Here is a 72089-nt window from a genome sequence, read left to right as displayed (position 1 = left end):
AGTTTCTGATAATTTGTGATATTTAGATTTGAATCACCTTATTTGAGATCCGTTGCAGCAACACGGATTCAAGTTGCATGGAGAAAATACAGGGAAAGACAACTAAAACGTGCTCTCTCACAAGCAAATTATTATTAGAGATTAGGGTATAAATATTACAAAGAGGGTTGAACTCATCATGATCACATCCAATTTCCAAGTTAAGTAGTGGAAACTAGCTAGGAAGAATATTCAATTTTTGTTGCTTTGCTCAATTCTATCTTTCTAATTGTTCAATATTATAATATTGAATCCAAGATAAATTTTATTTCAATCCCGTTATGTTACCAATAACATTTCAACTAACTTTGACCAACTCTTATTTATAATGATATTTAATAGAAGTATTTTTGTAGATGTGTCTAATAAAAATATTTTTTTATGACTGTGTTTAATAGAAGTGTCTTTATAAATATATTTTTTAAATGTGTCTCTTTATATATATATTTAAAATATAATAATTAATCATTATTAGTAAAAAATTGACAAATAATATACTATATCCTATACTTTTTCATTTTATTTCAAGCCGAAATGTGGGTATCATATCACGAGGATTGAGGTTACTCTGGCAAATGTATAAAACTACATGTCACTTGGCTTTTCCAAAAGTATAAAGAATTCAATATTGCGATCATGGAAAGGAGAGTGTCGTGTATTAATATAAATAGCAATGATGTTGAACTAATGAATTAATCAATATTAACCCAATTCTTAGTATTTGTATACAAAAATATTATTACAGATATGGATCGGAAGTTATCAAATAGAGAGGCAGTTCTAAAAACTAGCACGGGTAGCATCCCAACAAGTAAGATGGGCTACTTTGATCAAATTATTTTTCTTAAAAATACTATTTGTACATTAAAATTAGTCACTAAAATCAGTCATTAATGTAGTTATGTATAAATATATATGTGGTTTAATTTATTTTTAATGTGTATTTATATTCTAGTATGTATTTTACGCTGACAGTTGACTTTGATGGCTGATTTTAATGTACACGTAACATGACTCTATTTTTCTATTAATATAATTTGTTAAATCTAATTTAGAATTATATATATGTACACAAGTATCTAAAAAGTTGGTGACGCATAGACATCTGGGTCACTAATTTTAGAGAGGTTAACAATCACACTATGACGACGTACTTTAGATTATTTTTTAAACTTGACGAGATTAACAACTCTACTACGGTAAAACAGCCATAAACCCACTTTGATTGGTTAAGTTAAGGATATAAACTAGACATCTTACTTTTAGGAGAGACTAAAAAAAATAAATACAAAACTTATATCATATCCATATCAACTTCACTTTATAATTAAAAGAGTACAAATATATATTTATAGGAGTAGGAGAAAAAGATCTTTATAATTTAGACGATATAAGACTAATATATAACAGAAAGTTTGGGTTAAGTACTGAAATCGTCCCTAACGTCTTGGGTGAAAATCAAAATCGTCCCCGACCTTTTTTCGTTATTAAAATCATCCTCAACGTTCAAAAACGCTTTAAAATCATCCTTTTTACCAATTTTATTTTTTTATTACCAAACTACCCCTCATTAAAAAATTATAAAATAAAATAAATATAATTATAAAATAAAATAAATATAAATTAAATTAAAAAAGGGAAAGAGGGAAAGAAAGGGATACAGAGAGAAACGGGGGGAGAGAAAGAAGGGGGTGGGGCGCGAGAAGGGGGGGTGGGGGAGGGGGAGGGAAGGGAAGCCGGGGGACGGCGGCTGCCAGGCACGGCGCCTCCTCCGCCTCGGCCTTGGCTCGCATCTTCTTCTCCCGCTCCTGCTCGTGACTCCAACGGCGGCAGCAAGGACGGGTTCGACGGCCAGATCCGGCGAAGCTGGCGGCAAAGATGCGACGGTGGCAGTGCGGCTTCTCTGCAGCGACGGTGGCCACCCCTCCGCCTCGGCCTTGGCTCGCATCTTCTTCTCCCGCTCCTGCTCGCGACTCCAACGGCGGCGGCAAGGACGGGTTCGACGGCCAGATCCGGCGAAGCTGGCGGCAATGATGCGAAGGTGGCAGTGCGGCTTCTCTGCAGCGACGATGGCCACTCCTGCGCCTAACGCGACGGCGTTTAGGGACGGCGACCAAGCCACCTGTGATCTGCCACTGTTCTTCTTCTTCTTCTTCTTCTTCTTCTTCTTCTTCCTCCTCCTCCTCCTCCTCCTCCTCCTCCTCCTCCTCCTCCTCCTCCTCTTCCTCCTCCTCCTTCTTCTTCTTCTTCTTCTGCCACTGTTCTTTTTGTTGTAGAATTTCTGAATTTTTTGTGAATTGTTGCTGAGTTTTGCTGAGTTTTGATTATTGTTGTTGCTGAATTTGTTGATTATTGTTGCTGAGTTTTGATTATTCTGATTTTTTGAGTTATGATTTTCTAAGTTATGATTTTCTGAGGTGGAAGTGGGCTGAGGGGATGAGGGAGTGAAGGGAGTCGGGAGTGGGGTGATGGGTGAGGGATGTTACGGGAGGGGGGAAGGTTGAGGGGTGGGGGTCGGGAGGGTGAGTGAGAGGGAGTTACAGGAGGGGGAGGGTGAGGGTTGAGGGGTGGGGGTGGGTGGGGGGGTGAGGGAGTGGGCAGAGGGGGGAGGCGGGAGTGAGTGAGGGAGGGGGAGGGGGGAGGGCGGAGGGCAGAGGGGGAGGGTTTAGGGGTGTTTTGGGGGAAGGGGAGTTGTTTTAATTTTTTAATATTATTTTTAATTATTTTTATTAATAATGAAGAGTAATTTGGGAAAAAAAAATAAAATTGAAGTGAAAAAGGACGATTTTATAACGTTTTGTAACGTTGAGGATGATTTTAATAACAAAAAAAGGTTGTGGACGATTTTGATTTTCACCCCAAATTTTAGGAACGATTTCAATACTTAAACCCGAGAAAGTTTACTATCTTAAAAAATATAACTTATATTATAATTATTAATATATACTTAATCTACTAACTCCATTTACTCCCACATCAGTTGGCTAAATCATTATTTGTGATTGAATATAGATATTTTCTATTTGACTTCTCAAATATTTAATTTCTATAATTTTATTTTAAAATTAATGCATGTAAAAAATTAATTTTTAATTCACTTTATTCTTGTTTGTGAAATGTGTAAATATAATGGTACTTTGTTAAATTCATATCTACATTAGTAAGTTTTCAAGTATTTTATAGTCCTTGCCAATGAGTTATAACTCAAATGGCATAATCTCTTTATATTCATCTAAGAGGTTGCGGAGATTTTAAATTAATCGTATTAGTCCTTCTGTCATTTTCTTTGTAGATGGCGCCAAAATTTGTTAATGTGGTACATTAAAGTAATACTATACCACATACATAAGAGTCTTAATTGACTATTAGTATGATAAGTTTATGAAATTAGATCAAATCAAAACCTAATTGAGGAAAGAACTTAAAGTAGCATTGAAATTCTTCAATTTGGGGTTGATTTGATCTAATTTCATAAGAGAGGTAATGACCAAATCAGTACCTGAAAGATTCAAACGCTGACATTTCGGTACCTCACTATTGTAATTGACAAAATGGTACCTGGATAATTTTAAAAATTGACAAGCGTGTCCATGTGCTTACTGGACCAAAACTCCAATGAGGACAATGCTGAGCTGGACACCGAATTTTGCTGACAAAACAGGTTTTATTTGAGTTAGAATTTGTAATTAAATAATTTGTTAGCCTAGGTGGAAATAAGATTAAGTGAATTTGATGGTGTCCCAAATCAGAGGTCTTTACCCTAATCCCCAATTAACAAGTGCTGTTACTAGTTGCTTACTTACTATGACTTAGTGTTTCACTAGGAGTAAAAGTGAAAGGTCACGTAAAGAGGGAGAGACGTTGCTCTAGAAGCTTGGCGCGAAGAAGAACGAAAACGAAGTGAGAGACATTGTCGAAGTCGGAGCGTCAAGTGTGAAGGTTTGCTAGTGGCATCATCGCATCTCCATTCTTCACTAGGAACAATCCTACGAAGAGGTAAGTTCTCCTTCATTCCATCGTCTCGTTTATGTGGCTTTTGTGGACAGCATTATGATCATTTTGATTGTTTTAGTAGTGAACCATTTTTGTTGTTTGTTTTCTGTGCTTGTAACTCCTTGTTTATTCATTATATCTTTCCTTTATGATTTTTTAGATGGATCGTCTAGTTACGTTTGTTTATCATCACATGGGTTTCTTGAAAAGGGGTGGGGACGGTAATGTGATATACGACGGGAGTTTAGTAACTGAGATACACAGGGTGAATGTGGAGACATGCAATTTATTTTTTGTTGAGGGCTTATTTCTAGACTTGGGTTACCCTGGATACAATGAGGTGTACTGGCTAGAACCTGGTTTAGACTTAGCTAAAGGTCTTAGAGTGCTTAGGACGGATGCTGAAGTGATGAGGATGTGTGAGAGTGCGATGAAGAATGACAACACTGTCTACCTATATTTTGATCACCCCATTGATATCAACCCTGAAATCATTGACGAAGAAGTCGTGTCTGATGGTAGCAATGATAGTGTGGTTGAAGTGAATCCAGCTGGTGATAATGTAAACGAAATTGAAGTGACTAATAAAGTAGTTGGTTAGGCTAATGAGAAGGAGAATCTTGGGTTTTTTAGTTTGTTGTTAGCTCCATTTTGGACATGATTTAGTTAATATGCACCCAAGTGCCATTATGACATGTAAGTGCTAACCAAATTTTTTTGTGTTTTGTTAGTGTCATTTTGGGTCTGTAACAGTTACTATGAACATAAGTGTCATTTTGCTAGTTTTATTTGGGGTCTGAACTTTGTTACTCTAAATAGTTAATGGTTATAACTTCATGTTATGCTCCTGGTGTTTTATTGAGCTTCTGTTGACAAATCTATTTTTAATGGCTTACATATACTCTATATAACTTGCTCACATCACAACAACAATAACTCAGTCACAGCACAAGAATAACATAACATACATTAAATCATCTCAATTACAATGAGGAGAAGATTACAAAATTCCAAAGTATCATTGTTATATACTCTTAAACTGTGCACTGTCTACCTACTTAGCCAAATAAAACATAATCAAAGCCACATTTAACCCAATCAATATACACATAAAAATTAGCTACAACTCAACCCTCTTCAGATGCTCCTTTATATCATTCACTACAGATACTACCATCATCATCCTATCAATTTCCTGACCATCCCCACACTCGACATTGATTCTGCTTTTCTTTTTTGTTCTGATTTGTCCAGCATATTACTATTCTCTGAAAAAACTTCTCCTTCCACACATTCCTCTTGTATTTTATCCAACCATTGAAAATATCCGCAACGCATTTGTGTGTTCTAGCACAACACGAAAATTTCAAAGATCAGAGAACGATCAAAAACTAAAATTGAATAAGCAGAGACGACAAACCAAAAAAGGATATTGCATTACTTCGTCACATATTCATCAAAATTTCAAGCTTACCTTCCACATAGGGCAGCGTAGAAACCATCTATCAGGGTTGCTACTTGTCTTCGACTTCAACGGAACCAATGGAAGGGGACAAAAGCAACAACCATCGTAAGTTTTGCTCGCAATACCGGAAGCACCATCCACGTCGAAGGCTTGCATCGATGACTGCCTTCTCACCGTTGCAGCTTTTTCACGAGCCCTTGCTGTATGCATCTTCCAATTTTGAATCCCCTCCTGCGAGTGAACGAAGAGAGCAGTATTGAGAATTAGGGCAAAAACCTCTGATTTGGGGCACAATCAAATTCAATTAATCTTATTTTTACCTAGGCTAACAAATTATTTAATTACAAATTCTAACTCAAATAAAACCTGTTTTGTCAGCAAAATTCAGTGTCCAGCTCAGCATTGTCCTCACCGGAGCTTTCGTCCGGCAAGTACATGGACATGTTTGTCAATTTTTAAAATTATCCAAGTACCATTTTGTCAATTACAATAGTGAGATACCGAAATGTCAGCGTTTGAATCTTTCGGGTACTGATTTGGTCATAACCTCTTTTATAAAATTATCATATAAACTGTCAATTAAAACTACTAAATATGTGTTATAGTGTCGTTTAATATGTCACATTAATATATTTTAACACTGTTAGTAATGGAAGTGACAGAAGGATTAAAATGACTAATTTAAAATTTTTGAAGAACAAATCTGATTAAAAAAATTTTTTGAAGATTAATTTGGAGAATGAGTGATCTGAAAATTTGATTATTTATTCAAAATGTTATGCTAGTATGCTGCTAAGTTTGGTAATTGTTAATTATATAGTTAGAATTGGAAGGAAAGTTAGTTAGAAGGGTTGTTATTACTTAACAGACCGAACCCTTTATAAATAATCTTGTTTCTTTTTCTTCATTGATCAATACACTCATAATACATTCGGTCACAAATCACTTTTTGTTTTTCTCCAAGAATCTTCTCTTTTCTTTCTTCTGTTAGTTTCAATTTCCTCATATGGTATCCAAAGCATTCAAGTTCCTAATGGCTGTGGAACTCACTAATGATTCTGCTTTTAATTCAGTTTCAACCTCTAAGTATCATTTACCAATTATTAGTGACAAGCTTGATGACAACAATTATAACACTTGGTACAAATATACTTTAATCACGGTTCTATCTCAAGATCATTTTCTAAAAGAAAAAGTTCTAGCTCATTTTGTTAATGAAGTTGGAAAACTCTCCAAAACAAAATCAGAAACATAGAAAGTGTAAATTTAGATTAATTAATAAATAATTAGTTAATAAATTAATTAAAATTAAAAATGAGTTAAATTAATTTGTGAGCCGACTCAAACTCGTTTCATTAACAGTTTGATAAGCTGAATTTATAAGCCAAACTTAAACTTAAATAAGTTCAAGTCATTGATTTATAAATTAGTTCGATTATATATATATTACTTTTAATTATAATAATAATAATATAATTTTGCACAAACACATAATTACAATATTCATGTTTACTAACAATGAAGATGCATTTTTTGTCATATCTAAATTATAATATTTTTATTTATTTTATTTTATATAAGTTGAATGGATAACAAGTCTAATTAAATTATTATTTAAGATAGAAAAGAGTAATATGTTTATATGTTAATATTTTAATATAAAATTTTATAGCCATCTTTTATATACGATTTTGATATAGAGAAGACATAAACTATAAGCTAGATGCTATAGTGTCTATAATTATAGTGGTGATGATAGTTATATAATTTTAACAATATTTAAAAAATATTACTAAAATTAAAATATTATTTTTTAATTTTTTTATTCATTGTGAACATCATTATTATAAGCTCTATAGACTCTACTAAATATAATTAATAGATAGAAATAATATATATAATTGATAGTTTTTTTATATATAAATTATAATTTATTTATATAGAAGTATATATTATGATCATGTTATTTAAGTTAATTTATGAATTTTGGTGAGTCGAATTTTTGTTTATAAAGATAGTTAATTATTAATGAATTGAGTTAATTTTCACGAGTCAAACTTAAACTTAGTCTGTCTCAACTCAATCGAACTTAGTTCCAATAATCCTATTTGCAATATATAAAGTTTTAATTAGAAAATATTTTACATTTAATATAATTTTGAATTCAGATTGACACATACATATTTTGAATTTTAGAAATGTAAACCCCGGTTAAATTAGTAGATAATTAGTTAATAAATTATTTTTTAATAAGGAGGATTAGAAATGCGAATATTATATCAAAATAGGGTAGAGCTCATCGAAACGAGAATTTTGACACCAATTTCGAAGAAATCGGTCCAAGATTGGACCGAACGGGCCGAACCGGGCCCATGGGCCCAACCGGACCAGCCCATTAAAAAGAGCCACGGGCTCTTTTTCCCTCATTTCCTCAAGGACGCAGCTGAGCTCCAGGGAGAGGAAAGGAACGCCGAACCTTTACGGCAAAGTTCCAAATCCCGTAATTCCTCCGTTCGAGCTCCAATCGCCGCACCGTTTGCGGCCACGCGTTCACCGCGTTGAGCTCTACATTTCTATCGGAACAATTTCATAGGTAACTTGTTTAATCACTCTCAGCTTCATCTTCCCCCAATTTTCGAATTTTAAGTGGGAATGTTGAATTTCTTTGATTTCTGATGTTTTAGGATCCAATTAGCTTGAGAGAAACGTTCACTCTTGCTTATGTGAAGCTTGGGTAAGGTGAGGATACGATAATTCTATTTTAATTTCATTAAATTTGAGCTTTGAGTATTAAATTGGGTATATATGTATTATGAATGTGTATTAGGTTGAAAATAAATAATTGGAGCTTGAAATTGTGAATACTGGAACTTGGAGGAAGCGGATTAGTTGAGTTTTGAGGGGCTGTCTTGGTTTTGAATAAATAGCTTTGGTCGTTACGTGAAAATCGGCTAAGGTATGGTTTAGGTTTCTTACATTTAATATATAATGTTCTGTGAAAACTTAGGCTAGATGACCATAGGATAAGTTGGAATGCAGGTGTATATTTAATATTTAGTAATTTGTCGATGAATATATTTGGTTGAAGTTTATTGGATAATTAGTTTTTAATTTTGGATGGTGAATGTTGTTATGTTAATTTGGAGAGAATTATGGTTGAATGTTATTGTTGATTAACTAATGATTTGGTGAATTATTGATTTGAGGTATAACTATTGTGGAGGTTGTTGTGATAATGAGGTATTTTGTGTTAAAAGCCTAGGATTTGTGAACTATGATCCTTAGTTGAATTTTGGTTGTTGGATTTGAATATTGTATGAGTTTAATTGTTGATTTGAGGTAGATTTATTGTGGTGGTTGTTATGATGATGAGAAAGGGTATGTTGAATTGAAAAGAATACAGGTTTGGACCCAAACAGGGTGGCGAAGTCCGAGTTTTAGAGGAGATGCTGCCGAAATTTTATAAAAATTAGAGATTTTGAGTTATTAAGAAAATGAGCATGTTTTAAGTTTAGTTCATTTGGAAAAGAATGAATTATGTTTTGAATTGGAACTATTGATGGACGGAATGAGAGGTGTGATAATGAAGGATAATGATTGAATATGATTGACATATAATGATGAATGAGATGTGATTGAGAATGATGTGGATGTTGATGAATTTTAATTGAATTATTTATATGGCTTATGAATTTGAATAATCTGAGATACGAGATTCCCTGGATTAAGTGCCGTGGCTTGCCACCACGTGTACCAGGTTGGAAACTCGATACTCTGTTGACCCTACGACGTAAGTGTGACCGGGCACTATATAAATTCCCGGGAATGTTACCCCCATTGAGCAATATTGATTACTTGAGAAAAATCTATGCATAGACTCTTGGGGATGCACGTCGGAGGACAGTCTAAGGACAATTCAGACTTGTCGGGTTGGCTGGATAACCGACAGATGAGCCTCATCAGCCATAGGACAGGCATGCATCATATGCATATTACTTGAATTACTTGTTTGTGCTCTAATTGGGTGTGCCTATTTGTATTTGCCATGCTAAATGTGTATTTGTTACCTGCAATAGTTGTAACCTTCTTGTGTTTGCCTTTAACTGTTTATTTGTCTGTGAAAATGCATGATGGAATTGGAGGTATGGAGGAATGGTAGTATAGGACTTAGATTTAAGGTTAAGTTAAGTTAGGATTAAATATTTTTAGGAAACCACCTTTTATGGCTTCTGTTTAATACTTTAAGTTCTACAATCTGAGTGTCGGCGTTCTAGGACTGCCTATGGCATTCCCAGGACCTTATATATTATGTGTGTGGCACCTTTACCATACTGAGAACCTCCGGTTCTCATTCCATACTATGTTGTTGTTTTTCAGATGCAGGTCGGGAGCCATCTCGTTAGGCGTCTGGACTCTTAAAGCGGAGGGGTTACTGGATAGTGTTGTTGTATAGTTTTGTTGTACAATGATGTATATATATGTACTTAGCTTTCTCTCCGCATAACTTGTCCTTTTTGATTCTCTTAGAGGTTTATGGAGAGGCAGGATTGTGTGTATGTACTTTTGGGTTTTGGATATGTATGTATATATATGTGTAAATATTCTCCGGCCAGTCTTGACTTCGCAGGCTGAGTTAGGAGCTTGATAATTTGTATCTTTGGCACTCTATTCCCACTTCTGTTAGCTTATGTTTGATAGTTATGGTTTTCTTAGCACGTAAGTTAACTCGTTCCTTGAGCGTTGCGCCTTTATTGTGCGATTTTTATTTCCCCCTTTTCTTCAAGGCTCCTAGCATATTATAACTCTTCTGCTATTATATGTACTTATTTCATTTTAGAGGTCGTAATACCACATCACCTCTGTTTTACGACTTAAGCGTAAAGCTTTGTGTGGTAGGGTGTTACATTATGGTATCAGAGCAGTTCGTTCCTATAGAGCCTGAAAGACGGACTGATTGTGCTTCTGTGCATTCTCTGTATCTGTGTTTATGTGCTATTAGGATATCTGATTGATATAAATGGCATAAACGTTTGTGAGCATGCATTTGGAACTTAAAGCATTAGACCTGCGATATTGAGACTGATCAACTTAATATCACTTGTTTGGTGTGTATAGGGACCAGATGTCGACTCGCGGACGCGGTCGCGGGCGAGGTAGAGGTAGGACAGGCACCGTTACTCCTGTACCCACAGGGACTGATCCAGTAGACTTTATGGCTGCCTTGGGAAATATGGCTGCAGCTATGCAGGCAACAGCTGAGGCACTGGGTAATCAGATAAATCAGGGTAATCATGGGAACAATAATGATGAGGACGGTCCTATGACACTTGCTACATTTCTGAAAGTTCGCCCTCCGACTTTTAGGGGAACCTCAAATCCCACTGATGCAGATAATTGGATTCAGGCTATGGAAAGGGCATTACAGGCACAACAGGTTCCTGAAGAGCAATGGGTTGAATTTGGAACTTATCAGTTGCAAGGTGAAGCTCAGTATTGGTGGCAGGGAACACGACGTATCCTGCAGCCTGATGGTGCTGCGATTCCTTGGGAGGTCTTCCGGACAGAGTTCTATAAGAAATATTTTCCTAATTCAGCCAGAAATGCCAAGGAACTTGAATTAATGCAGTTAAAGCAGGGACAGATGACTATTGCTGAGTATACTAGCAAATTTGAGGAGTTATGTCGCTTTTCTCGTATCTGTCAAGGTGCGCCTGAAGATTTTGCTGAATGGAAGTGTATTAAATATGAGGGAGGTCTTCGGAGCGATATTCTGAGCTTCGTTGCCCCAATGGAGATCAGGGTATTTTCTGAATTGGTGAATAAGAGTAGGGTGGCTGAGGATTGTGTGAGGAAGGCGGCAGCAGAGAAAGGGAGTTTGAGGATGCCTTTTCAGAGGCCTTCAGGGAGGAACTTTGCTCCGAGAGGTAGGAATTTCAAACGTGGAGGTTTTGTTTCGCAGCAGACTCAGGGTCAAGGTAATTACAGAAGGCTGAATACCAATGCTAGTCAAGGAAAAAGGTTTGGGAAGCAGCCACAGCAAGATCTGAATTGTCAGAAGTGCGGAAAGTATCATCCTGGAGTTCCATGCAGACTAGGACTTGGAGTGTGTTATTCCTGTGGACAGCCCGGGCATATAGCCAGTAATTGCCCTGAGAAGAAGAAGTATGAGACTGGTAGGGTGCAACAGCCGGGGAGAGTATACACTACTTCTACCATTGGTGCTGAGGGATCTGAGACACTTATTAGAGGTAATTGTGAAATGGCTGGTAAAATCTTAAATGCTTTATTTGATTCAGGAGCAAGTCATTCATTTATTGCATTTGAAAAGGCCCATGAATTAAGATTGAGAATGGTGGTTCTAGGTTATGATTTGAAAGTATATAATGCTACTCATGAAGCTATGGTGACTAGGATAGAATGTCCACAAGTTCCTTTTCGAGTGCAACAGCGTGAATTTGTGCATGATTTGATTTGTTTGCCTATGACTGGTCTTGATCTTATTTTGGGATTGGATTGGTTATCCAAGAATCATGTTTTACTTGATTGTTCTGAAAAGTCAGTACAGTTTATGCCGGAAGGGTCAGAAGCACCGGTTGTGGTGAATAGTTACTATTTGAATTCTATGATAGTAAACTGTTCTGGAACCGAATGTCAGGGTATTATGTTATTAACTGCGGGAGTATCAGGTGATGATCAGAGTTTAGAGCAGATTCCCGTTGTATGTGAATTTCCAGATGTGTTTCCGGAAGATATTAATGAATTCCCACCTAACCGAGAGATTGAATTTGCAATTGAGTTGGTACCTGGATCCGGTCCAATTTCAATTACTCCTTATAGGATGTCGCCTTTAGAAATGGCTGAACTGAAAGCTCAGCTGGAAGATCTGTTGGGTAAGCATTTTATCCGACCAAGTGTTTCTCCGTGGGGAGCGCCAGTGTTACTGGTAAAGAAGAAGGATGGGAGTATGCGGCTGTGTGTCGATTATCGGCAATTGAATAAGATCACTGTGAAGAATAAATATCCGTTGCCTAGAATCGATGATCTAATGGATCAGTTACAGGGTGCCGGTGTATTTTCTAAGATTGATTTGCGATCCGGATATCATCAGATAAGGGTTAGAGACGAGGATATCCCGAAAACTGCTTTCAGAACCCGTTATGGTCATTATGAGTATACAGTGATGTCTTTCGGGTTAACTAATGCCCCGGCAGTATTTATGGATTATATGAACAGGATTTTTCGACCGTATCTGGACAAGTTTGTTATTGTCTTCATTGATGACATTCTTGTTTATTCTAAGACTGAAGAGGAACATGCTGATCATTTGCGAACTGTGCTGCAAATTCTGAGAGACAGGAAGTTATATGCTAAGCTATCTAAATGTGAGTTCTGGAAGAGTGAAGTGAAGTTTCTCGGCCACGTGGTGAGTAAGCAGGGGATAGCTGTGGATCCTGCTAAGGTGGAAGCAGTGATGAATTGGGAGCGACCAACTTCAGTGACAGAGATCAGGAGTTTCCTAGGTTTGGCGGGGTATTATCGTAGATTCATTAAGGGATTTTCACAGCTCGCCTTACCTTTAACTAAGTTGACTAGGAAGGATACACCTTTTATCTGGACTCCGGAATGTGAAGAGAGTTTCCAGGCATTGAAGCACAGGTTGACTACTGCACCTGTATTGGTATTACCTGAACCAAGTGAATCGTTTGAAGTGTATTGTGATGCATCTCTGAAAGGGTTGGGGTGTGTTTTGATGCAGCACCAGAATGTTGTAGCATACGCCTCACGACAGTTAAGGCCACATGAGATGAACTACCCGACACATGATTTAGAACTTGCTGCTGTTGTGTTTGCTTTAAAGATTTGGAGGCACTACCTCTATGGCGTTAAGTTTCATGTTTTCTCAGACCATAAGAGTTTGAAGTATCTTTTTAAGCAGAAAGAGTTGAATATGCGTCAGAGGAGGTGGATGGAGCTTCTGAAAGATTATGATTTTGAATTGAATTATCATCCAGGAAAAGCGAACGTTGTGGCGGACGCTTTGAGTCGGAAGTCTTTATATGCAGCTTGGATGATGCTACGGGAGGAAGAGTTACTGAAGGCATTTCAAGGTTTGAATTTGGGAGTTAGAGAAGAATCTGGAATCTTGTGTTTGAGTCAGTTACAGATTTCAAGTGATTTTAAATCAGAACTTCTGAAGGCTCATCGAGATAGTGAAGCGTTACATAAGGTATTACCAGCAGTTGAACAGGGAAAACAGTGGAGAGTGTCAGAAGGTCAGGATGGTTTATGGAGGTTCAAGAACCGGATTATTGTGCCTAATGTTGGAGACCTACGACAAAGTATCTTGAAGGAAGCTCACAAGAGCGGGTTTTCAATTCACCCAGAGAGCACTAAAATGTATCAGGATCTGAAAGCGATGTTCTGGTGGCCAGGTATGAAGAATGATGTGGCATTGCATGTATCTAAATGTTTAACGTGTCAGAAGGTTAAGATTGAACATCAGAGACCATCAGGGACCCTTCAGCCTTTGGAGATTCCACAATGGAAATGGGAGAGTATCGCAATGGATTTTGTAATAGGTTTGCCTAGAACCCGATCTGGTTGTGACGCTATTTGGGTGGTTGTGGATCGACTGACAAAATCAGCTCACTTTCTTCCTATTCGAATAAGTTGCACAATGGAGGAATTGGCTCGAATGTATATCAAAGAGATTGTCAGGTTGCATGGTGTGCCTTCTACTATCATATCTGATAGAGATCCTCGTTTCACATCAAGGTTCTGGGGAGCTTTTCAGCGTGCATTCGGGACTCAGTTAAGTTTGAGTACTGCATATCACCCTCAGACAGATGGTCAGTCAGAGAGAACTATTCAGACCTTGGAGGATATGCTAAGGGCTTGTGTTTTGGACCAGCCGGTAAGCTGGGACCGGTATATGCCATTAGTAGAGTTTGCTTATAATAATAGCTATCATGCGAGCATCGGAATGGCTCCATATGAGGCTCTGTATGGCAGGAAATGTCAGTCTCCGTTGTGTTGGTATGAAACTGGAGAAAGGAGTTTATTAGGGCCTGAGATGATAGCCGAAACGACTGAGCAGATAAAGAAGATTCGTAGTCGAATGCTTATAGCCCAAAGCCGCCAGAAGAGCTATGCTGACCAGAGGCGAAAGCCTTTGGAATTCGAAGAGGGAGAACATGTCTTTCTGAGAGTTACACCAACCACTGGCGTGGGAAGAGCTATTAAGACCAAGAAACTGAATCCCCGTTATATTGGACCGTTTGAGATTCTGAAGAGAATTGGACCAGTGGCTTATAGAATTGCCTTACCGCCGTACCTTTCGAATTTGCACGATGTATTTCATGTATCACAGCTTCGGAAGTATACTCCTGATGCAAGTCATGTTCTAGAACCAGAACCAATCCAAGTGAGAGAAGATCTAACACTCCCAGTAATTCCGGTGAGGATTGATGACACTAGTGTTAAACGATTACGAGGAAGGGAAGTATCATTGGTAAAAGTAGCTTGGAGACGAGCTGGTATCGAGGAACATACCTGGGAACTTGAATCAGATATGCGAAAGGACTATCCACATCTCTTTTCAGGTAACTATATTTGAATTTTGAGGGCAAAATTCTTTATTAGGTGGGTAGGATGTAAACCCCGGTTAAATTAGTAGATAATTAGTTAATAAATTATTTTTTAATAAGGAGGATTAGAAATGCGAATATTATATCAAAATAGGGTAGAGCTCATCGAAACGAGAATTTTGACACCAATTTCGAAGAAATCGGTCCAAGATTGGACTGAACGGGCCGAACCGGTTGAACCGGGCCCAAACCGGGCCCATGGGCCCAACCGGACCAGCCCATTAAAAAGAGCCACGGGCTCTTTTTCCCTCATTTCCTCAAGGACGCAGCTGAGCTCCAGGGAGAGGAAAGGAACGCCGAACCTTTACGGCAAAGTTCCAAATCCCGTAATTCCTCCGTTCGAGCTCCAATCGCCGCACCGTTTGCGGCCACGCGTTCACCGCGTTGAGCTCTACATTTCTATCGGAACAATTTCATAGGTAACTTGTTTAATCACTCTCAGCTTCATCTTCCCCCAATTTTCGAATTTTAAGTGGGAATGTTGAATTTCTTTGATTTCTGATGTTTTAGGATCCAATTAGCTTGAGAGAAACGTTCACTCTTGCTTATGTGAAGCTTGGGTAAGGTGAGGATACGATAATTCTATTTTAATTTCATTAAATTTGAGCTTTGAGTATTAAATTGGGTATATATGTATTATGAATGTGTATTAGGTTGAAAATAAATAATTGGAGCTTGAAATTGTGAATACTGGAACTTGGAGGAAGCGGATTAGTTGAGTTTTGAGGGGCTGTCTTGGTTTTGAATAAATAGCTTTGGTCGTTACGTGAAAATCGGCTAAGGTATGGTTTAGGTTTCTTACATTTAATATATAATGTTCTGTGAAAACTTAGGCTAGATGACCATAGGATAAGTTGGAATGCAGGTGTATATTTAATATTTAGTAATTTGTCGATGAATATATTTGGTTGAAGTTTATTGGATAATTAGTTTTTAATTTTGGATGGTGAATGTTGTTATGTTAATTTGGAGAGAATTATGGTTGAATGTTATTGTTGATTAACTAATGATTTGGTGAATTATTGATTTGAGGTATAACTATTGTGGAGGTTGTTGTGATAATGAGGTATTTTGTGTTAAAAGCCTAGGATTTGTGAACTATGATCCTTAGTTGAATTTTGGTTGTTGGATTTGAATATTGTATGAGTTTAATTGTTGATTTGAGGTAGATTTATTGTGGTGGTTGTTATGATGATGAGAAAGGGCATGTTGAATTGAAAAGAATACAGGTTTGGACCCAAACAGGGTGGCGAAGTCCGAGTTTTAGAGGAGATGCTGCCGAAATTTTATAAAAATTAGAGATTTTGAGTTATTAAGAAAATGAGCATGTTTTAAGTTTAGTTCATTTGGAAAAGAATGAATTATGTTTTGAATTGGAACTATTGATGGACGGAATGAGAGGTGTGATAATGAAGGATAATGATTGAATATGATTGACATATAATGATGAATGAGATGTGATTGAGAATGATGTGGATGTTGATGAATTTTAATTGAATTATTTATATGGCTTATGAATTTGAATAATCTGAGATACGAGATTCCCTGGATTAAGTGCCGTGGCTTGCCACCACGTGTACCAGGTTGGAAACTCGATACTCTGTTGACCCTACGACGTAAGTGTGACCGGGCACTATATAAATTCCCGGGAATGTTACCCCCATTGAGCAATATTGATTACTTGAGAAAAATCTATGCATAGACTCTTGGGGATGCACGTCGGAGGACAGTCTAAGGACAATTCAGACTTGTCGGGTTGGCTGGATAACCGACAGATGAGCCTCATCAGCCATAGGACAGGCATGCATCATATGCATATTACTTGAATTACTTGTTTGTGCTCTAATTGGGTGTGCCTATTTGTATTTGCCATGCTAAATGTGTATTTGTTACCTGCAATAGTTGTAACCTTCTTGTGTTTGCCTTTAACTGTTTATTTGTCTGTGAAAATGCATGATGGAATTGGAGGTATGGAGGAATGGTAGTATAGGACTTAGATTTAAGGTTAAGTTAAGTTAGGATTAAATATTTTTAGGAAACCACCTTTTATGGCTTCTGTTTAATACTTTAAGTTCTACAATCTGAGTGTCGGCGTTCTAGGACTGCCTATGGCATTCCCAGGACCTTATATATTATGTGTGTGGCACCTTTACCATACTGAGAACCTCCGGTTCTCATTCCATACTATGTTGTTGTTTTTCAGATGCAGGTCGGGAGCCATCTCGTTAGGCGTCTGGACTCTTAAAGCGGAGGGGTTACTGGATAGTGTTGTTGTATAGTTTTGTTGTACAATGATGTATATATATGTACTTAGCTTTCTCTCCGCATAACTTGTCCTTTTTGATTCTCTTAGAGGTTTATGGAGAGGCAGGATTGTGTGTATGTACTTTTGGGTTTTGGATATGTATGTATATATATGTGTAAATATTCTCCGGCCAGTCTTGACTTCGCAGGCTGAGTTAGGAGCTTGATAATTTGTATCTTTGGCACTCTATTCCCACTTCTGTTAGCTTATGTTTGATAGTTATGGTTTTCTTAGCACGTAAGTTAACTCGTTCCTTGAGCGTTGCACCTTTATTGTGCGATTTTTATTTCCCCCTTTTCTTCAAGGCTCCTAGCATATTATAACTCTTCTGCTATTATATGTACTTATTTCATTTTAGAGGTCGTAATACCACATCACCTCTGTTTTACGACTTAAGCGTAAAGCTTTGTGTGGTAGGGTGTTACAAGAAACTTCCATCAACAAATAAAAATGAGTAAAACATAACAATTTTTTGTTGTTGTTGAAATTAAAAGAAAATATCATTTATTGGAAAATTAACACGCCACACGCAACTTCAATTTTGTATTGCTTGCCCTAAACCAAAAAAGTAAAAGGAAATCAAAGCAAATAATTTAATATTAATCCAACTAACCATGCCTTAGATCCTAAAATACTAAAAGGAGTACTAGCCATTTTGTGCAAATAACCACTAAGCAAAAGAAATACTCTAAGCCACATGTGTATGTGCTATTAAAGTCAAAGCATAAAAGCCAATGCTATCATACCAATTCATTGTTGTACGACATATATTGATATATAGCTTCACCCAACTTACCAACACCTTCCATCATTTAAGTTGTTTAGTTTGTACGAGTTACACTTCAACCACAAATCAAAAAGGTATTTCATAAGCTTAATTATCCAAAATTATGATGCTTAAGTGAGTATGTGCTTTAAATTTGTAGGACTATAGTCTATATGTTGATATCATCAATATTTAAGTTTATTGTTACCGTCCACATTGATAACCCAATTTCTATAAGTTGTGGTGCCTATTCTTTAACGAACTTTCTTTAGTAGGAAAACTCACTAAAAAGAGCTACCTATAAATCAAATAAATTCATCACGTGGAAATAATTCTCTTCACATAATTTATCTTTTTCTTTTTTTTTTTTACAAAAAATAGAAAAACTCAAATCCACAGCCTCTTAAGTGAGTATGGAAAGATTATGTTATTTGAGTCATAACTCATTAGCCTTTTCTTTTAAGTTAATTAAGCTTCTTTTGCATTTATCATATCACAAAGTACATAATATATATACTTCTGATATAAAAGACCTCTACCACAAATATTTAGAGCCTTCATATAAAATAACACATATAGTCTGAAAAACTTGCACGATCAATAATGAAAAATGTATTGTTATGTGTAGAAGATAAAAAATTTAAAAATGAATATTTATTTTATGTCTTTTTGAGACATGAAAATTTTTGTATCTCTATCCCTATTTTCACAACCAAATAGTAAATTTATATCTCTACTAATGTTATATTTATATCTCAGAAATAATATTCAAACACAATCTAAAAAAATTAATCCTGCATATATTTAATGATAATAATAATAAATAGTTTAATTTAAAATAAAAAAATACAAACTGCTATGAAGAAAAGTGTGCCAAAGTAACTAATATTATTGTTGTAAACCAACTTGGGTTGGTCGAGTGGTCAACTCACTCGTCCGCTTAAGCAAGTGTCGGGGATTCAAATCCCTTCTTGTATATGCAGCAACTCATTGGCCAGCGATAGACCCCTTAAATGGAGCTCCGATCCGCGACGGATTAGTTCTTAGCCTATTGGGTTGGGGGATACCGTGGGCAACAAAAAAAAAAAAAACTAATACTATTGTTAGTTTTTTTTTTTTTTTTTTTTTGATAAATAATACATAACAAATATTTAAATTTTGTAATTTTTCATGTAAACATTTTTAATTGAGGAACTTAACAAGTATCTTTAGCAAAATCCCTTAAATTATTGTTGATTGTTGTTTCTGCAGCTACACCCCCTTAATTTCTGTATTATTCATCAATATTATTATTCATAAATATTTTTCTGCATTAAGAATTCAAGCCATGTATCGTGGCACTTTTCGAGTATTCTAAAATAAATAATTGCAACATAGAGTAGAAAATTTTAATATGTAATTTTATTATATATTATGATTTTTTTTCTCATAGAATGATTCATAATTCTTACACATAACATCTTGTATAGAGTTTTGAATAAATGGAATGTTTTAAATCTAGTTAAATTAATTTAGTCTGAGAATATATATTAAGTTACGTTTTGAGTTTTAAATATTTAATTTCCATCAAATGAAAGCATTTAACATTTTAATTATTAAAGCAAATTAAGTTTTGATGGACACATGTATGTCGTTAGGTTTTTTGAGATAAGTTTCAAATTAAATATTGTTATTTCATATATTTGGATTCTCTCAAATTCTTTTAGCTATAGGAATTTCATTTAGAAATCTTCACATTATTTTATAACATGCAGTGGTACTTTTGGACAAAAATGAGTAAGCTAAGTTGGTACATTATTTTATAACATCCTTCTACGTGAGGTTACAACTTACAACCAATGTATGGGAAAAAGAAATGGATAAGGCACGTTTGCTGATTCCACGTAGATGTAACATGAACACGAGAAAAACAATAAACATCAATATTTAAAAAAAAAATTTTAAAAATGTTTGATAACCAAAGAAAAACAGCAAAAAACGACCATAACTTATCTTATTTAACATTCATTAATTGTTGCAATAATTAATTAATGCTAAATAAAGTAAGTTCTGATTGTTTTTTTTTTTTTTTTGTCTATCTAATATTACCTAAAAATTTCAATTGAAAAGGTTAGGCGGCAACCCAATTCTTAAAATCTAAAAGGATAAATAATACGGTTTTTTTTTTTCTGAATTTGTCAAAAAAATTGAAAGAGTTGAATTTTTAACTTTACGGATAAAATTCACATAAATATCAGCCCACTCCCGCTGAAATTACTCTAAATATTTCTTTTTAGAAATTTAGATACAAGTGAGAAGATGGATAAAGTAATAAATTAAAAAATTAATTATTATTAATTAAATTTATAATTCTATTATATATAAATTTTATTATTTTAGTTTTAAAATAATTAATTTTTTATTAATTTTTTTATTTTAAAAAAAATTTGATTTTTTTTATTACTTCTTTTATGATCACAACAAACATCAATATTATATAATATATGACAAAATATAAGTCACGAGGATTATCATACAGAATCTACTTGTGTGAAATTTAAATGGAGCATCTATCCTTTAAAAAAAATTGAAATGAATCATGCGTCTTTATATAGATATCTTAACTCTAAATGATTATAATTATTATTTTTTTTTAACAAAAAAAGCTTAATACACTAAAATGAATTAACAAAATCAGATATTACAGAAACAAAAAAATCAAAATTAGAACATTAGTGATATTAATTTATTGTCATTTTAGACATTATCATCAACAATTAAATATATCAGTATCATTCCATTCTTTGTAACTCAAAAACATCTTTTTTTTATGACCTCAAGTCCTCAACACTTTTTTCAAGATATGGTAGTAATTTATATATATGAGATATTTTCTATTTCTTAAAGTAACTTTTAGAATTAAATTAGATAAATAATTCAATCTGAATTTTAATAATATGACATCAAAATTTATTAAGTTTAATGTTATCATGTTACTCATTTTATTAAGAGTACCAACCAGGCATGTAATTCCAAAAGTACATTTGGATATAAAATGAAATTTGAGTAGAAACAAGTTTTTTTTTTTTTTTTTAAAGAACTAACACTAAATTTTTTTAATTTAACCTGAACTTAAACTAAAAAAATTGATGAATACCAAAACGTAAGATGAAAATAACACCAACTCTAAGGTTCAATGGTTTATATATTGTATTTTAATAACAAAATAAAATATTCTAAATATAAAATGATATTCTTACAAAGTTCAATAACTTAAAATTCAAAAATATTCTAAATAACATATTTAAATTTAGTATTACAACATTTTTTTTTTTAAAATGGTAGGTGTCCCACTAACCCGATCAACCTCTTTCCGGCAATGCTCGCATCTCAAACAAAATGCGTGCGGATTAAACAGACATTTTTTTCTATTTTGTAGGATTAATTTTAATGTTCATCGTATTTTTATTAATATTACTTAATATTTCAGATTAATATCTTATTTTTATATTATTAAAAGTTAGGATTTGTTTTAGTATAAAAATATTTTTATTAAATAAAAATAATAAATTTTATTAGCTATGTAGTATTTTTTTTTTTTTTTGAAAACATAAAGCCACAACTAAATTGCTACGGATACAAAACAACTAATATATTGAAAAAGAGTACTGTTTTTCTTTTGAAATTTGTGATAACTTAGGACACTATCTATCGATAAAAAACTAGAAAAAAAAACCTTTAATATTAAATGACTACGAATTAATGAAAACGTTTAGAAGATCCCACTTTTATGTCTTTAATGCTTTTAATGAGGAGACTTTTAACAAACAAAACCCATGTCTAATTTATATGTATTTTATTTTTGTTGCAACTTTATTTTAATGTTCTAGAAATATAGAAGGAGAGCACAATAACACTATAAATAAGAGTGTATGTGCATTGTAGGAAGGGAGCAAAACAATAGGCACTAATAATAATTAATTATTTATTTCCATTGTGTTTTGATTATTGTAGAAAGCATCATGGAACAGGATCAATCAGAAGAGAGTCATGGAAGAAGAGGCACAACCCTGGTGGAAAGCGAAGAAGGCACAAAACTTGAGCTAACTGTGGATGAAGTTGTGGAAGCTTATGTAGGCTCACTTGGATTATCCCAAATCTTGCATGTGCTTGTGGTTTCATTTGCATGGATATTTGATGCACATAGCACATTGGTCACAATCTTCAGTGATGCACAGCCACCTTCTTGGAGGTGCAAGAATGGGGTGTACTGCACCGACGGCCGCGGCGGTTCTGTTTGTGGCTTGGTGCCTGGGAGCTGGGAATGGGTTGGTGGAGATAGAAGCTCCACCGTAGCTGAATGGGGACTTATATGTGATAGGAAGTTTCTTGCTGCTGTTCCTGCTTCTGTCAACTTCCTTGGTTCTCTTTTAGGTATATACCTGTTTAGAATCTTAATTACTATGTTTATATTCATTTATGCTAATATACATTTACTAAAATCATTACTCTATACTTTTAATTTAGAATATCATATATCACCATAATATAGTCTCATGCTTCGTATATATTTAACGTTAATATGTGTACAAAAAAATTAATTATCAAGTCAGTCATTTGTATAAATATTAGAATATAAAAGATACATTAAAAGTATATAAAACATACATATATTTATAAATAAATACATGACGATTAATCTAGTAGTTAATTTTTTATATACACATAAACAAATACCTTGCATTTTGTACAAAGGATACAGGGTTTTTTGATCTTTGGTGATTTTATATCCCCTTTTTTGGACTCAACTGATAGAACATGTAATTGCGAAAATAATTGGTTCTATGTAATAAACTTTTCACCCATTGCAAAAGTGAATTATTGGATATGAATTTGGCCATACAGAAGCATATGAAATACAAAGACTCAATAGCCTATAATATAATATAGTATAATACATAGTGGATGAGTTTAAGGGGCGGGCATCCATACATATGATGTTGTGAATATGAATTGTGTTAGTAATTAACTAATGGAAAAGTACACGTAGACAATGAAAATATTAAATAATGTGGAAAATGGATGTATCAGATATTCATTTTATTAGATGTACGGATGATTATTCTAATATTAAGATTTAGGTGGATAATTTGAAAATGTAGTGTATTTTTATTTGATTGGTGGTTATTCATGTTGTTCAAGAAAATCATTAGTTAACTAGCATAACCCTTAACTAATTAGTTACTTTGTAACAACATTAAATAACATGTTCTTCAAATTTTGGTTCAGGGTCTGCGATATTTGGGCACCTAGCAGATACTTGGCTTGGAAGAAAAAGAGCAGTGATGATTTCATGCATCTTAACCTCCATAACATTTTTTGCCACATCCTACTCCCCAAACCTCTACGCCTATGCCTTCTTCCGATTCTCAACAGGGTTTGCGAGATCAGGAATCGGCATAAGCTGCATTGTCCTCGCCACAGAGTCAGTTGGACGCAAGTGGCGAGGCCAAGCCGGCCAATACAGCTTCTTCTTCTACACAATTGGATTCCTCTCACTCCCTCTTCTGGCATACCCAACAAGAACAAATTGGAGGAACTTGTACAAATTCTTGTCCATTTTGCCCCTGGCATACGCAATCATAATACTCCCCTGGGTCTCTGAATCCCCAAGGTGGCTTCTAATAAGAGGCAGAAGCAAAGATGCATTGAAAGTGTTGAAATATTTCGCCAAAATAAACGGCAAAGACGAATTCCCTCAGAATCTAACCTTAGCAAATCCTTCTGAACTGAAAGATGAAGAATCCGGAACAATTTCGAACAAGAGAGAGAATCTCTGGACCACAAAATGGGCTGCGAAACGAATGGTTCTTGTTATGATTGCTGGGTTTGGGGTTGGATTTGTTTACTACGGAGTTCAACTCAACATGGAGAATTTGAATTTCAATCTTTATGTCTCGGTGGCTATAAATGCGGTTATGGAAATCCCTGCTGTTTTTGCTGGTTCTTTTCTGTTGGGATTTTCTAAAAGAAGGTTGTTATTCTCTGTTTCATCCTACGTGGCAGGCGTTTCTTGCATTCTGTGCCTAATATTCTCAAAGGGGTATTCAAATTCCAAGGCGCATGTCAAATTTGGCGGGAACTGGGGGCAGTTGATTGTTGAGGCAGTTGGGTTTATGGGCTCTTCCTTGGCCTATGATATCTTGTACATTTATTGTGTGGAGTTGTTTCCTACAAATGTGAGGAACTTTGCTGTCTCAATGTTGAGGCAAACTGCGATGCTCGGGGGGTCGGTGGCGCCGCTGCTCGTGGTGGTGGGCCGGTTGAGCCCATCACTTTCTTTTATAGTGTTTGGGGTGTTGTCCATTGCTAGTGGCGTTTTGAGCATTTGGATTCCTGAGACTAGGAATGCTCCTTTGTATGAGACACTTAAGCAGCAGGAGGAGATGGAGGCTCTTAATCATGTTTCTAATGGTCATTCTAGGTGCCTAGAATTTGGAAAATGATTCAAGTCAATGGTAAAATTGGTCAATTAAGTCGTTGGACTTTTGACAACTTATCAAAGCTTGAAAAAGTTTTAATTTCAAAAAACATAAAGCAAATGAAAAAAAAAAAAAGAAAGTTTTTACTTAGGCAGCTCTGTATTTGTAGAAAGGTAAAAGCTTGTCAATTATTTCATCTACTTAATGTATTTCAGTATTTATTTTAATCTCCTATGATAAGAAAATTCTATATAAATTTCTCTGTATGTAAATTTTATTTATGGCTTTAATGAAGAATGTGATTTAGTTAAAAGCTCCGTAACAAAATTCCCGTAAAATAGCATTTTTTTAGTTAATCTTAGTATAATTTTTTTAACAATAACGTAATAATATTTTAAGAAGAATAATATTATAATAATATTAGAGAGAATAATAATAATAATAATAATAATAATAATAATAATAATAATAATAATAATTTATATTTTTATTGTCTGTTAATCTATTATACTTTGGTAGTGCCGAGAAAGTGATAACTCTCAATTTGACTACTCATCTTAATTTATGATCTTCATTTAAGAACTAATCAACATCTCTAAAGGGATAACCATGCATCAATATATGGTGGCCATGAGATGCATACAACTTGCATATAGTTGTATCTTAATAAGCTTAGCTTATTGTTTTTGACTTTCTCAAACATGATTCTATAACTCCTAGAAACATGTAGTAAATTAAAACCTTCAACTTGTCAAATTTGACAGCATAACCATCTTCATCAATTTTCTTTCAAAGAAGATGATGACATCAAACTAATCAAATTTTATAAAAAAAAATTGTACCTTTAATATATTTTGGAATATTTCTGTATTTTACAAAGATTTTTTTGTGAGAACCTAAATCTTTGGATAATATTATTGGTGATTTACTTAATATTTCAATTCCAGCCACATGACATGTTTAAATGATATGGGATGGAGTTGAAAATCTAGTGTGTTCAAACTAAAGAGGTACAAAAAAGTATCGTTTAATCAAGAAAATATATTTATATGCTAGGATGATTCTCACTTTTTATTTATTTATTTAAAATTGGAGGAGAAAGTGAGCAGTAAAATGAGGTTTATGAGGTGATTTATGGTGATATGGACGTCATTACTTTTTGTAGGTACACAGTTTATTTTTTTTAAATAAATAACGAAAATGCTCTGAACATACAATAATAAAATCTTCTTTTTACGTATTAAAAAAATGTATTTTTTACCAGTAAAATTGTTAAAAAATAATTTGAAATGTTTTTCACAATGTTTAAAAGAATTTGTCTATAAAATTTAAAAAGAATATATATATTTTTTTGGTGACTAAAAGAATATATATTTTTTACACTCTGCAAATCTTTTTCTTTTTTTATAATTTTCATATACAGATTTATTATGTAAGATTTCACATAATTATATTATCCGATGATTATATTTCTAATAGGTCGGATACTAGTATAAATATATTATTGGTGGTTAGTAAAATTTTTATTCTTTGAAAGGAGCTTATCAAGGTTAATTTTTAAAAGTTATTTTTTTAATTATAAAATTTATGTTTATTAAATTAAAAAAAATTTAATGAGTACAAATAATAATAATTGTGCTTGTTAAACTAACTTTTAAAATTAAAAATACTAGCTATTATAGACATAAATATAAGAATAAATTTAGATATTTATTAATATATGATATTATATTAAATTTTTAAATTTTAATAAATATAAGTTAATGTAATTTTTTAAAAATACAAGTATCTTTTTAAAAAAATTTATCAAACTAAATTTTAAAAAATAATAAAACAATAATTAAAATTATTTTATTTAACTTACTATTCATTAATAAAAATAAAGTAAGTGAAACAAAAATTTGTTGAAAAATAAAAATTTTGCTATAAGTCCTATATTTCCAAAGCATATATGTTACTTGATATTTATTCAGAGAAATAATAGCTTATAGTCTAATAGAATAAATATCAAGTAACAATATATATACTTTATAAGGCGCAGAAATCATTCGGATTGTGAAAAGAATGAAAAAGATGTGCCAACGAGAGAAATGGTATTTGGATAAAGCGGTGCTAAGTAAATATGATGGCAATAGAAATTGATCACTTGTATTGCAGGAACATAAATAATGATATATGTATTCATTAGAAGGTTGATTCATGTATAAGTATAACATAAAGATGAAGTAAGTACTAGTAAGTACCACAAGAACATGTGATTTATAGTGTTATAAATCATTGTAATCTTCTCACTAATTGGGTAAAGATGTAACACAATTAAAAAAATTAACATCTATAATTTTACCTATGTACATATTTATAATTACATAGTTATTAGAATAAATTATTTAAATAAAATAATTAAAATTTATATTTACTTAAATATAACAATTTTAAATTAATTACATGTGTGTCTTATTTCAATTTTATATAAATTACAAAATTTTTTTAATAGTTTAGACATTTACATATAAACAGTCAAATCCTTTCTATTTATAAAGAGGTATTAGTTACACATAAACTCTGGTTCCCTTTCACGATTTACAAAAATTAAGTCTGTACATAAACTGTGAAACTAAGCAACGGATTGCATTCTTAAATGTGTATTAATTATTTATAAATTAAATAATTCACGTATAAAAGTCTAGGATTATATACAAAGATCCAATTTTTTTATTATGTGTGTATTTTTTAACTAAGTCACCATTGAGCAAGACAACCTGCAAATACTACAGAAGTCGCCGCTCAGATAGACGACCTGCAAAACAATTTCTGCAAATAAAATTCTACTTTGACCAATTTTAATTCACTTCCATACAAAGAACCATCATTGTGATGGCAAAGATGGTTTTGGAGACCATAGGAAAAGATATAAATCATTTGTACTAAAAATATTGAGTTTTATATTAAACATTTTTTTAGAATTTTGATTAGTCTGATTTATTCAATTTTTAAAAATATTTTGTGTACAAATAATTAATTACTGTATAATTATATATAAATATATGTATTATTTAATTTTTTTAACATATATTTTATATGAGAGTCACGGAGATAAATATATCTAAAATTTCTTTTTTTTTAAATATTTTTTAATAATTAAAATTTAATACATATAATTAATTAAACTGTGTTATTTTTATCAAAATTAGGCCAGAAAAATTAATTTAACTGAAAAAATAATGAATCAAATTTTGAACCGATCTAAATTAATATTATTTTTATAAAAAATGACTATAATACTCTTATTATAGAAAATGACTAAAATACTCCTAGCCTATATATATATATTTTGAAAACTCTAAATTCTAACCCTATAACGGCAGAGGGCTAAAATTTAGAATTTTTAAAATTAATATATATAATAAAAGTATTTTAATCATTTTCTATAATAAGAGTATTATAGTCATTTTTTATCAAATATATTATTAATTTAGATCAGTTTAAAATTTGATTTATCATTTTTTCGATCAAATTAATTTGTCTAGCCTAATTTTGACAAAAATAATACAGTTTAATCGATTATATGTGTTAAATTTTAATTACTAAAAAATATCTTTAAAAAAACATTTTAGACGTCTTTATTTGAGTGACTTCCATTTTATATACATAACTAATTTGATGAGTATAAATTTTTGTAGTATATTTATTGACGAGTACAAACATTAATCTTATTATTTATAAAGATAATATTTTTAAAAATTGAATAAACTAGACTAATCCAAATTCTTTCAAAAAAATGTTTAATAAAAAATTTAATATTTTTTAATACAAATTATTTGTAGGTATTCTCTTCTTTCCTAATTTTTTTTATTCTTTCCAAAACCTTCTTTGTCATCACAATGGGGATTCTTTATGTAGGAGTAGATTAAAGTTGACCCAGCCATGGTATGTGTGTAGAACCTGCATGTTGCCTTGTGGAACGGCAACCTAGTTAAAAATTAAGCAGGTAACCCAAAAAAAAAAATGGATCTTCGAATATAATATTAGATTAAATATTAATTGTTATTAAAAAATAATATTATTTATTTATTTATTTAAAAAAAATCTAGACTTTTATCTGTAAATTATTTAATTTATAATAAGTAATTCACACTTAAAAATACAATTCGTGATTTAGTCTTGTATTTATGTACAAACTTAACTTTTTATAAACAGTGGTAGAAGTTCCACAATTTATGTGTCACTAATTCTTTTTTATAAATTATAGCAAGAATTTTATGATTTATATGTAAATATGTCTCTTCATAAACAGGGATAAAAATTTTACTTGTGTAAATTAAATGTGTAAATCGTTTAAGAAATTCTACGATCTAGGTAAATATTCAAGTTTAATTTTCTTCTTAAATTTTAACAAATTTTAAAATTGAGTTAGTTATCTTACATTATATGCCAAAAATAAACCTACAAAGGTTAGTAGTCATCATATTTCACAATAGAAGTCCAGATTGTGATTTCAAAGAAAAGTGTTTTTTCTAAGGTTTTTGCTCAAAATTCTATTTTATAATTATATATTTTAAAATGGATTAATTGTTACATGGACATATGTTAGCAATTTGCACAATATTTGAGAATAATTTAATAGAAGTGATATTTTGAATTAGTAAGCTTTTCTAGTATACCAAATATAATAATCTATCACTCTTGCTTCTTTTTTGCCCCTTGTGTTGTGCATATTGTTCTTCTGCCACATGTTTCATTCTTCTTAAATGCAAAAGAACCTCTCATTTCTGGAAAATAGTCCTATTTTGTTCCCTGAGAAGATTTAGTAGTTGTAGTTGTTGATTCTTTCTCACCGGTTATTGCTGTAATGTGTATAGAGTGAGGCAAAAGAAAGTGTGAAATTAATGGAGGGGGTCCCAAACCCTTTGGATATGGGGAAGGAGAAAGTGATTTCATCAAATGGTACATTGCTATCTTCATCCACAAAAGGGTTTAGAGACAAAAGCATCATCATCACCAACACCAACATTATACCTTCCTGGCTATTCACCAGCACTTCTAGTATGTATTAAACTCATTGTACCATTCCAAAATTAATATGCATTCAGATCAAGTAATACTTTCATCTCTCTTCTGAGTAAATATCTCATTTTTGTGGGGTTTTTCTCTAACATCATAAAATGGTAATGATTTTTGCCCACCCCTACCTTTTTCTCTCCAATATCTAAAAAGATTTTTAAAATACATCAAATTATATATTACATGTCCTACAAAAAAGTAAAAAGAAAAAATATCATAAGAAATTATTTAAAAACATTTAATGTTACATATTGGAAAATATTTTGTAGCATCTTTTATTTAATTAAATGATAAATAATATTGATTTTGCTAAGGATTCAAAAACAATAAATTTTTATGAAAAGTTGAAAACAAAGTTTTAAGTTTCCAATAAAATAAAATACATAAATTTTATTAAAAAATATTTTTTAAATTTTAATAATTTTTTTAAAAATATTTGTCGGTAAAATCCACTGCATTAAGCAAAAGTTTAGATAAAATGTGAAGAAGGTATATACTATAGTATAGAGTAAGAGTAGCCAATAAAAAAAAGTAGTAATGTACTAGTAAGCAATAAATGGAAGGAAGGAAAGAAGAAATTAAAGAAAAAAATAAGGTAAAAACTCAAATGCAATTAACTTCACGTGAAGTTGATAATTGAAAATTATTAGATAAAAATTTAGTCAAATCATTTAAATTATTTAACGGTTTTCAGCTATCAACTTTACGTAAAGTTGACTGCATCTGAATTTTCCCCAAAAAATAAAGGATAGTGAGAAAAAAGATCTGAAAGTGAAATCTGAATTGAATGTGTTCACATACAAAGTAGTCAGATTGTTGAAAGTAGTCAGTATTTGAATGGCAAATGAAATGGAATGGATGAAGGAGAAGGAGAAGGAGAAGGAGAAGAATTGAACAAGTTAGAGAAGAAGGATCAAATTGATTCAAGATATGTTCTTCAGTTTTGTCTATAGTGGAAAAAGTAGTAGCAAGATCTTAAAGGACTAGATGAGAATATTCTATTTTAATGACTCTGATTGGTGCCGTACAAAGGGTGTGAATTAAAAATTTAGCCCTCAACTTGTGCCAATAACAAAATACACTAGTTGGATTAAACAAAACATTGATAATTTTTTGTAAACCACATGAAAACAGAGCCAGTTGCCAATAATATCAGAGCAAAAGATGCGTCATACCAGTTCTTCAACTTGGAGATTGTAATTGACGGAAGTTAATTAGGACGAATGGGTTTGGTAAACAAGTTGCTGCCGTGCGTGAGAGTAAGGATGCTTGGCAAAAGCATTGAAACAAAGCCATCATCTTGTAAACATGTCATGTATGAATTAGTTGAATTATTTAATTAATTAATTATAACATAAAGTAACTAAAAAACGAGAAAAAAATTATTGCTCGAAGATTCATAAGAAGACGGACAATTCACCGATGAAAATGGAGTCAGAGTCTATAGCAGCGGTGGAGAATTTGGAGTTGTTGTTGTACGGTCCTTTGAGGAACTTCTTGAGGTGTTGTCTTTTTCCTTGTTGGAATTCAGAAAGGTCGACGAAGAAATATTATCTACCTCCATTGTCGTCGAGAAGCTCAATGGTCCGATTCACAGTGAAAACAGATCGAATTGGAGCCATTACGGCAGCGCCACAACAAGCGGCAACAACGAAGAAAAGATAAGAGTCCTGATGGCAGCGATAGCGCCAACACCGGAGGAGCTAGGCCGAGGCACCGACATAGTAACTCCGTGGATGGTTTTACGGGAGGGGTGTTAGGAGAGATCATGGATGCTAAGAAAACAATGCCTTCTCGAAAAGCTTACCGAGCAATAGACCATTGATCCCAAATGCGCCAATTTGTTTATGAATGATACTCACTTCAATTTTCACTTCCATTTTTATATTTTGTTTTTGCAATTTGCGGTTGATCTTAATGTTATTTTCGAACAATTCCTTTCGAGAAGTCTTTGATTTATGATATGGGAACGTTGAATTTGATAGTGATATTTGATTATAGTCATGTTCTTTTTTAATTTTCGGCAGCCATTGTTGATAGGATTTAAGGATATAAATTTGTTGATTGGCCAGTGCAAGTGATGCTCGAGATGAGTTCATATGCTTAAAATCCATATTTATAAAAGAACTCTCAAATTATTACCAATTTCATTATCTATCTTGATCCTTTTAAGTACCAAAATATACTTTCACCACCCTAAAAAACTTCATGTCCCTCTCTAGTGTCAATCGTCCAATTCTTCCGTTAGAATCACCAATTATTTACCCTCTCATATGTTGTTTATTTTTACCCAACACGCACTTCTTTTACACGCGCCTTCCTTACTATTACTGGAAACGGGAAACTTACATTCATAATTTTTGTCACTTAGATAGTGTTTGTTTTGAGATATTGAGACAGAGACTGAGAGATTGAGATTCGGTATCATGTTTGTTGGTTCAGAGACTAGTACTAAAATTTCTGTCTCTGTTCCTAAAATTTCAGTATTTTCGTACCTCAAAAAAGTGGAGACACAGGAGACTAAAATTTTTAGAGATAGAGACTGGAACTTTAATAACATTTTATACCTAAAATACCTTCATTTCAATTCATTAATTTCAATTTTATCCTTTGTACAAATTAAATTAAAATTTCATTCTTATTTCAATTTCTGTCAGCCACTTTGTACCAAATAGAATACTGAGATTTATTTCAATCTCTGTCTCTTAGTCTCAGTCTTTTCATTTCTATCTCTCCACTAAACGCTAACTTTGAAATCATTAACTAAATTATTAAAATATTCTCATTTAGTGGTTTATTGATCGGTTAAAGCTCATTATTTATTTTATTTAACTAAAATTTCTCATTGGTAATTATCAAAGTTTTTTAACTAAATTTCAAACTTTCTTTTTTTAAAGTTATTTTTTTATAGTAAATTTTAACTTTGGGTATCAAGTGAATGTACTTTTTAATGTATCCATAATATTGTGTTTAAATGTATAACTATATCTCTCTTATTATATTCATATGCTTTTACAATATTATATTAATAGTTACTAATAATTAATTAATTATTAATTTATTTAGTTATTATATATTCCATTTCCATCTGTTTTGGTCCTCCAATAGCTTGTGTTTTAAGGATTTGTTTCTTATATAAATAAAAAAATCATTATTAAAAAGACAAAAGAGCATTATTTATTAGGATACATTTTTTTTACATTGCATGCAATTTAGCCAATGAATGTTGGGCTAGTTCACTTAGTGAGTAGGGGAATTGTCCAATGTCCATGTGGTTGATTCAGGGATTAGACAAATTGTGTTTTACACGCTAATTAATTTTCTTATGAGGTCACGTTGGGGTAACACGGCGTTATGAGAAGGCTGTGTGCTTTACCTACAGTGTGGGATCAGAGACGAACGAAATCGGACCGTGTGTGTTGGGGGAACTAATCGCACGGTCCGTTTTGCAAGGACAACACGGAGGGTCCGAGTTGTGAAGGGACTTCCACGCGTTGCAGCTCCCTTGCTCCCCAGGACGGTGCCCCTCAAGCAGCAATGAAGTATTTACTTCCCACACCTACCTCCGAAAGTCCCTCAAACCATCGTTTTCATTTATTCCCATCCACCCAGCAGCTACATTCTTTCTTCTTCTTCATCCTTCAACAACAACACACACAACTCCTTCACACAAAACAGATCAAAATGCCAAAGAAAAAAAAATATAGAGATGTTAATCGTCCTGAATATCATATTGTAAATTATTTCAGCTATGATGATTATGTAAGTATATTTATTAATTTTTTTTAATATTTCAAAATCAGTATTAGTGTTGTTAGAAAGTTAATTATAGTTATTGTTTAAGGTGTTTTAGGAGATATATAACAGACAACCTCAGTATTATTATTATTCTTAATGTTATCATCGTTATTATTTTTATTATTTAAAATTATAATTACAGTTGTTAGACTTTTAGTTATAGTTAGTTGTTGTTGCGGCATGCGTGGTGCAGTAGTCTTAGGAGTTTTAGCTTAGCTTAGCATGTATTATTATTATTATTATTATTATTATTATTATTATTATTATTATTATTATTATTATTATTTAAAAATTTACTGATTTTTACTATAAATTTAATTAAGATCGTTGTTGTTGTTAGTAGTTAAAGGGTGACATTATTATTATTATTATTATTATTATTATTATTATTATTATTATTATTATTATTATTTAAAAATAAATATACTGAATGTTTTTAGAAATTTAGTTAAAATTATTGGTGCTAGTAGTTCAAGTTAGGAGTATATATATATAAGTGATATTATTATTATTATTATTATTATTATTATTATTATTATTATTATTATTATTATTATATGTAAATATGGTTGGAGAATATTTTAATCAATCATAATATTTGAGTTAGGACAATTATAGATTAATAGAAAATAATATATGTATAGAAATTTTTGTAAGAATTATAGAAATTATAATTAATTATTTAACGTTCATAATTAATTTTTGAAATTATAACAGTATAAGTGATAGAAATTTTTGGTTACAGTAAATAAAGAAAGATTTAGGGTGGTGATTAATGTAGAGGATTTTTTATCAACAATTAGAATTTGTAAAGTATAACAAAAATTTGTTAGCTTTCCGATAAGGTAATCAATTAAATTTAGGAGTTAAAATATTAGTACTTAGTAGATTGGATTTGGTAAAATTGTTATTCGTTAATTAAATTCAGTAACTATGTATGTGGTGTGATTTAATTTAATGTTTATTTGTGGAGTTACTGGTGATAAATGATTAATAATGATAGATAATTAGTTGATAAGTTAGGGTGCAATGACTACATTTCGTAGTTAACAAAAAATTTAGCATGATTTTATTTAATTAGTTGCTCTGGTTAGAAAGTTATGATTTTTTTATAGTAGTATTTGTGGTTGTTAATAATTTGGGTTATGCAATGGACAAACATGTATCATCATGTTCTTACTGATCTTCCAATGCCTCCACAGAATCCCTTAGATATTTACATGGACTGGTACCGTAATAAATATGGCCACCACTTGAGGTTGTTGGATCTTGTCGTTTAAGAGAATGATGAGGGTGATGAGGTCATGAATGATGTGGTTGAAGGGAATGAGGCAAATGAAGAGAATGATGATTTAGGTGAAGAACAGTTACCACAATCATCGACACCTCCACCACTACCTCCACCTCCACCTCCACCTCCCGAAGAACAACCTCAGTCCTCAAACCAATATGTACCTCAGACGCATTTTACCTCATCATACCCAATCCATCAGCAGTATTGGGGTGGGCCACAGTATGACTCAGGTGAAGGAGGTTCTTTTAGCCAGTTGCTTGGGTTCATGGCGGCAGATGCAGGTCAATCACATTATGGCTATCAGTATGATATCATGGCGGGCCGGTATTCATTGGACGCAAGGTTCCCGGGTATCACCTCCTCAGGCGCATCAGGAGGGTTGGTCTCTGGTGACTCTAGTAGAAGTGAAGGTGGTCGAGGAGTTCTTAATAGTTGTAATCCTCACCGTGTTTCAATGAGTCAAATTGAAGAAAATGCTCAGACACTTGATAAAGAGACTGATGAGTATCTTGTAGATGAACCAGATGACGAGGAAGATGATGAAACTGATGAGGCTGAAGCATCCCGTAATGATGCATCTGATTATGGTGATGATGCAGGTACTAGTATTGCCTTATTTCTATGGTCAACTGATTTAATTACATTCATATGATTCAGATTCATATATAGTTGTTTGATAACTTAATGGTATGAAAGTCATGTGTGGTATCTCTGTTGAGACTGATAGTACAGATATACTTGTTTGTTTAGTCTATGTAATTATATTCCTGTTTGGATGGTCTGTCTAATTAAACTGTGTACAGGTGAGGCACGTACTCCGGATGAGACGGACAAAGGCTACAATCTCAGGATTGATCCGCTCGGTCGTAGTGCTAATCGATACACTCCATCTGTGTTCAAAAAGGCCCCAAAAAATGCGAGAAACTTGTGAACGATGTAAAGTGGGCAATGCGAAAATAGATGTTGTGTTGTATTAGTTAACTTTTCAATGTATTCGTTAATGAATCTATGTATCTGTTAACTTTCTGATTTATTTCTTAATGAATCCGTGTATTAGTTAACTTTTAAATGTATTACCTAATGAATCTATGTATCTTTAAACAGGGACATGTAAACTTAGTATGCATGTAAACTTTTCAATAGGGTACCTAATGAATCTATGTATCTTTTAATAGGGACATGTAAACCTAGTATGCATGTAAACTTCTCAATGTATTACCTAATGAATCTATGTATCTTTTAACAGGGACATGTAAACTTAGTATGCATGATTAAGTTGCATGTGTCATAAGAGTACATTGATATAAGTTACAATGTTTCGAATAGCATATTAATACATAACATCCTGAGAAAGATAATAACATCCTGAGAAAGATAATATATAAAACTACTGAGCATTATGACCAGCAGGTGCACCAGTTGACCGACGGCATCTACTACGGCTATGTCCCTCAGCATCACATTGCCTACATCGTCGTAGAGGACGCAACATCCGCGTGTCCATCTCATTCAAGAAGCGGGTCATCCTGGGGCGACCTTTGGTCACGCGTCTTAGGAATGGATTGGGTACGAATCGCGGTCCGGTGTAAGTAGGCCATGTAGAAGGATTTCCCAGTGGCCTAAACCTAGCTCGATAAACCCGTCGAACCTGGTCCATCTTATACACATCATGAACATACAATTGCCAGTCCAGCCATTGATTTGCACAACATGCCGACACGGGATCCGATCCACCTGAAACTCACCACAGTCACATTGATGCCGACGTAGGTCGACAGCATACTCCAGTCCACTAGGCATCTCACGCACTTCAAATACCTCATTCTGCCGGTCGAAGCAGTTAACCTGGATATTTCCTGATGCAAGTTGGTTTGCATGCAATTTCGTGGTCACAAGCTCCGAAAATACATGGCCAGCATTAATCCTTGCCTCCGCCTCAGCTCTTTTTCTGGTGAATAGCTCGTTAAGCCTGTAGAATGTTGCTTTGACAAGTGCAGTGATTGGGAGGTTGCGTGCACCCTTCAGGACAGAGTTAATGCATTCGACTAGGTTTGTCGTCATGTGACCCCATCGGTAACCACCATCAAATGCCAACGCATACTGTTCACGGAGGATTCGGTTTAACCAGTTAGTGTAAGCCTCGCTCTGTTCTCGTAAACGCTAGTAACGCACTTCGTACTCACGCACCGTCCGCGAATATCCTGCAGAATAACAAAAAAATATATATAAAAAAGGGGATTTACATACACTAAATGAATGACACGCTTCCGGTCGACCTCAGATTGTTCAAATTCAATGTACAACTCGATGAACGAGATTCGGGCACGACTTTCAAAATACATTGAAAACATCTCTTGCAAATTCGCTTCGTCCGTTACATATTTGGATTCAAATTGGACGAATCCACCAAACACCGGTATCGGATATCTGTATAAAATGCAAGATATTTTTCTCGACATCTCAGAATCAATCTTCTCACAGATCACACATTTGAGCTCTTCAAATGAGATTGTGAAGGGAATAACAACATCTAACGGATTTTCACAAATAAATTTCACTCATTCAGAAGTTTGTAACAAAATCTGACCAAAATAATACACTTTAAAAAGAACTCTATCATCCATCTTTCTCACTTACCTAAATAAGAACAGAAATTTCAAAACCAAAATTTTTGACTACACCGAAACTAAGAAAGACACAGGAAGAAGAGAGGAGAAGAAGTGCTCGAGCAAGAAGAAGAACCAGATCTGAAATCTTCTTCACGACACACACCCTTTTGTACATATATATATGCACCCATAACTCGGATCCACCGGTTACTTGCTTCTAATTCAAAAAACTATAACACTCAAATCGGACCATGCGACTTCTTTTTGGAATTTTTAATCAAAATTTAAACTAAAACCCAACTCGGACCATGCGTTTAGTGGCTTCTGATTAAAAAATAACCTATGATACCTAAAACGGACCATGAGATTTGTGAAAGGAATTTTTTATCAATTTTTAAACACCCACAAAACGGAGGGTCCGATTAGGGTGTTGCTGCATTTTCAAATTTTCTCTACATTGAAATCGGACCATCCGATTTTGTCATCATATTTTCGTTGCACATTACTCGCACGGTCCGAGTTCTCCAGCCTGCTACTGAGCAAAAAGCTGCCCTACACAATGGTCTAGCTCCCATGTGTCCCATAACCATGCGCAACACTACCCTCATCTCCATAACTAAAAAAATGAGTGTTTTACAACCTAATTTGATGTAATTGGTACGATATAGATTCTGTTGGGTAAAAAAAGTAAACAAGTCAAGGAGAGAACGATTTAAAACAAATAAGCCAAAGTAAAATCTGATTCATCAATCAACTAAACCACTTTTACATGTAATTTAAACCTACCTATTTCAAACTCAGTTTACATGTAATTTGAACCATGTAGATTTGAATTACTCACTGACACCCAAAATCACATAATTCGAATTCAGCTGATTCGAATTACACATCAACATGTTATTTAAAAGTGTAAAAAATATAAAGCATTTTTAATGTAAATTTTTTTTCTCATTTTTCAAGAGGTGACTGCTGGCAGGTAGGTGTAGTCTATTTTTAGCGTTTTCAAATTTGCATTTTTAGATTTTGAAGGAAATCTCCAAAACAAACACAATTGGCTATGGACCGTTGTCTCTATCGCATAACCCTTTTTGTTTTTTTGCTTGGCTTTTCCTTCCATTCTTTCTTTCTAATTGATCTTCACGGAACACTATTTTCAAAATTTGAAACCGCATATGAATATGATATTGTTGACACAGTCACAGCTCACTTTTTCAGTAATGCCTTGTTGCAGTCTATATTTGATTTTCTTTTCATCTCAAATGTCCACCTTTCCGTTTTACCCTCATATTCCCTTCCAACTTTTCTTCATTTTGTTGCGGTATGTTTTACTTTTTAATCTAAATTAATTTAAATAAAAATTCATGACAATTTAATTAAATTTGTCAAATTATTTAATAATTTTTTAAATTATCAATTTTATGTAAAAACAATTTTATTATAAATCTCTATTTTTAATTTAATCGTTAATATCTTTTATTCTTAAGATAATTTAATATATTTAGATACATGTTATATATTAATATATTAAATTATTAGTAAATTAAAAAATAAGAGATCATTATTACGAGTAAACGGAAGTAAGAAGAAATCTATAAATCAGAAATTAATCATTTGATTGTTCAAGTTTAACCACATAAATAATACGTCAAAAAAAAATTAAAAGATAAATTTCTTTTTTATCATTTGGAAAACCTGAAACTATAAGGATGTAGTTAGTAAATAGAATGGATATTCTTAAAAAACAAAATGATGGCAGACTTTTTTTTGTATACGTACAAAAATGATTTTTCTAATGGTAAAATAACTAATTGTAAATTATGAAGGATGAATTTATTATATTTTAAATTTTAATGAAGTTTTTGTTATATGATTTGAGAATTTTGAATGTAATGAAAATATAAAGGACAAAATTGTCCGACAAGGAAATAATTTACTTATAACAGAAAAAAAAAATTGAATAGTGAGAGAAATAGACCTTTTTTTTCCTGGCTAAACCTAAACAGTGGCACATGCAGAGTTGTAGTACAAATGAACAATGATGTTGACTTTTGCACCTAAAACTAGAGGCAGAGATATGCAGAGGTACAAGAGTACCATACCCTACATATATATGCATAATAAAAGAGAAAACTTTCTTCTATATATGACCATAAAGAAGCCACATTTCAATTCAATTTCAAATTATAGTCCTACACTATTGGACTTTTTACTACTTTGCATTATATTTATTTAATGTCCTTGTTGGGTAATCTGTCACTATCTTAGACCTCAATTACTCATCAACCCCATTTGAGATCTCATCTACCCCTGTATTATCCTCCACCCCTTTTATTGTTTCTTGGTGAACCTCATTGATTATTAGGCCCTTGTTAGAAATTTCAAATTTGTGACCTTTACTTATATATTTGAAGCCATGGAACTTAGTAAATCAGGTAACAAGAGTGCGTTACATAGCATTGTCATTAATATTATTATTATATTATGATCTTGTGTTCTTTTTTTCTTGTTAGTTAATGTTTGAATTTGAAACCTTTTGGTGATGGCAGAGTTAGAGGAGAGGATGAAAGTGCTGACAATGGGGACAAGAGAAAATGAAGATGAAGAAGTGGGTGACACATTTGCAGAGAGAGCTGAGTCTTATTACCAAAAGAGGCCTCAGTTACTTACCCTTTTGCAAGATTTATACAATGGATACATCACTTTATCTGATAGGTACATTCAAACACTTGCAAAGCAGAAACAACAGCACCACCATAGCAGGCACTCTTCACAGGTTTCAACACTTGATGGAGGAGGGTTTTCTGACCAAGAAGAAAGTAGCATTGGTGTAACAAGCAATGTTGATTATTCGGATACCGAAAGCGCAATCTCGTACCAACCACAATCCAATGTGGTGAAGTTGAAGCATGGGAATTCAAGCATGAGTCCAATTCTTGATCTTGATGTCATTGTTGCTGAGCTTGTGATGAAGAATGTGGAGTGTGATGTGATGGTTCATGAGGTTGGTGCAATGGAGAGGAAGTACTGCGAATCGTCGCGGAAGAACGAGCTTCAGAAGAGTCTACTTGAGGTTTTGGAGTCTGAGAGGCATGTTTTGTTGAATGAGAATGCTAGTTTGAGTTACAGGGTGAACACATTGGTGGAGGAGAATAAGGAACTGGTGTCTGAATCGGCTTTCGTGAAGCGCAAGGCAGGGGAATTGGCGAAATGTGTGCTCAAGATGAGGGAGGATCATAGAGTGTTTATGCTGCATAGGAAGATTGAGGATCTTCAGGCTCAGATTCATGGATTGGAGAAGAGGAACAAAGAGTATTATGAGAGGCTTCTCAAGAGAGATGTTGGTGATGATGGAGTATGCAAAGGGAATAAGAACAATGATGTTGGTGGCAATGGAATATCTTTGGAGGTTCGTGTTCTCAGAAGGTTCAAGTGGAAAGATGTTGGAAGTGTTTCTTCTTCTTCAACTGGTTCTGTTTCTGGAAGGAGTTTTGATGATCTGAAGAAGGATAAGAATAAGAAAGGAACTAGTTTATGGAAGAAGCTCAAGAACATGGACTTGATTCTCTGTGGGATGAATCCAACATGTGCTTGATCCCAAGCTTTCACAGGTGCCATTGGGTTGTGTTTTCATTTTCAGTTTTTCTGGTTTCAAAATTCTATGGAGGAAAAAGAGAAAAAAATATTTCAATTGTTTTTTCTTTTTTCCTTCGATAAATTTTGAAAATAGAAAATATTAAAAATGAAAATGAAAACGCAAAATAGTTTCTTATGATTTAGAAACTATAATCTTAGAGACTGGTTTGATAGCTTACTTAGAATCAAATATGTATACTTTTTAGTTCTTTTACTAAAAGTTATGTACTTATTAGTGTTAACAAGCCTTGGTGTATATTCCAATGTGAGGTCTATGAGTACCTCTTAGCTAAAGCTAATCCTTAATTATTAAACTAATTGTAGATTAGGGAACATTATATTAGAGGCAATGCTTTTTTGCCTCTACTATTTATTAGCTTATCTAATTGTGGTTTTTCTGTTTATTTTGCTTAAGACTTTCTTACAAATGCAGAAGATCCATGATTGTTGAATGAGGTAACGCGTATATAATAGTTGAAGCATCAACTTTTAACATTTTATTTTGTTATCTAAAATTCTTGGTTCTCAGCCATGTTCTGCTTGTGTTGTTACTTGTTCCTATTAGGTTTCTTTCTTTTTAGATCTTCCAATGGAATTTTAATTGTCATGATAGGATTAGCTCAGGTCGAACAGAAATATATGGGCTGGATTGAGTTATTAAACGAATGATGTTTGGATTTATTATCGTTTAAATTTGGTGGAGTCAGTTATTGATATTTGGTATTAGTTAATACTTTTTTATTTTGTTTGATAGTTTAACTGATATTGTTAATTATGTTACATGTTCGAAATTTTCGCTATCAAAATAAGTGGGGTCTTTAGTCATCTTTTTTTTTTTTGGTATGGTTGCAAGAAAAAAAATATCCAGATCAATTTTTGACATTTTAAAAATTGGATACTTTAGTTATTTAAATTTTAAAATACATAAAATAGCTTTTAATGTTTATTTCTGTCAAATCATACAAACACATGTGCGAGTTAACATTAACTAACAGAAAGAAACTGCATTGGATAAAAAAAAAAAACTAATTTTAAAGACTGATTTGTATATTATAAAATTTGGGAAATTAAAGTGTTGATTCAAAAATTTTAGGAACTGATTCGGATACTCAACAAAAAATGGCTCAACACAAACTAAATTTAATATCTAAATTTGTTATTTAACATTTATCACTTTTCCCCTTTAAATTTGAAACAATAATCTTTACCAAAAAAGAATTCTGAAACCAACAATAAGCATCACATCCACACTCATGACGTTGTGTTAGCAAACGAGATTAAAAAGTGAACAAATGACCTAGCCAATATGTTACTAACATCACATCCTTTAATTTGCATTAGTAGTTGTTTTTTGCTGTTATTATATACTAACATGTATGAAGAGCCTTATTCTTCTGCCATTTGAATGTGAGATAAACTAGTATCGGAGGAATGTCTTGCTTACTTATTAAACATAAAAATTCAGGGTATAAAAATTGCAAATAAAGAAAACAAGAGCACAATTTGTGAAGATTCGTTTGATTCCAGAAATTGTCTAATGGAAAAGAATTCTGTTAGTGATGTGTTATAGGTAAGAGCAGAGTTTAATATCTAGAAATGCAGAATTTGGTTAACTCTCAAGTACATGATGCATTTTATGTGGAGAGCGCTATACCTATAATAAGAGAAAGTCTAGAAGATAGCACTTTTATTAAATTTGACCAACACTTAACCAGTAAAAAAAAGTGAGTAATTTCACACCATTAGATATAATCTTACGCCATTAAAAACACTACTGATGACTACAAATCACAAAAATTGCTGACCTTCTAGCACTCCTCTTATAATAATTAGGGGTTCAAAACCGATTCGGACCGATTTAAACCGATCAACCGAACCGAATAAACAAAAAATCAAACAAATCGAAAATTAAAAAAACCAAAAAAAAATAAATTTTGCTGTTTTTATTGCGGTTCGGTTCGGTTTTCGGTTCTGACAATGAAAACCCTAATCGAACCAAACCGAACCGGCATATGAAAAAACCCTAAAAAACCAACCCACCCACCCCCCAAAGACCCCAAACGTGACTCTGTCTCCTCAGTCCTCACTCATGACCTAAGTCACCTAACCCCCCCCCCCCGCCCCACCCCCAAACGTATGGGTGTTCGCGGTGCGGTTTGGATCGGTTTTGAGTCAAAAACTCATCCGATCCGAACACTAATTTTGCTTGCAGTGCGGTTTGGATTGGATGACTTAAAAAAAACTGATCCGATCCGATCCAATTTCAAGCGGTTTGGATTGGATTGGATTTGCGATTTTGTAAATTAAAAAAATTAGATACATATAACAAGTCTTAACATCAATTAAATAATCAACAATAACATAACAAGTCTCAACAATATTTTTAAAAGCCAACGATAACATAACAATAGAAATAAAATTATAGGTTAGAATAAATAAATAAATAACATTTTGAACATAAAATATTTATTAAATAATAATAATACTGAATAATATAAAAATATATAACAAATTGAACATGTTATAATATTATAGTACATTGTGAGGTTTGGATTGGATTGGATCGGTTATGAAAAGTAGATCCAAAATCCAATCCGATCCAGCGGTTTGTAAAAAATAGAATCCAATCAAATCTGAATTAGTGCAGTTTTAATCGGTTTTCGGTTTGAATTGGATTGGATAAGCGGTTTAATTTGGATCGGTTTGGATTTGAACACCCCTACCCAAACATAAACCTAGCTTTGCTCCCTCTCTTCTCTCAGTCTCACTCTCTGCTGCTCTCAGGCTCTTCTCGAAGCCTTTTATTCTTCTCAGTTCCTACCACCACCAACACCGAAGCCTTCCTCCCAGCGAGCACTGACCCAGCAGCGTTCTTCCCAGCAGCGCCCAGCGTCACCAGCGAGCACCAATAGCAACGTTCTTCCCAGCAGCGCCGAGCCGCCGATCGCCGAAGCCTTCTTCCCACCGAGCCACCCAGCACAGCAGCGTTTTAACTTAACCCACAACACAGGACAGCACAGGACCGACCACCGAGCCACCCAGCCGCCAATTCAACTGAGATATGGAGCCCGAGCCTCCGCGTCAGGTATGTATTTAAGTAATTTGACTAATTTCTGTTCAATAAATCAATAATCATTGATGGATTGCTGTTGGTTGTTGTTAACTTGTTAATCAATAAATCAATAATTTCAGTTTTATTGTTCTATATATTTGTTGTTTGATTGTTGATTGTTGTTCATTGCTAATTGGTGTTCATTATTTTGTTGTTATTTTTTGAAATTGCTAGTAATTGCTATTGCTGTTCATTGTTCATGGTTGATTGTTATTCATTATTCATTGTTGATTGCTGGTTGTTGTTTATTGTTCATTACTGATTTTTTAATTATTTGTTCAATACTGATTGTTTGAAATTGTTAGTAATTAGGTTGATGTAGGTAGATATTTTGTAAAATAGGTCAATGTTGTTCTTTTTCTCCCTTATAATATTTGAAAAAAAAACTACTTTCTGTTTCAGGTTGGGGAGATTATTAGCAAATTTGAGAAGAAGGGATTTTATTTGAAAGGTAACTTCTTTTGTTTTTGTTACCACTTAACATACGTGCTAACAATTTAGCTTAGAAACTCCACAAATTGATAGTAATTACAAAGCATTTCTTTAATGGATTGGTCTAATACATTATCTCTGGTTCTATTGTTGCCATGGTCTGGGAGGGTAAAGGTGTTGTTGCAACTGGTCGAAAGTTGATTGAAGCAACAAACCCCTTGGCATCTGAGCCTGGAACTGTTCATGGTGGTCTTGCATCGAATGTGCTTTCCATAGATCTTGCCATTCATGGTAACTATTTACTTAAACTCATCTCAATCTAACAGCATAGTTTCGAATGTGCTTTCCATAGATCTTGATCGTAGATCTGTTAAGTAAATTTTAGGTTGACAAGTAAAATGGTTAATGTTATAATCTTTTTTTTGAAATAATTTTTCAAATTAATCATAAAATCAAGTGCACTTTAAATAAAGGTTGTAGTGGTCTATGTGTGTAGATCCTTTCTGATTGGAGTATTGGACATGTCGGTGGTAGAATTTTAACATTGTTTGATAAGGAAGTCACTAGAATGGGTCCTAAGAGATGATGGTAAAGATTCACCTGTGACATGATCAAGTGCTATTTCCAATTATTATTGTTTTTATTATTGATGAGCGGATAATTTATACGCTTTTTGGCATTATTTTTATATAGTTTTCAGTATAATTTAGTTAGTTTTAGTATATTTTTATTAGTTTTTAATTAAAATTCACATTTCTGGACTTTACTATGAGTTTGTGTGTTTTTCTGTGATTTCAGATACTTTCTGGCTGAAATTGAGGGACTTGAGCAAAAATCAGATTCAGAGGTTGAAGAAGGACTGCAGATGCTGTTGGATTCTGACCTCCCTGCACTCAAAGTAGATTTTCTGGAGCTACAGAACTCCAAATGGTGCGCTCTCAATTGCGTTGGAAAGTAGACATCCAGGGCTTTCCAGCAATATATAATAGTTCATACTTTGCCTAAGTTTAGATGACGCAAACTGGCGTTGAACGCCAGTTCCATGCTGCATTCTGGAGTTAAACGCCAGAAACAGGTTGCAAAGTAGAGTTAAACGCTAGAAACAGGTTACAAACTGGCGTTCAACTCCAAGAGAAGCCTCTACACGTGTAAAGCTCAATGCTCAGCCCAAGCACACACCAAGTGGGCCCCAGAAGTGGATTTCTGCATCATTTACTCATTTCTGTAAACCCTAGTAACTAGTTTAGTATAAATAGAACTTTTTACTATTGTATTTACATCTTTAGTTTCATCTTGAGATCACGTTTGGGGGGCTGGCCATTCGGCCATGCCTGGACCTTATCACTTATGTATTTTCAACGGTAGAGTTTCTACACTCCATAGATTAAGGTGTAGAGCTCTGCTATTCCTCATGAATTAATACAAAGTACTACTATTTTTCTATATAATTCAAGCTTATTCCGCTTCTAAGATATTTATTCGCACCCAAAAACATGATGAATGTGATGATTATGTGACGCTCATCATCATTCTCACTTACGAACGCGTGCCTGACAAACACTTCCATTCTACATGCAAACAAGCTAGAATGAGTATCTCTTAGATATCTAATACAGGGGACCGAGTCCGAGATATTAGAATCTTCGTGGTATAAGTTAGAACCCATGGATAGCCATTCTTGAGATCCGGAAAGTCTAAACCTTGTCTGTGGTATTTCGAGTAGGATCTGGGAAGGGATGGCTGTGACGAGCTTCAAACTCGCGAGTGCTGGGCGTAGTGACAGACGCAAAAGGATAGTAAATCCTATTCCAGTATGATCGAGAACCAACAGATGATTAGCCATGCAGTGACAGCGCATTGGACCATTTTCACAGAGAGGATGGGATGTAGCCATTGACAACGGTGATGCCCTACATAAAGCTTGCCATGAAAAGGAGTAGGAATGGTTGGATGAAGACAGTAGGAAAGCAGAGGTTCAGAGGAACGAAAGCATCTCTATACGCTTATCTAAAATTCTCACCAATGAATTACATAAGTATCTCTATCCTAGTTTATGTTTTATTTAGATTTTAATTATTGAATATTCATAACCAATTGAACTCGCCTGACTGAGATTTACAAGGTGACCATAGCTTGCTTCAAGCCGACAATCTCCGTGGGATCGACCCTTACTCACGTAAGGTTTATTACTTGGACGACCCAGTGCACTTGCTGGTTAGTTGTATTGAAATTGTGAAAGAAAACCAAGATTATGAACGTGCGTATAAAGTTTTCAGCGCCGTTACCAAGGAACGAGTAATCACGATTTCGTGCACCAAGTTTTTGGCGCCGTTGCCGGGGATTGTTCGAGTTTGGACAATTGACGATTCATCTTGTTGCTCAGATTAGGTAATTTTATTTTAATTTTAAGCTTTTTATTTCTTATTTTTGAAAAAAAATACAAAAAATTTTTCTTTTTTTTCGTGTTTCCCAAAATAATTTTCGAAAAAAAAAAAACCAAAAAAATTAACAAAATCATAAAAACCAAAAATTTTTATGTTTCTTGTTTGAGTTTAGTGTCAATTTTTAAGTTTGGTGTCAATTGCATGTTTATCTCTTTCTTGCATTTTTCGAAAATTCATGCATTGCATTCTTCATGATCTTCAAGTTGTTCTTGGTAAGTCTTCTTGTTTGATCTTCATATTTTCTTGTTTTGTATCTTTTCTTGTTTTTCATATGCATTTTCAATTTGTTAGTGTCTCAAAATTAAAAATTTTTAAGTTTGGTGTCTTGCATGTCTTTCTTTTCTTAAAAATTTTCAAAAATAAGTTCTTGATGTTCATCTTGATCTTCAAAGTGTTCTTGGTGTTCATCTTGACATTCAAAGTGTTCTTGCATGTATTAGTTGTTTTGATTCATAATTTTTATGTTTTGTTTCAATTTAGTGTTTTTCTCTCTCATCATTAAAATTCAAAAATCAAAAAATATCTTTCCTCTATTCTTCTCATAAATTTTCGAAAATTGAGTTGACTTTTTCAAATTTTTTTTCAAAATTTAGTTGTTTCTTATGAGTCAAATCAAATTTTCAATTTAAAAATTCTATCTTTTTCAAATCTTTTTCAAAAATCAAATTTTTTTCATTTTTCTTTTATGATTTTCGAAAATTTCAAAATTTATTTGCAAAATCTTTTTCTTATTTCTATTTCATATTTTCGAAATTAATGCTAACAATTAATGTGATTGATTCAAAAATATTAAGTTTGTTACTTGTCTAATAAGAAAGGTTCAATCTTTAAATTTTAAAATCAAATCTTTTTGTTTCTTGTTAGTCAAGTAATCAACTTTAATTTTCAAAATAAAATCTTTTCAAAATTCTTTTTCAAATCTTTTTCAAAATAAATTTCAATCACATCTTTTTCAAAATTTAATTTCAAAATCTTTTCTAACTTCTTATCTTTTCAAAATTTGATTTTCAAATCTTTTTCAATTAACTACTTGACTTTTTGTTTGGTTTTAAAAGTTTACTATTTCAATCATATCTTTTTCAAAACTACCTAACTAATTCTCTCTCTAATTTTCGAAAATTCCTTTCCTCTTTTTCAAAATTTCATTTTAATTAACTAATTGTTTTTAATTTTAATTTAATTTAATTTCAATTTTAATTTTAGAATTTTAAATTTAATTTTAAAATATTTTTATTTTATTTTGTTTAATTTTTGAATTATTCTTCTCCCTCACCACCTTCTATTTATTTATTTAATTACTAACACCCCTCTTCATCTAAGAATTCGAACCTACTCCTCACCCTTGTGTTTGGATTCTCCTTCTTCTATTCTTTTCTTCTTCTACTCACATAAAGAAATCTCTATACTGTGACATAGAGGATTCTATATTTTCTTTTCTGTTTTCTTCTTTTTCATATGAGCAGGAACAAAGATAAGAACATTCTTGTTGAAGCTGATCCTGAACCTGAAAGAACTCTAAAGAGGAAGCTAAAGCACAACTCTCTGGAGAAAATCTGAGTGAAAATTTCGAAAAAGAAGGAGACATGGCCAAAAATAATAACAATGCAAGGAAGATGCTTGGTGACTTTACTGCACCTAATTCCAATTTACATGGAAGAAGCATCTCAATTCCTGTCATTGGAGCAAACAACTTTGAGCTTAAACCTCAATTAGTTTCTCTGATGCAACAGAACTGCAAGTTCTATGGACTTCCATTAGAAGATCCTTTTCAGTTCTTAACTGAATTCTTGTAGATCTGTGATACTGTTAAGACCAATGGGGTTGATCCCGAGGTCTACAGGCTTATGCTTTTCCCGTTTGCTGTAAGAGACAGAGCTAGAGTATGGTTGGACTCTCAACCTAAAGATAGCCTGAACTCTTGGGATAAGCTGGTCAAGGCTTTCTTAGCCAAGTTCTTTCCTCCTCAAAAGCTTAGTAAGCTTAGAGTGGATATCCAAACCTTCAGACAGAAGGAAGGTGAATCCCTCTTTGAAGCTTGGGAGAGATACAAGGAACTGACCAAAAAGTGTCCTTCTGACATGCTTTCAGAATGGACCATCCTGGATATATTCTATGATGGTCTGTCTGAGCTATCAAAGATGTCACTGGACCATTCTGCAGGTGGATCTATTCACCTAAAGAAAACGCCTGCAGAAGCTCAAGAACTCATTGACATGGTTGCAAATAATCAATTCATGTACACTTCTGAAAGGAATCTTGTGAGTAATGGGACGCCTCAGAGGAAGGGAGTTCTTGAAATTGATACTCTGAATGCCATATTGGCTCAGAACAAAATATTGACTCAGCAAGTCAATATGATCTCTCAGAGTCTGAATGGATTGAAGGAATCATCCAACAGTACTAAAGAGGCATCTTCTGAAGAAGAAGCTTATGATCCTGAGAACCCTGCAATAGCAGAGGTGAATTACATGGGGGAACCCTATGGAAACACCTATAATCCCTCATGGAGAAATCATCCAAATTTCTCATAGAAGGATCAATAAAAGCCTCAACAAGGCTTTAATAATGGTGGAAGAAACAGGTTTAGCAATAGCAAGCCTTTTCCACCATCCGCTCAGCAACAGACAGAGAATTCTGAGCAGAACCCATCTAGCTTAGCAAATATAGTCTCTGATCTATCTAAGGCCACTCTAAGTTTCATGAATAAAATAAGGTCCTCCATTAGAAATTTGGAGGCACAAGTGGGCCAGCTGAGTAAAAGAGTCACTGAAATCCCTCCTAGTACTTTCCCAAGCAATACAGAAGAGAATCCAAAGAGAGAGTGCAAGGCCATTGATATAACCAAAATGGCCGAACCCAAAGAGGAGGAGGAGGACATGAATCCTAGTGAGGAAGACCTCCTGGTACCGTCAGTGAACAATAAGGAGTTTCCCTTAGAGGAACCAAAGGAATCTGAGGCTCATCTAGAGACCATAGAGATTCCAATGAACCTCCTTCTGCCCTTCATGAGCTCTGATGAGTATTCTTCTTCTGAAGAGAATGAGGATGTTACTGAAAAGCAAGTTGCCAAGTACCTTGGTGCAATCATGAAGCTGAATGCCAAATTATTTGGTAATGAGACATGGGAAGATGAATCTCCCTTGCTCATCAATGAACTGAGTGATCTAGATCAACTGACATTGCCTCAGAAGAAACAGGATCCTGGAAAGTTCTTAATACCTTGTACCATAGGCACCATGACCTTTGAGAAGGCTCTATGTGACCTTGGGTCAGGGATAAACCTCATGCCACTCTCTGTGATGAAGAAACTGAGAATCCTTGAGTTAAAGGCTGCCAATTTCTCATTAGAGATGGCAGACAAATCCATGAAAATGGCTTATGGACAAGTGGAGGACGTGTTAGTAAAGGTTAAAGGCCTTTACATCCCTGCTGATTTCATAATTCTAGACACTGGGAAGGATGAGGATGAATCCATTATCCTTGGAAGACCCTTCCTAGCCACAACAAGAGCTGTGATTGATGTGGACAGAGGAGAATTGATCCTTCAACTGAATGAGGACAACCTTGTCTTTAAAACTCAAGGATCTCCTTTTGTAACCATCGAGAGGAAGCATGAAAAGCTTCTCTCACTGCAGAGTCAATCAAAGCCCCCACAGTCAAACTCTAAGTTTGGTGTTGGGAGGTTCCAACCTTGCTCTGATTATCTGTGAGGCTCCATGGGAGCTCACTGTCAAGCTATTGACATTAAAGAAGCACTTGTTGGGAGGCAACCCAATGTTATTTAATCATATCTATTTTATTTTCTCTTTGTTATTTCGTGTTTTATTAGGTTGATGATCATGTGGAGTCACAAAAACTACTGAAAAATCAAAAACAAAATAAAAAACAACATTAAAAACAGCACACCCTGGAGGAGAGCAGTCTGGCATTTAAACGCCAGAAACAAGCATCTGTCTGGCGTTTAACGCCAGAAACAGGCACCAAGCTGGCGTTTAACGCCAGAAACAAGCATCTACCTGGCGTTAAACGCCAGAAACAAGCTACATTTGGGTGTTTAACGCCAGAAACAGGCAGCAGTCTGGCATTAAACGCCAGGATTGCACAGCAAGGGCGTTTTACACGCCTAATTGGAGCAGTGATGTTAAGTCCTTGGCCCCACTGGATCTGTAGACCCCACAGGATCCCCACCACTTCTTCTCCCCTCTTCACACCTTTTCATAACTCTCTTCCATAAATACCCTTCCCCAATCACCTCCATTACTCCTCCAAAACCATCATACAACCCACCTACACCCACCCAATCAAATTCAAACCATCACTATTTCCTTTTCACACATCATTACCACCTAAACCCCCCTAGCCGAACCATTCACACACCTCCATCTCCTCCATCTCTTCTTCTTCTCCTCCTTTCTTTCTTCTTTTGCTCGAGGACGAGCAAACATTTTAAGTTTGGTGTGGAAAAAGCATTGCTTTTTTTGTTTTTCCATAACCACTAATACCTCAAGGGATGCACTTCCCTCCATAGAATTATTGGGAGCAAATCAATACTTCCCTAGGAGAATTAAGTTCCAACATGGGACAACTAAGGGTGGAGCACCAAGAACACTCCATCATCCTCCATGAAATTAGAGAAGATCAAAGAGCTATGAGGGAGGAGCAAGAAAGACAAGGAAGAGACATAGAGGAGCTCAAGAGCACCATTGGTTCTTCAAGGAGAGGAAGACGCCACCCTCACTAAGGTGGACTCATTCCTTAATCTCCTTGTCTATTTATTTTCTGTTTTTCAGTTTTTGAGCCTTGTGTGTTATTTATGTTTGTGCCTTTACTACATGATCATTAGTGTCTAAGTGTCTATGCCTTAAAGTTATGAATATGAATCCATCACCTCTCTTGAATGAAAAATGTTTTAATTACAAAAGAACAAGAAGTACATGATTTCGAATTCATCCTTGAAACTAGTTTAATTATTTTGATGTGGTGACAATACTTTTTGTTTTCTGAATGAATGCTTGAACAGTGCATATGTCTTTTTGAAGTTGATGTTTATGAATGTTAAATATGTTGGCTCTTGAAGAATAAGAAAAAAAGGAGACATGTTATTTGATAATCTAAAAAATCATAAAAATAATTCTTGAAGTAAGAAAAAGCAGTGAATACAAAAGCTTGCGAAAAAAAAGAGAGAAAAATAAGTGAAAAAAAAGAGAAAAAGAACAAGCAAGCAGAAAAAGCCAAAAGCTCTTAAAACCAAAAGGCAAGAGAAAAAAGCCAATAACTCTTAAAACCAAAAGGCAAGGGTAATAAAAAGGATCCAAGGCTTTGAGCATCAGTAGATAGGAGGGCCTAAAGGAATAAAATCCTAGCCTAAGCGGCTAAACCAAGCTGTCCCTAACCATGTGCTTGTGGCGTGAAGGTGTCAAGTGAAAACTTGAGACTGAGCGGTTAAAGTCAAGGTCCAAAGCAAAAGAAGAGTGTGCTTAAGAACCTTGGACACCTCTAATTGGGGACTTTAGCAAAGCTGAGTCACAATCTAAAAAGGTTCACCCAATTATGTGTCTGTGGCATTTATGTATCTGGTGATAATACTGGAAAACAAAGTGCTTAGGACCACAGCCAAGACTCATAAAGTAGCTATGTTCAAGAATCAACATACTGAACTAGGAGAATCAATAACACAATCTGAATTCTAAGTTCCTATAGATGCCAATCATTCTGAACTTCAATAGATAAAGTGAGATGCCAAAACTATTCAAGAGGCAAAAAGCTACAAGTCCCGCTCATCTGATTGGAGCTAAGTTTTATTGATATTTTGGAATTTATAGTATATTTTCTTCTTTTTATCCTATTTGATTTTTAGTTTCTTGGGGACAAGCAACAATTTAAGTTTGGTGTTGTGATGAGCGGATAATTTATACGCTTTTTGGCATTGTTTTTACATAGTTTTCAGTATAATTTAGTTAGTTTTTAGTATATTTTTATTAGTTTTAATTAAAATTCACATTTCTGGACTTTACTATGAGTTTGTGTGTTTTTCTATGATTTCAGGTACTTTCTGGCTGAAATTGAGGGACTTGAGCAAAAATTAGATTCAGAGGTTGAAGAAGTATTGCAGATGCTGTTGGATTCTGACCTCCCTGCACTCAAAGTGGATTTTCTGGAGCTACAAAACTCCAAATGGCGCGCTCTAAATTGTGTTGGAAATTAGACATCCAGGGCTTTCCAGAAATATATAATAGTCTATACTTTGACAAAGTTTAGATGACGCAAACTGGCGTTGAACGCCAGTTCCATGCTTCATTTTGGAGTTAAACGCCAGAAACAGGTTGCAAAGTGGAGTTAAACGCCAGAAACAGGTTACAAACTGGCGTTCAACTCCAAGAGAAACTTCTACACGTGTAAAGCTCAATGCTCAGCCCAAGCACACACCAAGTGGGCCCCAGAAGTGGATTTCTGCATCATTTACTCATTTCTGTAAACTCTAGTAACTAGTTTAGTATAAATAGAACTTTTTACTATTGTATTTACATCTTTAGTTTCATCTTGAGATCACGTTTGGGGGGCTGGCCATTCGGCCATGCCTAGACCTTATCACTTATGTATTTTCAACGGTAGAGTTTCTACACTCCATAGATTAAGGTGTGGAGCTCTGTTGTTCCTCATGAATTAATACAAAGTACTACTGTTTTTCTATTCAATTCAAGCTTATTCCGCTTCTAAGATATTCATTCGCACCCAAGAACATGATGAATGTGATGATTATGTGATGCTCATCATTATTCTCACTTACGAACGCGTGCCTGACAAACACTTCCGTTCTACATGCAAACAAGCTAGAATGAGTATCTCTTAGATATCTAATACAGGGGACCGAGTCCGAGATATTAGAATCTTCGTGGTATAAGTTAGAACCCATGGATGGCCATTCTTGAGATCCGAAAAGTCTAAACCTTGTTTGTGGTATTCCGAGTAGGATCTGGGAAGGGATGGCTGTGACGAGCTTCAAACTCGCGAGTACTGGGCGTAGTGACAGACGCAAAAGGATAGTAAATCCTATTCCAGTATGATCGAGAACCGACAGATGATTAGCCATGCAGTGACAGCGCATTGGACCATTTTCACAGAGAGGATGGGATGTAGCCATTGACAACGGTGATGCCCTACATAAAGCTTGCCATGGAAAGGAGTAGGAATGGTTGGATGAAGACAGCAGGAAAGCAGAGGTTCATAGAAACGAAAGCATCTCTATATGCTTATCTGAAATTCTCACCAATGAATTACATAAGTATCTCTATCCTAGTTTATGTTTTATTTAGATTTTAATTATTGAATATTCATAACCAATTGAACTCGCCTGACTGAGATTTACAAGGTGACCATAGCTTGCTTCAAGCCGACAATCTCCGTGGGATCGACCCTTACTCACGTAAGGTTTATTACTTGGATGACCCAGTGCACTTGCTGGTTAGTTGTATCGAAATTGTGAAAGAAAACCAAGATTATGAACGTGCGTATAAAGTTTTCAGCGCCGTTACCAAGGAACGAGTAATCACGATTTCGTACACCAATTATGTAACTGTCTTTTGATTTCAGGTAGGTTTGCTTAAAGAAGTTTCATTGTTTTGTTGGAGAGGACACCAAGACGTGGTTATCTGTTGTTGGAAATTTGTTTTTATTTTTGTTATGTTGACTATTGAACCTTTAAACTTCTTTAATTGTCATATTTTAATTTCTTTTGTCGTTGAATTTCATTGAATCAAGACTTTTGTTAGTTATGGTGTACTTGTATTCTATAATTTCAATGTTATCACTTTGTGAAATAGTATGTGGTTATTGTTTGAATTGATTGTAAAACCAAACAAACTGAACCAAACCAAACCGATTTCAATTGGTTTGGTTTGGTTCAGATGGTCTCGATAAAAAACCGAACCAAATCGAACCGCAATTTAATTAATTGATTGGATTGGATGACTTTTTTCTCAAAAACCGAACCAAACTGCACCGCAAACACCCCTAATAATAATTAGCACTATAAAAACGATATGGTGCTTTCCAATTTAAATTTGATAAAGTAATTTTTAATTTAAATTAAAAGAAAAGCCGCACATAATATGGTGTTTTTTTTCAAGTGAACACTCAATTTAGTCTTCAACAAATTTTATATTAGATACTTTATTCTCTAACAAATTTTTATTCTCTAAAAAGCATTTAGAATTAATCTCTTCAGACAAATTAATCTCTCAATCACTTTAAATCAATTTTTCAATATACATGATGAATAAATAAGTTCCTAACATTTTATTATAAAACAATTACATTCTAAAAAAATGTACTCTAAAGCATATTAATCCTTCAAAACGACTCAAGAACCAATCTGTCCAACAGAAAAAATTCTTGAAGACTTTTAGAGAATAAAAATTTGTTGGAGACCTTAGATATCAATTTGGATATTTATTTATTTATTTTTGGACACAATTTGATGAGCAACAAATTCAAGTCGATCTAAAATCCTCCTAGAAGGAGAAGGTGCCTAGTAGAGAAAATTACTTTTGTATTCAACTAAATTCAACAAGAACTTAAATGCAATGACTTTATGAAATCACTAAGCCTCTATAGTGCTCAGGGACGGATTTACTCAACACCTAGTGGGGGCAACTACCCCTAGTGAATTTGAAAAAATTAATTAGTAGTTCTTAGTGAATTGTCTAATTCCCCCCACCCCCCATCCAATTCATTTTGACCCCACTCCCTACCCTCCAAATCCCTAACGGGCCAACCCCCTTCTCCTTCTCCCCTTTTTTAATTTTGTTCCTCTGCTCTAGCCTCCAACCTCCGCTTTCAGACTCCATCTCTCCAGAGTTACTGTCGTCTGCCACCACTCTCCTACTCCGCTAGTTTCTCTGTCGCTGTCCCGTTCAGCCTTTCTCTCGCGTCAGCTCCGTCGGTTCCTCCTTGCATCACCGCGTGCCCACGTCTGGTTCTGCCGCTGCGTTCTTTCAGCGTCTGGTGAGGTCTTCTTCTTCTTCTTCTTCTTCTTCTTCTTCTTCTTCTTCTTCTTCTTCTTCTTCTTCTTCTTCTTCTTCTTCTTCTTCTTCTTCCTCGGTCTTCACAGCTTCAAGCCTTCAATCCTCATCTGGTTCTGTCTTCCCGTTCCTTCGGCGTCTGGATCTGGTTCTATCTTCAGCAGTTCAGGGTGCGGGGTGTCGCTGGTTCTGCCGCTGGGTGCCGCTGGTTCTGCCGCTGGTTCTGTCACTGGGTGCCTAGGTCCTGGATGCCGCTGGTTCTGCTGTTGGGTACTGCTTATGATTTGTGTGGTTCTGCCGTTGCGTACCTGCGTTCCTCTTCTCAGTCTTCGGGATTTGTACCTACGTTCCTCTTCTGCTGCTTATGATTTGGTTAGGTCTTAGCCTCTTAGATGGTATTTGTGTTGGTTTTCTTAGCCTTTTGGTCATAATTCATATAGTTAGTTTACTTAGTTGCTTCATTCAGTTTTTATTCTCATTTGCTGCATTGTTATTAATTTGATATAGTTCATTAATTTGTTCTGATGTGATTGAATTTATTCTGATGTAATTGTGTTCTGATAGAGTTCTGATGTAATTGTTTGTTACTTTGTTAATTAACAATTGTGTTCTGATGGAATTCTAATGGAGTTCTGATGTAATTGTGTTCTGATGGAGAAATATTTTATACTGAATTTATATTTTATTAATTGATCAATTTTGTTATTTTGTGAATTTCGTTATTAATGGAATTCAAGTTAATTTTGTTATTTTATTAATTGATGTAATTTTGTTCTGATGTAATTTGTATTTGTTACTTTACTAATTGATCAATTTTGTATTTATAATTTTATACTGAACTTCTCAATTTGTATTGAATTGTGAATTAATTTAGGTTTATAATTTTATTCTATGAGTAATGGAGAAATATTTCAAAAGAACATCATTGGAGATTGGATCCCAAAACAATTCATCGACTTCTTCTAACAAGAGGAGGTTTTTAGAATTCGAAGTAGAGAGTCTCGTAGCAGATCCAGGACAACGACCAAAGATTTCAAGTTATCATCCAAATGACAGAGATAAAGTTAGATGTGAATATTTGCAAAAAGGTCCTTGTCAACCAAGGACTCATGATTTTCGGCAAACTGCTTGTGGTTCTTCTTTTCGAAGATTTAATCCTAATTGGTTTGATGATTATGGTAATTGGTTAGAGTATAGTATATCAAAAGATGTTGTTTTTGTCTTTGTTGTTATCTTATGAAACTTGAGACTAAAGGTGGCGATGCTTTTGTAACCAATGGCTTTTCAAATTGGAAAAAAAAGGAGAGATTACAAACTCATGTTGGGATTCATGATAGTGCTCATAATCAAGCTTCGAGAAAATGTGAAGCACTTATGAAACCAAAATAACACATTAGTGCTGCTATTGAAAAACAATCTGAGCAAGCTAAAAAGAATTATCAAATTCATTTGATAGCCACAATTGATTGTATTAGATTTCTTTTGCGACAAGGATTGGCCTTTCGTGGTAATGATGAGACAGATGATTCTGTTAATCAAGGAAATTTTTTGGAACTTCTAAACTTTCTTGTGCAACATAATGAAGAGATTGATCGTGCTTTCAAAAATGCTCGTGGGAATCTTAAACTAAGAGCTCCCTCAATTCAAAAAGATATTGTAAGAGCTATTGCAAGTGAAACGACAAAAGTTATTGTTAATGATCCTGGGGATAAATTGTTTGTTATTTTGGTTGATAAAGCCCGCGACATTTCTATTAAGGAGCAAATGTCAGTTTTTTTAAGGTATGTGAATAAAGAAGGGCAAGTTAGGGAGCATTTTTTGGATCTTGTTCATATTTCTAATACTAATGCTTTATCTCTAAAATTAGCATTGGAGTCATTATTAGCAACATATAATTTAAGTTTATCAAGAGTACGTGGCCAAGGATATGATGGTGCAAGTAATATGCAAGGAGAATTTAATGGTTTGAAAACTTTGATATTGAAAGAAAATTCTTATGCTTTCTATGTACATTGCTTTGCTCACCAACTTCAGTTAGCTCTTGCAACGGTTGTAAAAAAACAAGTTGAAATTGCTTTGCTTTTTAATTTGTTAACCAATTTGTGCAATGTTGTTAGAGTTTCGTGTAAATGAAGAGATATGCTTCGTGATAGTCAGATGACTAAGACAATTGAAGCATTACAAAGTGGAGAAATTGTTAGTGGATATGGTTTGAATCAAGAAATAGCTTGTCTGAATCCAAGACACTGAAATTGCTAGATAGACAACTTCAAGAACTCAACAATCGTTTTACAGAGGTGAATACTGAATTACTTCTTTGTATAGCTTGTCTGAATCCAAGACACTCATTTCTTGTGTTTGATAAGGAGAAGTTAATCCAGTTAGCTCAATTCTATCCATTAGAATTTTTTTCTACTCAACTTTTGGCACTTGATAGTCAACTTGAGAACTTCATACTAGATGTGCATTCTGATGATCAATTCTCAAACTTAAATGGGATTGGTGCTCTTTCTCAGAAATTGGTTGAGACTCGAAAAAATATTGTTTATCCATTAGTGTTTCTTCTTTTGAAGTTAGCTTTAGTTTTGCCTGTAGCAACTGCATCAGTTGAAAGAACTTTTTCTGCTATGAACATCATAAAGAGTCGGCTTTGCAACCGTATGGGAGATGAATTTTTAAATGATTATTTAGTGACATACATAGAAAGAGAGACATTTGATTGTATTGACAATGAAAAGATTATTCAATCTTTTCAAAATATAAAACCCAGAAGAATGGAATTTTAAATTATTTATTATTTAAATTATTATTTTATTATTTTAATTTGTTAGTTAAATAATTTGAGGAGTAATCATATTTTATAATACTATAGTATAATTATATAAATTATTATTATGCTATATATATTTTGCCCCCACTGATAAAATTTTCTGAATCCATCACTGTCTGTGACCTTTATGACCGGAGGAAAATGTGGGCAATGACTCACATTCGTGGCCACTTTTTCGGTGGATTTCGGACGACATCAAGATGCGAGGATTTGCATTCGATGCTTGGTGAGTTTGTCCACTCCCACCATAATTTGAGGGACTTTGTTGAACAATTTTTTTGCTATGTATTGGAGATGAGATCTCGGGAAACACAATCCGATATGTGTAGCGTGGTTGGACACTTAGTGTTGCAAAGTCCGTTACATGATTTGGAAAGGTCTGCTGCAAAGTTACAAACGAGGAAGATATTTCTCTTGTTTCGGCCCATGTTGTCCCGTGCATGTACATTAAAGGTCCGATCTTGTACATTGACTCTGACATCGGACATATACACCATTTCACGGTCGGACAATTCACACAACTACTGGCATGTTTCGTACTATCCCGAGGATTCGATATTTAAGTGCTCTTGTTTAAGGATGGAATCCCTTGGAATACCATGTGATCACATTGTGGCTCTTCTTGTACATCTTCATTTCATGGAAATCCCAACGATTCTTGTTTTAGAGAGGTGGTCTAAGAACGCTCGGTTGAAGGTGAGGCAATATATTGAGAAGGGACCGTTTTGTTAGGACTCTATGGTAAGTTGTCGCAATTGGATGCTGAACGACTTATGTAGGGAGATGTGTGTGCTTGCTTCAGTGAGAGAAGATCAATTTGCAACAGTGACTAAGAAGGTACGTAGTGAGATCAATCAATTAAAGCACGATACCGAAGCCGGGCCTTTGTCATCCGCGGTTGTTGGCTAATCATGCACACTCGAGAGGTGCGTTCAAGACCCACTTGTTGTGCATCGTAAGAAGAGGCCAAAGAAGAACTCAGTTAACCGTACCTTGGTTAGGGGCGTAAGACGGTGCAGCGTTTGTTGTCGGGTTGGGCATAATCGAACTTCTTGCCAGTCAAATCGCCGGCAGGGCCAGCAACAGCAGCCTAGCCACGAGGAAGGCGTCGATGAAGGTAACTACTACACTCCTAACTTTGGGGAGGAAGTTAATGATGTTTATTCTTTAGTATTTTTTTAAATTCATTTGTTTTAGTTTGTCTCTATGATGATATTAAGTTAAATACGTATTATCTGATGCAGGAGTATGCTCATTACCACTCTCAACCCGTGGGGCAAGAGGAACACTTTTCTCCAGATGAAGAGGAGTTCCAAGTGCCATTGACGGATCCTTATTATAGTTGGCATGAGTAGAACAAATATAATTGTGGTTCAATTATTTTGATTTATTGTTAGCGAATTCCTTTATTATATAGGTTAACCATGTGTGAAGGTACCTTGCTGATGTAGTTTGGGTCTATGGTGTTATTATTGTAACCTTGACATGAGGATCTGCTTAAATTAAATTTGGTGCATGATTGGCTTTGCTGTGGCACACTTGGTTTGTTTTTTATCCGAGTATAAATCATGTGAAGTGCTTTGTAGTATTCTTGCCATGTTGAGATGTTTGCGGCAGGAAAACTAATTCTAATTTTTATTATTGTGACCCGAATTTCCTATTTTCTAATGAATTTGGAGGATTACTAATTCTAATTATTATTATTGTGACCTGAGTAAAAGGCTTACCACTGCACATACCCCTCAATAATGTGTGGGCTAATACACTTGTACATTTTTTATTAATAATGTAGTATATTTTTTTATTATTAATAACAGCAACCAATAAGCCTTGTAAATAGTTGCATTAAAGAAAGTTTTAGTAAAAAATTATTTTTATAGGTTTCTCTCCATGTCATGACCACAAAAATTGTTATCTTTCTTGTCATACTACTGCATTTAACTTCTCTTTTACTTGTCTAGCTTATAATAAATTTAACCTTCATGTACTCTTTTGTACTCTAATTTGGAGGCCCAGTAATTCTAATTAGTAATAATAAGTTTGAACACATAATTACTGGTATCAAGCCACAATAAGGTCGTAAAGAAAAGCCAAATAAGTAATGTTATCAAAACACAATATAGTAATAATAAGTAGTCCTTGGACATATGTTACTAGTGCAAAAGGTGGTCCGATTGAAACATAAGAAATGCATACTCCTAATACAACAAGTTTGAAAAATGCCATTTATTGCTCCGCAATCTGCCAGATCTACTTCAGTTTCGGCATCCAATGCCTCACCTCATTGAATGGAGCCATCAGTAATGCAAGTGCCGTGTGCACTCTGACCATGTATTCATCCATATGCAACATAAACTCAAAAATTTTTTGGAGAATACTAAAGCATAAGATGGGGTTCCCCTTCGTAAACAAAGATTAATGTTTGTAGTGGTTATTGACCTACTTTGTGATGAAGATTATGTTGAAACGTATCACCTATAGCCATCCAGTTTAGAACTAAAACAGCTTATGTGTTACTATCACGGTGAACTTGTTAATCACTCAAGTTGCCTTGCCAAAAAGTCCACAAGGCATGTTCAAAAAATAAAACAGAAAGACTATAATTTTTTTCCAAAAATATTACTCGTGATCTCATGTTTTAGACGAAAGCTGGATATTATTCAGCAAGTTCAGTTACTGCTCTATTACCGTTGTTGGCAAGAAGGAACTCTATCCACTGGTGAGATTCTGAAGTTCATAAGGTCGCCGGTTATCCTAGAAAACTCAATTGGGTATGACGGGTTGCTAATCATGTGAGACACCGTATCTCCCTACACAGAAATGGGATTCGAGAATTATAAACAATACCAATCAGATTGTGCCGAGCCAACGAGACAATTTAGGGGAAAGCCATTTTACCAAATTGCGCACGGAAGCACTCTTGTTTATGCTCTCTTCTTCACTGGTGCATGAGTCCAAAAGATATATCACTCCCTCTCTAAATCCGATCACCGCAAGATACCAGTGGCCTGAATGTTCTTTAATCAGGAAGTAGCCCTACATCAAAATAGGCAGTTTGAAATGAATTAGTAGAGTTGTCAATACCTAACAAGGGAGGGAGGAAGAAGCATACTCACATAATGCAGGGTCATAGATGGCTTCAACCAAATTTCCTTGTAGCTGTTAATCAGTTCCATTACCAATTTAACTTCGCGTACATCCCTCTATAAATGTTACAGGTCGTTAGTAGAAAACATATGTTTCAACACCAGCCAAAAATAGGGAAGGTTTCTTTACCGCGAAAGATGGTGGCAAGCTCCAGAAATGTCTACCATCGAGGCCATCATTAGAAAGGGTCATTCTCATTGCAAATGCATGGAAAAAATCAACGTCCGGAATTTGACCCAGATGCAAAGTCCCAAAATAGTACCTCCTTAGAATGCAATCCCGAAACCTGACAAGCTCCTCGAAGGAAATGGGTCATGGATTTAACTGAAGTTCCACCAAATCTTACTCGTCAATTCATCAAAATAACTTACTCTGGGTCGCCATCGTGTTTGAAAACGTATGCCACCACCAATGATTGCAGTTGATTAAGCTTGTTCTCGCTCAGCCTAACCAAGTTTTCAGGAGAGGTCTGTTCAATACATCGGCCACTTCCCATGTTTATGAGGCTCCCGAACAGCTTTACTAATGTAGTAGAGGCGCTCTCGGATAGACCTCCGTTCATCGCAAGGCCTCTAGTGGTTGGCACACCATGAATAATTAGAGAAGGGAGCGATGACGGCTGCATAAATGGTCGTAACATGGATCCCATTCGGGGCAAGTTCGATTGTGCACAGCCTATTGCATTCCCAGCGTTTGTGGGCGGCCGACCAATGACAGGGGGTCGAGGATTGAAAGGGACTCCACCTGCGACATCAACACTTCCTCCACCCAAGAAGGATGACATCGACGGTGACGGCAAGTGGTTACTCTTCCTTGAGATTGATTTTTGCTCATCGAATCATTTGACACGCAATGGCGTGTGCATTGTACCCTGTGCCACATCACACTTTCCCTGGAGAAGATTATAGGGGCATGAAATTAGGTATCTCCAGGAGGAATATTTGTTTACATAACAAATTCTGTACCCAATCAAATCCAAAAATATTGATGGAAACCAATATTAGCCCAATCGCGAGGTTTGGTACTCCCTTTTTCCTATTTTTTTCATGTACTCAATTGTTTTGGCCCAAATTTTTATTCCCAATTTTTTGTTACATCATTCCATCAAGGAAACAATTTTTTAACGTGAAGTTTTTTTCCTTACAAAAGAAATAAAACAAAAAAAATTAACCTTTTTTTTGTCCCAAAAAAATCTAATTTATTCACAAAAGTTTTTTCAACGAAAGAAAAGAGCAAAATAAAAAAAAGTTGGTCAATCTGCCTCTAGAAAAATATTTACATCAAATACTAATTTCAGTATTAGGTTATATGATTACCTAAATGAAGTTTCTACATTTATTTGAAAAGGAAAAGCAAAAGAAAAAATATTTTTCAATCTGGCCCACACAAACAATAAGAGGAAGCAAAAGATAAAATGCATTTTCCAAATGAGCACATTATAAACTTCCATGGACAAGGTAGGAAACATATTAAGAGGATGCAACCGTGTGTGTACCTTGGCAGTGAAATTTACTTGGTTGGTTGTCTTTTGGCCTTTCCAAGGTGGAGCACAGTACCTCGCCACATTTGGGTGGTTTGTTTTGGTGTCGTCGTCGTCAGGAATACATATAAACACATTAGTATTCTGGTCTCCGACGGCGTGTTTCTGTGTTCTTGCCTTCTTAGATGCTCCAGCAACCTCAACATGATATGTCTCTATTTCAGTTAAGTATTCCAACATTGTTTGCTCATTTCGTTGAGCAGGAGAGCATAGGAGTTGGACAACACGGTCATGTTCCTGCAGCCGTCCTTCAAAAGCTTCAACCTTAGACGTCAAAACCTCAACCGCTGCCGTAAGAGCTTTCAAAGTGGCCATCAACTCCACATTATTGAGAGGTGGAGGAGGCTGCATTCCACAAACACCTCGAACACTCAGTATTTTAATGTAAGTACGTAATAATGCATGTAATGACATAAGGCACTAACCTGCTCAGACTTCTGCGTTAGCGTTGTGAGGCCTATTATATCTGGGGAGTCTTCCAGCAGCTTCAAGTTGTTCTCCCCTAGTACAGATCCCTCAACGACCGTGGTTGTTGCTGTTGCTGTCGGTGGAGGGTCATCTTGTGGGTGTGTTGATGAGCCTTCGCACATAGGCATTTGCTCTTTCGAACCTATAAGCTAATGGAAGCAAAGAAAATAGTTGCCTTCTAACTTGCTTGTTCCTTCTTTTATAGGAATACCTCCTAAGTGGACTAAAGAATGTCACACTTGCCTGGCCACGAGACAATACCAAAGCATTGCCATTAACATCAACGGAAGCCGCGAGAAGTGGATAAAGATGAAGACAAGGTTTTGCTCATAGTATGCTATTGGCCATAGTCAACCTTTGTATACAGGTGATATGTAACATCAATAGAAAAGCACAATCTTCAAAAATCTGGCTATCACATTTTGGCACCCTGCCTTTGTTTCAGTACTTTATCCACTGCCAATGAATAATACAACTTAGGATTCATTTTGTAGCTACTAGTTAATTAATAATAGTGTTATCCCTAATTGCACAGACTCACCTTTTAGATGCGATTTTTTTTACTGAATGAACATAAAAAAAAATAATTCACATGAAAAAAATAATTCAATTCATTTAACATTAAATTAACATATCAAACATTCATTTTCTTCCTATTATTAAAAATACTTTAGATTAGAAACATGTCCATGAAGTCTCATAAAATTATAATTTTTACAAATTTATAGAAAAAAACTTTTGTCCAAGTACAACTTTTTAATTATTTAAAAAATATCTATCCCTCTCATAAAATTATTTTCTACAATACAATCAGAGTTTGTATTTTTTAAAACTATATATAACTCCTATGAAAATATATTTATCTAAGTCACACTTGAGTATAAATTTTATAAGAATGAAAAGGTGGGTGGACGATGGCCCAAGTGTTTTTCATATCTATATTTTGTCTTATTCATGTCATCACCAAACCCTATACAGATATATTTTAAAGAAATGATATTCCCTCCAGAGTCAACTTCACCAACTAACTCATTTCTAATGATAAAGTTACATTGAAATAACAAATACAAGGGAACATGTTCTGAAACTCTAACTAGTGAGACAAAATGCATTAAATGCTTACAAGTTACAACAGACAAAGTGGCTCTCGAAACATATTTCAGCTGACTACAATAAACAAAGTGGCTCTTGGAGCATATTTCAGCCCACACTACCTTATGCCAGTCATGAGCGTACAAACTATCATGAGTTCGAATGAGGAATGTAAAAACTTTTAACATTATTTACCCTAAACCTACACTACATTGATGTCCCTTCCTTGAAATTTATGGCTGCGTGCTCAAGTAGAATCACCCTTCTGCCAGCATTGTGCCCATAGCCTAATGAGCCCTCCGATAGCATTGAATGGTCCAACGGCAACGGACACAGCAGTTCTGCCTCTCAGGGTCGAGTCGTCAAGCTGTGTGGGAAGTTAACACTAAGTGAAACTTTTCTATGAAAAAAATCAAGAATTTGTGTCACATAAGATTTGTACTAACCACTCCACTAATGTCAAGGGAATTAAAGCAACCTTCCGGGTCCAACCATGATATAACCCACACGCCAGAACTATCACTGCGAACATGCATTCGTTAACTATTAGTGAGTAAATTAATCTTTTGCTTAAATAGATAATAAACAGCCTTATGATGATAAATGTTGGGTTGGTATAACCTTGTGTTGCAATTTGGAATGCCTTGTCCTCTGCGAATCGGCCAATCCTTAAGATTATTAAGTGTGTTTACTTTAAGAGGACCATACACAGGCGATGTCATCAGATCATGGATTCTCCCGAGCTGAAACATCCAACATGCAATGCACAATCTAAGGAGTAAGTCATATTTAATCTATAGCTTAAAAACGAACAAGGTATAGTTGAAGACTCACAATGTCTTTCATAAGTTGTTCCCTACCAGGTATCATATTGGCATCCGAATAAGAGTCCAAATGGTAGGCAGCTTTATCCACGAAATCAACCACCATACAATACCATTGCCCCAAAATGTCCTCAATTGGAACAAATATCTGATTCAATATGTACAACATGAAGTTCAACACCTTCAATATGGGACAATTTGGCAGATATAATAGAATGTAGAAACTCACGTGGTTAACAAAACGACTAGGTTTCACCCAAAATAGAATGTATGTCTCTGTGAGTTCCTCTAGTGGCAATCCCTTGGCGACGTCTTCCTGAAATGGAATCCAAGGTCATTATCAGAGACTCACATCACAAACCATTAATTAATGATACAGGCCAATTATGCTCCACATACGGCAAAAGCAGGTGGGAGGCACCAAAAGAACGAATGCCTAACATGCTGAATTGAACATGTGTTTCACATTGCTACCATTTCAACAACCCTCCCATCTATAGGTCGTCCAGGTATCAACGTTTGAATATGTCACCTTGTGAGTCGATATTGGAGCATTCTGACAAGGGTTTCCCTAAATTGAAGCAAACGTTAAAGGGAGTCACACATAACAAATGAAGCAAATAATCATCATCACATACTCATTAGACATGCACATAAATGCTCTACTTCAATGTAAATCACTATTGCATATAAATGTTCTAGAATATGAAATTTTACCCGCGTTGTGTTGCAGGCAGTAGCAGCTCTTGAACGCTTTGTCGGCGCTGATCCAGTGCATCGCCTATCCAGTGAGTGGAAGAGCCTCCTTCCTTTTAGTATCGGGGCTGTCAGTGGCTGCGACAGGTTGTTCTCCTTCGAGTCAACTGTAATAGTTAGGATTTCTAGAGAAAGGGTTGGAGCTTTGCTTGGAATGAAGGAGTCGCGTAAGATGGTGGCATCTCTACGATTCGTCGATTTAGAAACATCATTAGCAATAGCTTGCACATTTTTAGTGTGTCCATGCAAAACAAAGGTAGCAGCGGAATCATCTTCTTCCCTACAAAAGTGTTAATATAGTATAGAAGATTATTACCATGGATGGAAAAAAAAGACCATGCACATAAAATGCATTTCAAAATAGCATTCATCCACTTGAGATTTCGCTGCTGGGAAGCAATTGTGCATGGTTTGGATGGAAACATGTCTTTGTACCTAGTAGACCACTTGAATATAGATGAAAGAGAAAAAAATAATTAGTATTGGGCACATAAACCTCCAAATTAAGTGTGGAATATATAGTGATACTACTCTCCCAACATATGAGACTATTGGATAATACCCATCGTATAATGTTGCACTATATTAGACCAGTGGACACTACCATTATTTTATTTTGCATGTCAAACTAGGCTTCACACCAACAACCAGGTGTCCTATTGTGTAATAACATATATTTTATTGTAATTCATAGTAAATTTATAATCACATGCATTTAACTTAACATGAATTCATGGTATAACAATATTTATATTAATAGTAAAAGTATAAATTATGAATACAACTAAAGATCTAACAGCAGAAGTATTTATATTTATGAGTCTTATTAATATTATTTCAAACATTATTGAAATTCTTATATACATATAACATAACTTTTTCTACAATCTCAATTGAAAAATATATTTTATTCCAAGAATTCAAAAATAAATAAGGATAATTAAACTATAAATGAGACAACTAGCAATAAAAAGATATGAAGACGGAAATATTATGGAATAATGTTATTATTGGCCGAATACATGGACTGGTATACATTAAGAAAACAAAAAAAATTCCACAACGATTAAAATGGCCAAAATTTTACTTTACTTAATTCTCATTTATTGGGACACAAGGGAACCGTTGGAACACATATCTGAAATTCAATTCACGAATTCATTATGCCAACTAACAGATGCCTAGCTACTTCCTTTAAAAAGGCATGACTCAAACACTATAACACCATTATTCTATAACATCCCTTCTTATTATTCATTCAAAATAATGGTCATGCCCAAAAAGAAATTCTATGTTGTTTTCCATGGAAAAAACCTAGGATCTACAACAATTGGCCAGAGTGTTTCGCTCAGGTGAGCGGTTTCTGTGGTAACCTACACAAGTCTTACGAGGACTATAACCAAGTTAGGATTGTGATAAACTTCAATTTTGTGGTTTATCTTGTATTTATTTGAGGGGATTTTATCAATACTTTCCGCACTTATCCACATAAATTGCATGGTTTTGTGTTCCGTCCTTATTTGGCCTTCTGATTGAAAACATGCTCATTTGAACCGAATTTGCCATATTTTGATCTTTTCTGTTACCACTCGATGCCGTGACGCGTCTGTTAAGTGATTTCAGAGTTTACAAGGCATGATCGGTCTAGAAGAAGGAAAAGAAGCATGCACAAGTGAGGAAGCATGAAAGCTTTGAAGCTTTGGAGCCTAGGCATCGACGCGCACGCGCACCTGGCGCGTACGCGTGGATGCGTGCTGATGGAGATCGACGCGCACAACTAGCGCTTCCGCGCAGATCGGAAAAAGCATCATCGACGCGCGCGCGCACCGTGCGCTTCCGCGTGGATTGAGAAGCCCATCGACGCGCACGCGCACCTGGCGCGTACGCGTCGCGCCCAGCACGTGACCTCATTAATGAAATCGTGGCTGGCAATTTCTGAGGCTCTAGAAGTCCCAATTGAAGGCTGGCTCTGCATGGAAATGACCCAAGAATTGTAGAGGAAGGGGAGGGGATCATTCACTATACACTTAGACACAATTTTAGCTAGTTTTTGGTTTTTGTACTTCTAGGGAGCGAGAGAAACCTTGGTTCCTCTCTAGATCTAGTTTGATTTGATCTTCACTTGTTGAATTCTGAATTGGATCTTGTCAATTTCTAGTTTTGATTACTTAATTTGAATTCCTTAGTATAATTTTATTTAGATCTTGTGTTAGATTTATGTTTTCTTGTCAATTGTCATTTTCTACCCATTTTGTGAATCTTGTGGATCTTGAATTGTTAATGTTACATTGATGATTTCCATGATTAATTGTGTTGTTTGAGTGAATTTACATTGATAATTGTTAGTGAGTACTTGTTAATTTCAATTTAATTACATTTTGAATATGTCTTTTAGTGATACTCACCATGTGTTTGATGAAATGTTTCCTTTAGTTATGGAGTAGTTCCCTTTACTCTTGGCCTAGGCTAAGGAAATTGGGTAAACTTGAGTCATTTGGTCTAATTGGTTTGGTGATTTGAGAACCCTTAGTGGTCAAGTTGATACCCATTGACACTAGTACACTACTAAGTCAATTGGTAGTTGGATTGGGACTTATGAGTTGAGATTGATCAAACCACTTGACGTACCTCAAGCTTAGGAGTAAACATTACGTACTTAAAGCTCTTGGAGGTAGACTTAGTGAGTTTGGTTCCTCATAATTGTCAAGATATGGTAGTTAGACAAGGATCGTGATCCAAATTTCCATGCCTAGCCAAGAGTTGCTTTTATTATTCATACTTGAAAAACCAAAAATTTCAATTGCTTAATTTTAGTTAGAGTTACTTGTTAGTTTTAGAGTAGGATTACATTAAATGTTCTCTTATTAGTTTGGAATTGCTCATATCTTGCTTTAGTTACTTGAATTAGTTTCTTGCACTTTAAGATTTCTTGCTTGTTAAATATTTTCGTTTAATTTCTTGCTCATGACTTGCAATCCTGGAATTCTAACCAATGTTGATGCACATGTTTGCTCATTCCTTGTAAGACGACCCGAGGTTTGAATACTTCGGTTACTTTTATTGGGGTTGAACTTTGTGACAACCAATTCCATCTAAATTTGATTTGAGAGTTGATTATCGGTTTGGACTATACTAACAACGGAAATATCTTGTGGAATTCCAAACCGGTATAGATTCCTCACATCAAATATTTGGCGTCATTGCCGGGGAATGGTTGCAACGTATGCCTTGATATTGGTTATGTGAATATGTGAATAGTGTAGATAGTTTACTTGCTTTCAACACTTAGTTGTAGTTTAGATTTCTTTTGTGCATGTGCTATGACTTCCAAGTTTGATGACTCGGTCTCAACCGAATTCTAGCTTAGCCGAGTTTGACCCTGAGATTGAAAGAACTTTGTTACACACTCGGCAAGCTAGACGGCTGAAGAACTGAAGATTGATGGTTTAGAAGTTATAGTAAATTCTCGTTGCGAGTATAGTTACTAAACCAAGCAATCAACCTTTCTTACAAACGTTTTGGTTGTCACAAGTAACAAACCCCTTAAAATTGATAACCGAGTATTTAAACCTCGGGTCGTCTTCTCAAGGAACTGCAGGGAAGTATGTTCTTATTATTGGTTGTGGAGATTGTAGAATTGGGGGTTTCAAGAATGAGGAATGAGTAATTTAATGACAAGTAAATTAAATGGCAATTAAAATAAATAAATAACTGCAAAGCAAACTTTTGGCAAGGTATGAGAAATTGGAAGTCCAGACTTAGTTATTCTTATCAATAACAATGAAAGTTGAATCTTAATTCCACTTAGTCAACCTTTACTAAAGTAAAGGAAAGTCAAGGGACTAATTAGTTTGATCTTCAAATCCTATTTATTTCCTAAGAAAAGGTTGGGATTATTGAAGCTCAGTTCAATTAGCAAAGATAACAGTTATCAATTATGTTGAGCTAAGATAACTCCTGAGTTACTGCTTTCTTAACCAAGACCAAAAGAGGAAAAAAAGTAAATTTGCTGGAATAAAAATGCCTTCAAATGTAAAGCGACAATAACATAAATTAAAGGAAGCAATCATAAATTGAAATACCTCAAATAGCATTAATAAGGGAAATCATAATCTAACATGAAGAGTTCATAAACTAAATTGGAAAAATAAATAAAAATAAAGAACCTGGGATTGAGAGTTACTCCTAAAACTAAGAGAAGTCCTAAATCCTAAGAGAGAGAGGAGAGAGCCTCTCTCAAAACTAGATCTAAATCATGAGAAGTAACTAAATTGGCGAGCTTTCCTTGTCACGCGGTCGCGTCAGTCATGCGATCGCGTCATATATGTTTTGCTTAAGGTGCGCGGTCGCGTCAGTCATGCGACCGCGTCGCCCATGCAATCGCGTGGATGGCAGTTTCTTCAGAAACTCCGTTTTGCGCTTTCCTTCCATTTTTGTATGTTTCCTTTTCCATCCTTTAAGTCATTCCTGCCTTAGAAGATCTGAAACTACTCAACACACTAATCACGGAATCGAATGGAAATAAAGGTAATTAAAATAATTAATTTAAAAGCATAGGAAACATGTTTTTCACATACATCACATAATAAGGAAGGAAAAGTAAAACCATGCAATTAATATGAATAAGTGGGTGAAGAATTGAATAAATCACTCAAATTAAGCACAAAATATATCATAAAATATGGGTTTATCAACCTCCCCACACTTAAACAATAGCATGTCCTCATGCTAAATCCAAAGTAAAAAGTAAGGTTAAAGTGGTGGAATGTCATGCAATGCAATCTAATCTAAATGCAACTACCTAAATGAATGATGCATCATGCAATTCTACTTTTTTATTCACTCACTTGTATATAAAGCTTGCATGTAGTTGAATTAATTCACATTCTCAAGGAGTCATATATGTATATATATAGCCAAACCTTAGATAATCAATAAGCACTTTTACAATTGAGATGGGAGAAAAAGCATTTTATGAACTTGCAAGACAATTAGATAATTCAAACAGAGATAAATGTTAATGAGCTATTGAACCCTCACTGGATTTGTGTTTACTCTCTAGTCACTCAGTGTTTATTGGGTTAATCACTCTATTCCTCTTTTTATTCTTCCTTTCTATAACTTTGTTCTTCATCTAACCAATCAACAATTATAGAATACAGTCATACCAAAAATCATGAGGTCTTTAATTAAGGTTGTAATGGGGGCCAAGGTAAAGGTAAGGATATATGTATAAGGCTAAGTGAGCTAATAAGTAAATCCTTAATTAGACTAAGATCTCACCTAACATACATACTTAGTAAAACAAAACTTCTTTACCTATTTTCCCATATTTTCCCACTTGATGTTACAT

General features: G+C 34.4%; 3 protein-coding genes and 1 non-coding gene across 4 annotated transcripts in view; 3 read left to right on the top strand and 1 right to left on the bottom strand.

The window, feature by feature from the left end:
* The window catches only part of LOC112750822 (probable cyclic nucleotide-gated ion channel 20, chloroplastic), a 12967-nt gene extending 12573 nt beyond the window's left edge, over positions 1-394 (top strand). Inside the window, exon 13 of the mRNA XM_025799687.3 lies at positions 27-394. Coding sequence (XP_025655472.1) covers positions 27-138 — 112 coding nt within the window. The 3' untranslated portion in view covers positions 139-394. The remainder of the gene's footprint in view (positions 1-26) is intronic.
* Positions 395-22142: 21748 nt separating this feature from the next.
* Positions 22143-24932, top strand: LOC112750821 (organic cation/carnitine transporter 1-like). The gene is made up of 2 exons (XM_025799686.3): positions 22143-22628; positions 23484-24932. The coding sequence occupies exons 1-2, from the start codon at positions 22217-22219 to the stop codon at positions 24698-24700; spliced, it is 1629 nt and encodes a 542-aa protein (XP_025655471.1). The 5' UTR covers positions 22143-22216; the 3' UTR covers positions 24701-24932.
* A 14673-nt stretch (positions 24933-39605) lies between these two features.
* On the top strand, positions 39606-41603 carry LOC112750820 (kinase-interacting family protein). The gene is made up of 2 exons (XM_025799685.3): positions 39606-39870; positions 39985-41603. Exons 1-2 carry the CDS (start codon positions 39852-39854, stop codon positions 41028-41030), a joined length of 1065 nt encoding a protein of 354 aa, XP_025655470.1. The 5' UTR covers positions 39606-39851; the 3' UTR covers positions 41031-41603.
* Positions 41604-49035: 7432 nt separating this feature from the next.
* LOC112752253 (small nucleolar RNA R71) lies at positions 49036-49143 on the bottom strand. Its single transcript, XR_003176700.1, has one exon. It is a non-coding gene; the product is annotated as a small nucleolar RNA R71 (small nucleolar RNA).
* Positions 49144-72089: the final 22946 nt, after the last annotated feature.

Source organism: Arachis hypogaea, chromosome 15, assembly GCF_003086295.3.
Source record: "Arachis hypogaea cultivar Tifrunner chromosome 15, arahy.Tifrunner.gnm2.J5K5, whole genome shotgun sequence".
In the NCBI taxonomy this organism is placed as follows: Eukaryota; Viridiplantae; Streptophyta; class Magnoliopsida; order Fabales; family Fabaceae; genus Arachis; species Arachis hypogaea.
The sequence above is the reverse complement of the archived record's forward strand: the minus strand, read 5'-3'. Positions and strand labels throughout refer to the sequence as shown.

Excerpts from the sequence above, each read along its gene's own strand:
- LOC112750821 (XM_025799686.3), top strand. The coding sequence starts at position 22,217 with ATGGAACAGGATCAATCAGAAGAGAGTCATGGAAGAAGAGGCACAACC. Across the intron at positions 22,629-23,483 it reads CTTCCTTGGTTCTCTTTTAG|GGTCTGCGATATTTGGGCAC; the intron begins GTATATACCTGT and ends ATTTTGGTTCAG.